Source organism: Colletotrichum navitas, assembly GCF_030913465.1.
Source record: "Colletotrichum navitas strain CBS 125086 chromosome Unknown LY79scaffold_171, whole genome shotgun sequence".
NCBI classification, from domain to species: Eukaryota; Fungi; Ascomycota; class Sordariomycetes; order Glomerellales; family Glomerellaceae; genus Colletotrichum; species Colletotrichum navitas.
This window is the reverse complement of record NW_026850717.1, coordinates 1-53,300: the sequence shown is the minus strand read 5'-3', so window position 1 is coordinate 53,300 and position 53,300 is coordinate 1. Positions and strand designations below refer to the sequence as shown.

At 43.0% G+C, this 53,300-nt stretch overlaps 14 protein-coding genes across 14 annotated transcripts; 7 read left to right on the top strand and 7 right to left on the bottom strand.

Moving 5' to 3' along the window:
- Positions 1 to 6,337: 6,337 nt before the first annotated feature.
- Positions 6,338 to 8,255, bottom strand: LY79DRAFT_644483 (benzoate 4-monooxygenase cytochrome P450; the record flags this gene model as incomplete). Its single annotated transcript, XM_060562424.1, has 4 exons — positions 6,338 to 6,690; positions 6,751 to 6,908; positions 6,967 to 7,077; positions 7,134 to 8,255. The coding sequence occupies 4 exons, from the start codon at positions 8,253 to 8,255 to the stop codon at positions 6,507 to 6,509; spliced, it is 1,575 nt and encodes a 524-aa protein (XP_060407255.1). The 3' UTR covers positions 6,338 to 6,506.
- Positions 8,256 to 8,646: 391 nt separating this feature from the next.
- LY79DRAFT_654177 (cytochrome P450) lies at positions 8,647 to 10,761 on the top strand (the record flags this gene model as incomplete). Its single annotated transcript, XM_060562637.1, has 7 exons — positions 8,647 to 8,964; positions 9,028 to 9,120; positions 9,184 to 9,253; positions 9,320 to 9,718; positions 9,771 to 9,942; positions 9,994 to 10,104; positions 10,164 to 10,761. Exons 1-7 carry the CDS (start codon positions 8,740 to 8,742, stop codon positions 10,759 to 10,761), a joined length of 1,668 nt encoding a protein of 555 aa, XP_060407254.1. The 5' UTR covers positions 8,647 to 8,739.
- A 1,437-nt stretch (positions 10,762 to 12,198) lies between these two features.
- LY79DRAFT_682294 (asparagine synthase) lies at positions 12,199 to 14,556 on the top strand (the record flags this gene model as incomplete). Its single annotated transcript, XM_060564585.1, has 4 exons — positions 12,199 to 12,424; positions 12,483 to 13,045; positions 13,098 to 13,356; positions 13,415 to 14,556. 4 exons carry the CDS (start codon positions 12,199 to 12,201, stop codon positions 14,554 to 14,556), a joined length of 2,190 nt encoding a protein of 729 aa, XP_060407253.1.
- Positions 14,557 to 14,831: 275 nt separating this feature from the next.
- On the bottom strand, positions 14,832 to 16,364 carry LY79DRAFT_529587 (transferase family-domain-containing protein; the record flags this gene model as incomplete). The annotated part of the gene is made up of 1 exon (XM_060556121.1): positions 14,832 to 16,364. The coding sequence occupies one exon, from the start codon at positions 16,362 to 16,364 to the stop codon at positions 14,832 to 14,834; it is 1,533 nt and encodes a 510-aa protein (XP_060407252.1).
- Positions 16,365 to 16,767: 403 nt separating this feature from the next.
- Positions 16,768 to 18,493, bottom strand: LY79DRAFT_675015 (cytochrome P450 82A2; the record flags this gene model as incomplete). The annotated part of the gene is made up of 2 exons (XM_060564388.1): positions 16,768 to 18,293; positions 18,361 to 18,493. The coding sequence occupies 2 exons, from the start codon at positions 18,491 to 18,493 to the stop codon at positions 16,768 to 16,770; spliced, it is 1,659 nt and encodes a 552-aa protein (XP_060407251.1).
- Positions 18,494 to 18,940: 447 nt separating this feature from the next.
- Positions 18,941 to 19,282, top strand: LY79DRAFT_595147 (cytochrome b5-like heme/steroid binding domain-containing protein; the record flags this gene model as incomplete). Its single annotated transcript, XM_060561751.1, has 3 exons — positions 18,941 to 19,016; positions 19,067 to 19,227; positions 19,265 to 19,282. The coding sequence occupies 3 exons, from the start codon at positions 18,941 to 18,943 to the stop codon at positions 19,280 to 19,282; spliced, it is 255 nt and encodes an 84-aa protein (XP_060407250.1).
- A 673-nt stretch (positions 19,283 to 19,955) lies between these two features.
- LY79DRAFT_682286 (PKSN polyketide synthase for alternapyrone biosynthesis protein) lies at positions 19,956 to 28,669 on the bottom strand (the record flags this gene model as incomplete). Its single annotated transcript, XM_060564584.1, has 10 exons — positions 19,956 to 19,984; positions 20,167 to 20,307; positions 20,497 to 20,564; positions 20,941 to 20,989; positions 21,100 to 21,985; positions 22,092 to 26,382; positions 26,521 to 27,439; positions 27,517 to 27,774; positions 27,989 to 28,225; positions 28,477 to 28,669. The coding sequence occupies 10 exons, from the start codon at positions 28,667 to 28,669 to the stop codon at positions 19,956 to 19,958; spliced, it is 7,071 nt and encodes a 2,356-aa protein (XP_060407249.1).
- A 576-nt stretch (positions 28,670 to 29,245) lies between these two features.
- LY79DRAFT_529596 (serine hydrolase FSH) lies at positions 29,246 to 30,155 on the top strand (the record flags this gene model as incomplete). Its single annotated transcript, XM_060556124.1, has 2 exons — positions 29,246 to 29,384; positions 29,461 to 30,155. The coding sequence occupies 2 exons, from the start codon at positions 29,246 to 29,248 to the stop codon at positions 30,153 to 30,155; spliced, it is 834 nt and encodes a 277-aa protein (XP_060407248.1).
- Positions 30,156 to 31,107: 952 nt separating this feature from the next.
- Positions 31,108 to 33,262, bottom strand: LY79DRAFT_644473 (vera protein; the record flags this gene model as incomplete). The annotated part of the gene is made up of 4 exons (XM_060562423.1): positions 31,108 to 31,379; positions 31,455 to 32,351; positions 32,417 to 32,946; positions 33,140 to 33,262. 4 exons carry the CDS (start codon positions 33,260 to 33,262, stop codon positions 31,250 to 31,252), a joined length of 1,680 nt encoding a protein of 559 aa, XP_060407247.1. The 3' UTR covers positions 31,108 to 31,249.
- Positions 33,263 to 33,889: 627 nt separating this feature from the next.
- On the bottom strand, positions 33,890 to 35,737 carry LY79DRAFT_529592 (major facilitator superfamily transporter; the record flags this gene model as incomplete). The annotated part of the gene is made up of 3 exons (XM_060556122.1): positions 33,890 to 35,014; positions 35,071 to 35,493; positions 35,555 to 35,737. The coding sequence occupies 3 exons, from the start codon at positions 35,735 to 35,737 to the stop codon at positions 33,890 to 33,892; spliced, it is 1,731 nt and encodes a 576-aa protein (XP_060407246.1).
- A 750-nt stretch (positions 35,738 to 36,487) lies between these two features.
- On the top strand, positions 36,488 to 37,454 carry LY79DRAFT_529577 (beta-ketoacyl synthase; the record flags this gene model as incomplete). The annotated part of the gene is made up of 5 exons (XM_060556120.1): positions 36,488 to 36,679; positions 36,739 to 36,825; positions 36,891 to 36,948; positions 37,004 to 37,337; positions 37,388 to 37,454. Coding segments are annotated over 5 exons (738 nt in total), but the record flags the coding sequence as incomplete, so codon positions are not given.
- Positions 37,455 to 37,457: 3 nt separating this feature from the next.
- On the top strand, positions 37,458 to 38,768 carry LY79DRAFT_682271 (thiolase-like protein; the record flags this gene model as incomplete). The annotated part of the gene is made up of 1 exon (XM_060564583.1): positions 37,458 to 38,768. A coding segment is annotated over one exon (1,311 nt), but the record flags the coding sequence as incomplete, so codon positions are not given.
- A 186-nt stretch (positions 38,769 to 38,954) lies between these two features.
- On the top strand, positions 38,955 to 44,429 carry LY79DRAFT_529594 (type I polyketide synthase; the record flags this gene model as incomplete). The annotated part of the gene is made up of 3 exons (XM_060556123.1): positions 38,955 to 43,142; positions 43,196 to 43,516; positions 43,578 to 44,429. 3 exons carry the CDS (start codon positions 38,955 to 38,957, stop codon positions 44,427 to 44,429), a joined length of 5,361 nt encoding a protein of 1,786 aa, XP_060407243.1.
- Positions 44,430 to 45,047: 618 nt separating this feature from the next.
- LY79DRAFT_572955 (uncharacterized protein) lies at positions 45,048 to 46,569 on the bottom strand. Its single transcript, XM_060559415.1, has 2 exons — positions 45,392 to 46,569; positions 45,048 to 45,332 (listed from the first exon to the last, which is right to left on the bottom strand). Exon 1 carries the CDS (start codon positions 46,108 to 46,110, stop codon positions 45,394 to 45,396), a length of 717 nt encoding a protein of 238 aa, XP_060407242.1. The 5' UTR covers positions 46,111 to 46,569; the 3' UTR covers positions 45,048 to 45,332; positions 45,392 to 45,393.
- Between the last annotated feature and the right edge of the window lie 6,731 nt (positions 46,570 to 53,300).

The following is a 53,300-nucleotide window of genomic DNA, read 5'->3' as shown; positions in this document are numbered from 1 at the left end:
AACCTATTATAATAGTGTATTAGTTATTATTAATAGACTTATAAAGTACGCCTACTTTATCCTATACCTAGAGTTAAGCACTACAGAAGACCTAGTGTATACTTTCTTAAAATATATTATTAGTAACTATAGATTACTAAAGGAAATTATATTAGACAGAGATAAGTTATTTATATCTAAGTTCTAGAAATCCTTAATTTTATAACTAGGAGCTAATTATAAGCTATTAACCTTATTCTATCTATAAACTAATAGCTAAATAGAAAGAATTAACTAGATACTTAAATAGTATCTATAATATTATATTAACTATAACTAAGATAATTAGGTACTACTGCTGCCTATAGCCTAATTTACCTATAATAGTACTATTAAAGAAAGCACTCTAAACTTACTATTCTACCTAAACTATAGATTTTAACTAACAGTATATAGAGAACTATAACAAGGACTATAGGCACTAAAAGCAGTAGCTAACTTTAATAAGATTTAAGAACTCTAAGAATTAGCCTTAAGAGACCTAGAATTCGTTAGATAATAAATAATAAAGTACGCTAACTAGAAAAGGATTAAGGGACTAACCTTTAAAGAGGGAGATAGTATGTATCTTATCTACTAAAATATTAAAACTAAGCAACTAAGTAACAAACTTAATTATAAAAAACTTAGACCTTTTAAAATCCTTAAAAAAATCTTACTAGTTAACTATAAACTTAACTTACTAGAAATAATAAAAATACACCTAGTCTTCTATATTATACTACTTAAACTAGTACTATAAGGATTAAACACTAATGACTATATTATTATTAAATTAAATAAACTAGAATATAAAGTTAAATAAATTATTGCCTATAAAATTAAACAAGGTAAAGTATAGTACTTAGTAAAATAGAAAAACTATAGGCAAGAAGAGAATACGTAGGAACTAATAAAAAACTTAATAAAGTGTTAAGAAAAGTTAAATAGTTACTTAAGTAATATTAACCTATAGGATTAGCCTTAACTAGAACACTACTAAGAACCTTTAGCACGCTTAGAGGATACTAAAGGTATACTAAAGTTAAAATTAGACAGCTTTAACCTACTAAACACCTTACTCTAATCTATAACCCTAAAACCACTATTAGCCTAGACCTTATAAATAACATTAGACTTTAATAGCACCTCTATAGATTCCTTAGGGGTAGTATCTAGGATGCTTTACCCCCTCTTAAATACTATTTGCTTTACTTAACAAAGGTAATCTAACTTTACTAAAGACTTATCTATTTTAGCTTAAGCTTTCTTTAGTGCCTTAGTATATTTATAAAGGAGCTACTTAGCCTCTTCCTCCTTATAATCTAATTAATTAGATTTAGTTAGGAGATAATCTACTACTAAGTAAGTTAGCTAGTGTAGAAAAGCTATAAGGGAACACCTACGTTTATAAATAGTATTTATAGTTATATTATATAAATAACTACAACAAGTATATTTATAATACTTTAACTTCCCTATAAGCATCTTATAATAATAACTTACTAACTAATAGAAAGAATAAGGTATAACGTTAAAACTAAACTCTTTAATTTCTAAAGCTAGCTTTAAATAACGTTATATTAAAGAAGCTTTTTAATAATCCTTTTTACTAGATATTACGTTAGCTAGAAAAACAAGGAATAAAGAACTTAATAACTTCTTAACCTAGGAGTAGCAACCTACTTATATAGGTCTTAAGGGCAAGACCTTTAAAGGGGAGACCTAATGTTATAACCTAATAAGTTATAAGTAATAATTGCCCTACTAGACAAGATAACTAGTAAGCAGTATAGCATTTATACAAGAACTAACAATAGGTTAGAATAAGACAGTCCCCTTAGACCTAGAAGAACTATAGTATAAGTTATATAAAGATAAGGAAGTAATTATAAAGATAAGGTAATTACTAGTAATTACTAAAGTAAGCGCTTACTAGTGTTTACTAAGCGCTTACCTTATATAAAGACAGTAATTACTTATAAATTATTAGTTATCTAGAGGGATTAGGACTTATATATAGGATGGACTTAGACGCACTTAAGGATAGACTCTTATAGCTCTTTAGTAATTAACTTCTTGTAATATAATTTATTTAAATAACTTTTAGTATTTAACCTTAGTGATTTAATTAACAAGAGCTACATAAGCTACCTTTACGACTATTAACTACCTAACTAATTACTAAGTAATTAATAGACTAGTAAGCCTATACTACTGTTAACTAAGTATTAACCCTAGCTTATTCTTAGTAGAAACCTTACTATTAAATTACTAACTATAATATATCTTTTATAGCTATTAACTAACTAGCCCCTTAGTCCTAAGATAAAAAAGAGGCTACTAAGAATAATAATAATATTAATAAGAATAATAATAATAATAATAAAGGTATAAACTTTAATATCTTTAGTATTAAGAGTAATAATATTTCTTTACCTAAGAATATAATAGAGAACACTAATAAGGCTATAGAATATATTAAATAGTAAAAGCCTTTACTTAAGAACTATAAGTAATAAAGATAGCTTATTTTTAATAAAATCTAGTAGTAACTCTAAAATAAAGCTACTACTATAAGAAAACCTTTTAATACTATAAAAGTAGCTATAAAGCTTACTAAGGAAATAAGAAAGTATAATAATATAAGAGAATTAAAGAAGCCTACTACTATATATAAGAAGTTAGTAGTAATTACTACCCTAGAGGAGATTAATAACTATATAGAGGAAATAACTAAGCTATTTAGTTATAAACCTATTAATAAGTAAGTCCTTAAATAAATCTAAGCTTATAAGGCTAATACTAAAGCTACTACTACTAAGGAAGCTAATAATACTAATAACTAGGTATATAAACCTTATACCTTTATAAAGTAAAAAGGCTATAGCTTAGAGCTAGTTATTTCTACCTATAAGGAGGCCCTCTATTACCTAAAGGATGTCTTCTATAAGAGTAGTAATAAATAGCTCTATAAGGAGACTATAGCTTAGGTTAAAGCCTTTTATACCTAGTAATAGAGTAGCTCTATAGTGTTATAGTAATTATTATTTATATTAAATATATACTTTTATTATAAAATTACTACCTTAATAAATACTATCTTAACTAAGTATAAAAAAGGTAAGCCTTATATAGATAATATTTTTAGCTATACTATACTTATTAGCTTTACTTTTCTTTATTAACCTAGTTAATTTAATTTAAAGGTTATAAGTATACTTCTTTTAATTTAATATTTTAATAAGATCTTTATCTTAGAGATTTATTACTTTAACTAGCTAAGAAAGTAACTATACACTATTACTAAGCTTAAGGAGAATATTACTAAGCTAGCTAATATAGTTAATAGCTATAAAGGTAATATTAATAAATATAATACTAAGGCTAATATAGCTACTAAACTTACTAAGGATATTATAAGAAAAACTAATACCTTTAATATAAATATTAATAATATTATAGAAAACCTTTATAAGAAGGCTAATAAAGTATATAAGCAAGAGAAGTACCTTAAGGAACTTAAGAAGTAGGTAGACTAAATAAACACTAAAGTTATACTCTTTAATAAGAAGTCTAATAACCTTAATATACTAACTACTTTTAAAGGTAGCCTATTTAAGGAGTTAATAGATAAGGTTAACTAAATAGCTACTAAGCTTAATAAATAGAAGGCTATAGTTAACCTTTAGGTCTTAGCTACTTAGCCTAAGGTTACTGCCTTAATAACCTAGGGCAGCTAAGCTAATAAACACTACTATAATACTAATAATAATAACCTAGCCTAGGTACTACTAAAGGCTAAATAATCTTAATAGAACTTTAGAGATAATAAATAATAAGGTTATTATATAAGAAGAAAAGTAATTTCTATACTTTATATTTATATATACTACTATTTAGTATATTTTCTTAGTAAAAGAAAATAAAGTCCTTTAGAGAAAAGGCACTTATTATAAGATAAGTGCCTTATATAGTAAATAAATAGGTAAAATATAGGATTACCTTATTAGTATATATCTAGGTATATACCTAGGGGTATATATTCTATTACCTATTTCCTCCTATAAGGAAGAGTAACCTTAATAGATAACCTATACTTATACCTAGCTCTTGTCCTATATTATTTATTTAGCTCTTTATTATTATTTGCCTTATTTTACTGCTTTACTGTTATACTTTACCTTTGTACTATATTACTTTATATTACCTATTATAGCCTTGCTCCTCCTATTAGATCTATAATAGCTAACAGGAAGGCTATATTATAAGCTTTTTATATTTATTAATAGCTTATTTATAAATAACTATAACCTTACCTTTTAACTTAGCTTTATTATAGTCCTTACTAATAAATAAATTATTAAGTAACCTACTACTAATAGTAAAAGCTTTAAATTAACTAGTAATATTATCTACTTTAGCTTAATAAAGTATAAAAGAGTTATATATAGTGTATTTACCTCTAAGGTCTATAGGATAATTACTAGTACTAATATTACTTATATAATTAGTACTACTCTTATAATAATTACTAACTACCTTAAGCTACTATAAATACCTATAATACTCTACACTAACTTATACTTACTTTATAAGTGCCTTATAAAACTTAGTACTATAAAGGAGAAGTAACTTATAATAGATATTATAGCCCTTTACTAGTTATATAAACACTATAAGATTTTTAAGATATAATAGATTTATAGTAGTAATAACTTAGTAAATAAATTTATAAAGTTATTACTAAATAATATATTAAAAAAGCTAGTTAGTAATAGGTAGTTAAAGATATAGATAAATAAATAGGTTTCTTATATATAATAGGCTATATAAGTAAAGAGTATTAAATACTTTTTAGCTTCTTGTTTTTATTATATTTTTTAGCTCTTCTTTTAAATATAAATAATAGGGGATTTCTAGTACTATAGAAAGTTGCTAGTGTTATAATATTAACTATTATAGATAAATATTAGAATTATTAGGTTAACCCTAATGACTTATTACTAGTAAATCCTTAGATATTTAGCTATAGATTCTCTAAGGATTTATAGGCAATAAGTTAGTTATTTAACTAACTAACCTATAATAATTATCCTTCTTTTCTTTACGTATAATAAAGAACCATAGTTACCCCTATTATTTATTAATTACTACTAATATATATAGTTAACTATATTAACTTATCCCTTAGTATAACTAATAGTTTCTTATATATAATAGGCTATATAAGTAAAAAGTATTAAATATTTTTTAGCTTTTTATTTTTATTATGTTTTTTAGCTATTCTTTTAGATATAAATAATAGAGGATTTCTAGTACTATAGAAACTTACTAGTATTATAATATTAACTATTATAGATAAATATTAGAGTTATTAGGTTAACCCTAATAACTTATTACTAGTAAATCCTTAGATATTTAGCTATAGATTCTCTAAGGATTTATAGGCAATAAGTTAGCTATTTAATTAACTAACCTATAATAATTATCCTTCTTTTCTTTATATATAATAGAGAACTATAGTTACCTTTATTATTTATTAATTACTACTAATATATATAGTTAACTATATTAACTTATCCCTTGGTGTTACTAATATATCTTTTTAGCTTAAATAAAAATTCCTAAAGGTTATTTTATATACTTTTTATATATTAGTTTAAAAGTAACTACTTTAATAATATATTAATATAAAGCTACTTATACTTTAGCTAAAAAGTAATACCTAGGCTTAGTATATTATATACCTTTTTAATAAAGGCTTTATCTCTTAAGGCTAAGATTTAATTAAGTATTTTCTTTTTAGTTTCTTTTACTTTTTCCTAATTCTCTAGTTTCTATAAACTCTGCTTTTATATAACCTTTAGATAATAGTTTTCCTAGTTATAGCCCTCTAGCTAGTAGTCCCTTAGTGCTCTTTATCTTTAACACCTAATAAATTACGCCTAGTAACTAGCTTAATTAACTTATTAAAGTCTATTAACTTCTTAGGTTTAGTTATAGTGACTTTATAGATTAAGATTAACTAGAAAACAATTTTAAAATAAGAAAGTAAAAGATATAAACACTAGATTTAATTATAATATTTAAAGCCTTCTTTATATAAGAGCTAGGCTTATAATTACAATAAACTATAGTGTTTTACTATATAAGAGAAAAGTAGTTAACCTATTAAGAAACTAGATATAAACTAGAGAAGTAGTAGAAATACTTTTCTATATAGTCTATACAGGTAGTATACTATATCCTGTGGCAGTGCTGCTAGCACTAGCTGTATAAAGCTATTCTAGCTTTATGACACTATAGAAATCAGGTTGTAATTTAGTGTGTTATGAGTATAGTGTTAAATAAACCCAGGAGACCACTATAGTCTAGCTAGGCTCTAGACAATTTACATGTTTACTAATAGATAACTTGGTAGTGATCTGCGTATCTATATGCGTTCTGAAATTATATGTTAGAGAACAAGACACGCACAAGCATTTCTAACCTTGCCACATATATTCATGAGAAACTGTTACCCGGATGCCCGGACTGTCGAAAGCTGGCATTCCGATGAATCCGTCATGAACAACCTCAACATCCCGTTCTCGAATAGTTTCATACATAGTCAGGTCAAATCGTCTTATAATTCGGGCGACCGTGAGGTATAACTCAGCATGGGCTAGACTGCACAGGATCAATCGAGTGTCAGTAATGGTTTAAGAGGAGGAGGACGAATGAACCAACTTCATGCCCACACATGACCTAGAACCCCTCCCCCAGGCCATGAAGTAGCGTGTCTTGAGTTCTGGCTGGTCAATCCACCGCTGTGGCAGAAACTCAAACGGCTGGGGGAATATACGAGGATTCATATGGTGCAGGTACATTGACTGCATCACTGGCGTCTGAATAACCCTCATGAGTAAGTATCATTCAATATTCCCAAGTTTCGCAATAACATACCCCAGGTGGAATGACCCAATCTCGATATGTCAACTCTTCGTCTGTAGCAATTCGCGGCATACGACTAGATGCCCCATGTGATAGACGCAGTCCCTCAGTAATAGACGCCGACTGCCTACGTCAGTGTGCCGCTAGGGGAAGAATGCTAAAGTAGGATAATAACATACGAAATATGGTAGTGCTTCTAACGTTTCAAGGGAGACATTAGAAGTAGTCAGCGGCATAATCTTCTCTAGCTCATCTCTGAGCTTTCTCAATACTTCAGAGCTATCATAGATATAAAAAAGAGTGATAGCAAGCGTTCTGGCGGTTCCCTCATTGCCTGCACCAAGGATTCCGGCAGCCTCGGCACTAAGACGGCCGGGAAGTTTCTCGTGGTCTGGCAGGTCGCTGTCGAGAATATCACTAAAAATAGTTCTCGTATTGGCCGCTAGCGGCTTGCCTCCGTGGCGTTGGCGGTCCGCGGCAGCGGCTTGGATGGATTCCATGGGATACATGAGCTTGCGTGAGAGCTCGGCGGTTCGTGGGCTGAACTTCTCGACCAGGCCTGGGCGCAGCCACATCAACGCCGGGTTGACCAGCCACTTGAACTGACGGCCCATCGGCCGGATATAACCAGCAGTCCGATGCGCGTCCAGCCAATCCTTGCCCCAGTCGGGGCGTTGCAGGTTTCCGACATCGGCACCGAACGCATACGACGACACGACGTCCATTGCCAGCGCCGACATTGCATACGTCAGGTCTATGACCTCTCCGGTCTCTCGAACGCGACTCAACCGCTCCATGAGCGTCTCGATCTTCTGGCTTATCATGCCGTGCAGCTGGGCTATTGCACGCCTGCTGAAGAAGGGCGCCAGAGCCGCGCGACGCTGCTTGTGGACATCGTGGCTCTGGGTGTGAAGAAGAGACCAGGTCATGACGCCGCTCTTTGACATGTGTAAGAACCACGGGTCGCGGTCTCGCTTGTGCTTGCCGCTCGCGTAGATCTCATCTAGGTATTCCGGGTCGTAGATGTGGATGTGAATCGGATTAATGCGAACGATCGGGCCGTACTCATCATGCAGTTCCTTAATCTTCCACATGTACCGACACCTGTGTGGCCATAAGTCGTAGTAGAACTCGTACCAGAAGCTCATGCCGGCCAACTTGGGTCCGGGAAACTTGGCTAGTGGGTGCCATGTGACGCGGTAGACATAGACGCCTGTCCAGTAGCAGAAGAAAATGCCAATCGTAAGGAGAAGAACGGGGGTAAATGTCAGATATTGCCAGACGAAAATTATGGAATCCATTAAAACCTTGAACATTGGTCTCGATTTCACAATTCTGCCCGATTCAAAAAAACACTAATGAGACCAAAGAAATTATTAGGTTGGAAGGAATTAGCTAAATATTAGTATCCGGCAAATAAACCTCGACCTCTACCACAGCGGCAGTGACCAGTTTTGGATTGGGCCGTATCAGCTACGATATTTTTCGGATAGGAAACAAATACTATTTTCCAGCCCGACGTGGCCTGAGGGGGAAATCGCACGTATTGAGGTCAGTCCGCACACAAAGGAATAAGCATCTGGCATCGCCCTTACATAACAGCCCAAACGCGTAAGTTTGAAATATCGGCATTGCCTATTGTGTCTATAACTTAAAAGCTAATTTGATAAGCTCAGGCGCTGTTGCTAGGCAACAGTTCCTAACTTAGACCTGAACGGCCTGGCGAGAGTGAAAAATGACGCGAACCTTACTTCACATACGACTCAGGCCTCCTGATTACCTATAATGTTTCGTTTAAGCAGCAGCTATAGCTTTCTCCCGAAGATATCCTTTAGTTCACCGAGGCCAGACAACGGTTTGTTCAATCGAAGCAATCTCAAAATGACGATGAGTTCGCCTACTAGCTCATTTGATGGTGAACGGTTCGGCCATGCCCTAGTGCTCTTGACTCGATGGCCCACCACTGGCTGGATGTTAAATACGAACCTCGTTGGCTACGGGGTGCTTTTTGTAAGTAAAAGAAACAGCAAACAACTGATTACACAGAAATCTATATATTAAAATTGATTGTAGGCCACGGCTTTCCCGCTTTTATTAGCTCTCTACAACTATTACCTGCATCCCGTAGCACATGTTAGAGGCCCTTTCATTGCCGCCGTATCCCCAGTGAGTTTGATATCCATATTATTGGAAAAGCATGATTGGTATAGCTTAGCAAAAAAACGGTAGATCTGGCTCATTAAATCTGTGTCGAAACATCGACTAAACAATGACATCGAGCGAGTTCACGCAGAGTATGGTTAGTTCTGTAGCCTAAACCCCTCAACTTCTTGTCCTTGGACTCCCTCTGATGCAGAGCACACAGGACCCGTTGTTCGAATCGGCCCCAACGAACTATCATTTGCAACCGAGGAGGCCCTCAAGACAATCCATAACCCTGGGCCGGACAGTGGATACTTCACGAAGGAGGGGACGATTGAGGCGCTTCTTGGAATCCTCATCTGGGCCGCGCCAAACCTTCTCACAACCACTCAAAGGACGGCACACAAACGGCTAAGAGCCGCGTTGCAACCTGCTTTCACGGCGAAGGCATTGATGGAACAGGAAGAAATTGTCCAGCACCACGTTGACAGGGCTGTAGAGAGGCTTGGTGCAAAACTGACCGAGCAAACGACCGTCAGCATCAGCGATCATGTCGGGAAAATGATTTGGAACATCGTTGGTGACCTGTCTTTTGGAGAGCCACTGCTGCATGACCAGATGAGTACGACAAGCCACAACACCTACTTTCCGATGTGAGTTGACAGACGATACAGGCGCTTATGAGAAGCTGAAGTTCACTTATGGGAGGGGTGCGCCTCTTTTGGAGTTGTTCCAGTTCCTCACCGAGATTCCGATATTTGGCGGGCTTGCAAAGCTACCAGTCTTGCTCGTGCCGCATATCTTTCGTGTCCCGAAAAACTTTCTTCTGATGAATCAGCTCAGAGAGTAAGTGATGATCATACCTATCCCCTCAGCTACATTCTGATAAGCGTGTAGATGCATCGAACGTCAGAGTGGGCGTAAGGACTTCCTTACCGCCATCCTCTCCGCAAAGGACTCGGCAGGCCTGACCCATGCTGAAATTCTGAGCAATTCCGCTCTCTTCGCGTAAGAAGTCTTTTTCCCTGACCTCTCGAAACTTCCGACTAAGTTCAAATTCGGAACAGCATGGTTGGTTATGATACTTCCGCCACAACCCTCTCGGCTCTGTTCTATCACGTGCTGCGGGAACCTGCCCACTATCGAAGGATCCAAGAGGAAGTCCGTGGAACTTACTCGTCGGCCTCAGAGATCTCGGCGCAGAGCGTACTGCGACTCCCATACATGAACGCGTGCATCCAGGAGACTCTCCGCCTTACGCCGCCTATCAACGGACGCGGGTCGCATCGCATTTCCCCGGGTGCAACGATCGATGGGGTTTATGTACCTAAAGGAGTCAACGTGTCTGCCGACATCTGGACGATCCATCGTAGACCCGATTACTGGGCGCTTGCGGACAAATTCAGACCAGACCGGTGGACTGACAACGGCCCGGGAACCCTGTTTGAGCACGATGTTCGGACGAGCTACCGACCCTTCCTAGTGGGGCCCCGGGTGTGTATCGGTCGTGAAATGGCACTGCAATCCATCCGTCTGACCGTTGCCAAGATGGCCTTTACTTACGGCCTGGAAATGGAGAACAAGAACACTTTTGTATGGGAGAGAGACGCTGGCAACGACTATGTCTGGCACGACTACAACATCTTGGTCAGAAAATCTGGTTGATTCGGTGTGAGCACGCTAAGAAAACCCTTGGCTTGCTGATTAACGTAAAAGAACCAGCATCAACTGCGATGGCTTCCTCAAGCTATGAAATCAAGTACTGGATTAGGAAATAGATGCCCAATTTACATGAGAAGTTTTGGATTCGAGACGAGGTGAGGGGTCACACCGCCAGCCACAGCAACAGCGGAGTGCCCTTCATAGTTAGACTTACAAGCAAAGGCACTCGTTCCGTATCTTTCTTTAAGTGGAAAACGGGCCCCATACTTTTGGCCTCTCCATCCGCTGTCACGGCACGCGATCCCGCTCTAAAAGACAACGTCAATGATGTAGTAGACAACGATTTACCCTCATCAGGAAAGAGATGATATATTCATAGCTGTTCCGGTCTACCCGTGTGCGTCAGAGGGGGGTATCCACACAACAGACTTAACTATGTACGAGTGTGCACCCAGTTATTAAATTTACTCTTACTATTGAATATTACCCACTCATAAATTAGAATAATAATCATAACTATTTATTACTATAAATACCTATGTTATTAGACTAGTTACTAAGCAAATGTTTTGTTAGGGGGGGTATATTATAATAACGATAGTAAAGCTTCCTCTACCTTTTACTAGTACTGAACACTGAAGGTATAGATTACTGAGAGATAGGACTTTATAGTAGGAATTATTAATATCTAGATCTTCTTATAGATAGGTTTAGAATACAAGAACTACTTCCCTATTGTAGAATTAGGCACTACAGCTCCTTACACTATAGAATATACAATAGAAGACAATAATACAGGGGTATTATTACCAAAGCTATTGCTTTATACTAGAGTCAATTACCCTTACCGACTTGTAACACTATACTTACATGCTGCCCTCTAAAAGCTATAGCTATTTCTGATAGCCTGTAACGCCTAATGTCGTGACAGGACATTAGTATGTAAGTGCAGTGGCAGCAGTGGTAGCTGTGGGTCCACTTTTGTTATTACATCTCATTAATCTTATCTTTAGTACACTAGGCTGTTGGACTATAAAGAAGTGATTTTTAATAAAAAAACAAAGCGATGTAAAGAAGGCTGAAAAAAGTGATGATAGTTAAAAGCAGGTAGATATAGGAGAAAACAGGTGGCTGTCATTTTAGGTGGCCGAAATGCAGGGGTAGCCGTGCTTTAACTAACTATAAAACGCTATTGTATACAACAGACTACCTATTTTCGGCCCCGGCCCGACTGGATTCAGCTGAATCCGTGCTCGCCAGATTTACAGTTCACCGGTTACAGATCTCCAGCCTACTAACAGCTTTTCAACAATTAGAGCATAAAAGTACGAGCGTGGCCTCATGTAGCACCTAAAGAAGTATTTCTGTATGCCAATCCCCAGTGTTTGGTACCTGACTCCGTCTGTCTCAAATTGCCAAAGCGACCTACTATTTAACACCATGTGTGGAATCTCGGCATGCTTGGTTCTCCCGGCGGGACATCATTTCCATAATGAGAGTTTCAACGGGTACGCCAATGGTGCGGGGGAACGAAACGGGGTGCCGACTGAGAAAGATGCTGAAGACAGCAAGGATCTTGGAGATCAACTGAGTCGGAGCCTTGACAACATCAGCCACCGAGGACCGGACGCAAAGGGTGTTTGGGTCAGCGATGACGGCCTCGTGGGTTAGTACTTCTAATTGCTGTAAATGTATTACCCCTTTGTTAATCTTACAAAATGCAGGCTTGGGCCATTGCCGCCTGGCAATTAACGACTTGACTTTGGAAGGTAACCAGCCCATCCACAGTGATGCAAACACATATCATGCTGTGGTCAATGGCGAAATCTACGACCACGACAGGATTCGCCGTCAGTGTGAAGAACAAGGCTACGAGTTCAGGAGCAGCAGCGACAGTGAAGTCATACTTGCACTTTATAAGGCGTATGGTGTCCCTAAGCTTTTCGAGCACCTTCGCGGAGAGTTTGCCTTCGTCTTGTACGACGAAGTTGAAGGAAAGCTCATTCTAGCACGAGATCGTTTTGGCATTAAGCCGCTTTTGTGGTCAATCATTCGCCAGAGAGATGGCATATACAGGCTGGCTGTGGCGCCGGAAGCGAAGGCCTTCCTGCCTCTGGGATGGAAACCCCAGTGGGATGTTGGCGCAATTATTGACGGTGGGTGGATGCAAGATGGGCGATCACTTTTCCAGGGCGTGAAGAAGCTTCCACCAGGGTACTGGATGGAAGTTTCGAAAGACGGCATGATGAAGTTGCATCAATACTGGGATATTGATTTCAGAGACAAAGTGGGTTCCAAATATGGGCAACCGGGATGCGTTTGCGCTGACAATGGCAAAGACTGAACAAGAGACACGAAGCGTTGATGAGATGATATGCGGTCTCCGCGAACGATTGACAGATGCTATTCGGCTCCGGCTGCGTGCAGATGTTCCAATCGGTATATACCTCTCTGGTGGTATCGACTCTTCACTAGTCGCCGGTATTGTCACACACCTGATCAAAGACGAGGGCGTCAAGATAGGTAACAAAGACGCGACAAGCCGCATCAGCTGTTTTACAATTGAGTTTCCAAACGGGTCTGGATTTGACGAGTCTGGTTAGTTTCGAGGTTTAGGATTCTTACCCAGTACCCGAGGTTTCTGACTCTTATGCAGATATCGCAGAACGCACAGCGGAACACCTAGGCGTCCAACTTCTGAAAAAACAAATAAACGAGAGGGAGCTAGCGGACAATTTTGCTGACTGCGCCTATCACTGCGAGCATCACCATTTCGACCTTAATTGCGTAGCAAAATTCGCGTTATCCTCTCTTCCAAATGAACATGGCGTCAAAGTTGTCTTAACCGGAGAGGGTGCCGATGAACACTTTGCTGGATACACCTTCTTCCCTCCAGATTTGCTGCGGGAACCGGATTTGTCCATGCCTGATTCTCCACTAGTACTAGATTCTCTGCTGAGGGAGAACCTGCTGAGATCTACCGAGCGTGATATCAAGCTGCTCCTATCACGGGTAGGCGCTTTTGAGCACGGGTGGGAAACGACTGACGCCATCGAGAAAGTCAACAAAACCATTCTACCACCTTGCATCTTGGCTTGGCACTCGCAACTAGATTTATTCTCGCCTTGGGTGCAAGAGAACCCGAGGTGGAAAAATCTGGATTGCAAAGACGTCGTCGTTAATTCATTCAAGCCTGAGATACAGGAGAAGATGCAAAAGAAGTGGCACCCACTTCACACCGCTCTCTATATGTATAGCAGGGGGCCATTGCCCAATATCATCCTTACTTGCTTGGGAGACTTGTCAGAGATGTCTCACAGCGTGGAAGGAAGAACGCCTTTCCTAGACCACAAGGTCACCGAATATGTAAATAACCTACCCCCCAGCCTCAAGATAGCCTATACTCCGAGTAAGATACCCCCTGAGAGACACCAGGGACCTTGGTGGGAGGGAATTGGCGTTGCGTCGCATGCTCTCACGGAGAAGTGGATTCTGAGGGAGGCAGCAAAGCCTTACATTCTCAAAGAGCTATATGAGCGGCAAAAGCATCCTTTTACAGCCCCAGTCGTCTGGCCAAAAGACGGGCCGCTCTATCAGCTGCTCAGAAAGGTACTGACGAGAGAAAAAGTGGACAATCTGGGCTTCGTTGACTACGTTCGGGTGGAGAATGCCCTCGCTCAAGGGTTTGGAGAAAAGGCCGATATGAAAGCGTTCAGAATCTTGCTTTTTGTAGCAGCTTGGGTCACCTTGGGAGAGAGACTCGGTATTCCCAGAGCAAGCCAGAATGACTGGCTTTAGGTGTTGGTAGAAGAATAAAATTAGATTGCATTGAGTCAAACCTCGGGGCATAAAAACAAGAATCTTCGAAGACCACTCCATAATTTCTCCCGAGTGGCGACCTGTGCCGGGCCATGTTGTGACGACAAAAGTGTCTTTTTTTTTTTTTTTTCAGTTGGTAGTCCCCGCTGGGGATTTTGCGGCTTTTACTACAAAGGCTTCATGTGACCAGGGGAAAAAGATTCAAGCACTTGGTGTAATGATTGCCGATTTGGTGAATTCTTCTACATCTTCATTCAGTGACAGTAAAAAGCAGCATACCTGGCAAACTCCTCGTCCTTCATCAACTGTTCCATCTCATCAGCAAACAGGCTTACCAGCAGCTCAATACCGCCATGGCTCTTCATTGGCAACACCATGCAAAGGCGAAAGTTGGCGTTGAAGGCGTCCATCAGAGGGCGTAGCGACTCCGGCTTGCCGTCGTTGTCAAACACGCCGGCACCGAATTCGATCTCGTCCAGCGGCATCAGCAACACCGACGTAATCATCACGTCGAAACCATCGAGACGGGTAAATGCATGCTTCAGTTTAGTGTAGTCCGCCACCTCCCGCATGAGAGTAAAGGCGTCCCTGACAAGGCTTGGGGTCACCTTGGCCGCTTGTGAGCGAATCCGCTTTGCGACGTCGCCCAAGCTGGTTTCCGGCGAAGCGAGCATGGCCACTGGCATCGAGACCTTGTTGACGATGACGAGATTGCCGGCATACGACGATGGGAGGTCCGGGTCAAAGTCCGGCCGACCATCCACTGGCGACTCCAGGTAGGAAATCTCTTCTGGCGATGTGGCTCTAATACCTGTTGCGTTTGCGGCGTTATAACGCGCTTTCATAATAGCGCGCCAGAAAAGAGCCAATAGCGCATCGTTTGCCGACAAATCTATATCACCGTGAGAGCTATCCAGAACATCCCTCTTCAAGTTGTTGAAGTTCTCCGGAGAGATGTAGAATATGCTCGAGTCCATTTTCCGGACCGGGGCTGATGATGGGGTCGCGTGCTCTTCCACGTCCACCTCTGCTCCCGGAGGCTGGAAGCCGAGGAAGCTCCACGTGTCACGCGGGATTTCGGAAGTGGACTTGGCCGTATGTTTACTCCACAGCCGTTCAAGTAGAGTCCGGTCGAAGCTCTCTGGGGCTAGCCAGCTGCAAATGGCACTATCATGAGGTTGGTCTAGGTGCCTGCAGTTCTCTGACCAGGCGCGCATTGTTGTCACCATGCCGGTGGCGTCACTGGCAGAGTGGTGGAACCCGGTCGCAAGTATGCATCCGCCGTTGACGAAATTCGCTTGAGCCAGGAACACATCCGCGCCGCCTGTGAGATCGGGCACAAACGGAGCGTCGAGAACGAGTTGGTCGTCGAACCCGCAGAACTCAAATCCACCGTTGCGGATGTCTTCGTAGTCCGGCAGGACCTGTGACAGGTCTTTGAATAGCAATTGTCGAGGAGGCTTTTCGGGTTCGCTCTGACCAGCAGAATCATATGAGACGACGATATGCCCTGGTCTCCAGCCTGACTTTCGGTCATCGCGGGGATAAATTTTCCCGTCGAGGAAGGGAAATCTCTGGAGCGTCGTACGAAGCCCAGCTTGCAAGTAAGAAAATGCTTGCTGGAAGCTGATATCAGCCTTCAGTGGCAGATAGATGATGAATTTGATATAAACTCTGGGAGGAATTAGATCGAAGACGCTAAGCTGCGTCGTCACAGTCCTCGGGCCCTCGACCGATGGACCGGTGAAAGATTGGGCCGAAACTGTGGTGTATGCGTTGGTCGTCATAATTGGAGAGATGAATCACTTCTGCGTGCCGCTCTGTTTCAACAATTATCGTGTGAACTCGAACAAGAGCAGTCAGTGAATTCTAGTATAGCACTACGGTCTCTTGTCTTGTCGCATATTGTTTACGCGGCCAAAACGGACAATTGACTTTGCCGGGAATGCCCATGTTGATCTCGGAAATGCCCAAAAGAGGTAGTGAACTCTAATATTTGTGATTGCTAATTGGCGGTGCCCTGTCTGCGGCAGAGATGACCACCCTGCCACCTTAGTGAACGCACCAAATTTTGACTGGTATAGTAATATTGATCAATAGGTTGGATATCAGTGAAACTAGTCAAAGGCCTTGATGTTGGAAGCATCAACTTGGACTCTGGATTTTCCAATAGAATAATATAGCTTAATATCACGCCTTTGCGTGCTTTTCCGGCCATTCTGTCCGTTTGATTGCCCGAGCGTAAAAGTTCAACGGCCGAACAACAATAAACTCGGGGTCGTACACGACCGCCTCTGTCGAGGCATTATCGAAGTGATAGCGATATACAAGCTTCGCCAAGACACTCTTGACCTCCAAGAATGCGAGATTATAACCAATACAGCCCCTTGCTCCGGCTGCAAACGGCGTATACGACATCTTGTGTCGTCTCTTGACGGCGTCAGTATCCCATCTATCGGGGTCGAAACAGGTCGGATTATCCCAATGAGCCGGATTCTTGTGTAGCGAAGGGAATGTGGGAATAACAACGGATCCTTTTGGGATGAAGTACCCCCCCGGAAGCACAACGTCTAGTTTGGCATTCCGGGCCGTCTGGAATGATGGGTTGTGCATGCGCTGCGTCTCCTTCACAAACCTGTCTAGGAACGGCATCTCGCTCAGCTCTTCGTAGGACCACGGCTTGTCTGACGAAGCGCCGTAGTCGACGAGCTCTTGGAGCAGCCGCTCCTGGTTCCCTGGATACTTTACCAGGGCATAGATGAGCCATGCGAGCAACGAGGACGTCGTCACGAAACCGGCTCCAATCATGATGACGCAGTTGCTGAGAAGGAGGTTCTCGGGCAACTTTTCCCCATGCTCATCGGTCGCCCGGCGGAGGTAGTCGGCCACGCTGGCTGAGTGCAGCGCTGCGTCTTTCATGGGGAGGTCGCCCGTAGTTTTGGACGATTCCTCGATGCCCTTAGCGACTCCGTCCCAGAGGAGTTTTCGCACGAGTTTGAGTCTCTTCGGCGTGCCAAAGGGCAGATAACCGTACCAGCTCCCCCGCAACGATGTCTTTTTCATGAGCGAGAGGTACTCCCCCAAAAGTCGGATGGTCTCATGAGGCCTGGCGTCAATCGAGTCGAAATGGCCCAAGTCCATGCCAAGAATGACTTTCCAGATGATTTCACCGGCCATTTTGAAAGTGTACTGGTAAACGTTGAAAGCGAGCTCTTGTTGATCGAGCTCGTCAAAAACTTTGAAGGACCTCGCAACACATGCCAAGACAGTCGGCGTGTATTGTCTAACAGCCTTAATGGTCAGGCTGGGCGGGATGAACTTATGCGCCAACTTGAAAGCTGGCGCATCACTGTCGCAAGTGAAGAGAGCCTCGTTGTTCCTCATGTAGTATAGCGGGTGACTAGGATCTGATGTGGTCTTGGTAAAGAAGTCCCCATCACGCAGTACCTCGCGAGACACATCTGGGTCATTGGTGAGGTAAGTGGTCGTCCCCATGTTGGTCGTCTTGATGACTGGTCCGTATCGAGCAAAAAGACGATCATAGTTGCCAAGCGGATCTGGGTAAAGCTCATAGCGGTTTCCTACGTACGGTAGCGGCTCTGGCCCAGGCGGCTCTCGCACAACTTCGCCATTCACCCGGATATGCACCGGGCCCTCATTGTTCTCAATTTTATCCAGTGATGTGAGGACGTCTCGATGATGATAAAAGCAAATGGCTATAAGACAGTCAACTCCTGTCGGGTAATAATACGCAGTCTACGTGACCAGATTATGAAACCTTACAGTTAGAGTCGGACACGGAGAAGATTCGCGCGATGCCGGCCTTGAGCTCCTGAATGCTCTCGATGCTTGGGAAGCTCAGTGCATGGCTCCGTTCGGATGCTCCTTGTCCAATCGTGAATTGTTGCTGGAACATGATTACCCCTCTGCTAGATTTTGGGCTTAGTCAGTCGATGAGAAGAGATCAAGGTGCTGCCATATGGAGTTTTTGATATACGGCGATCGCTGCATGGTCCCTATTCTTGGGTCCTATCGGGTGCCTGACGACTTCATTGCTGACGGGTGTCTACCGAGAAAGCAGCCAGTCCTCCAAGAGGCAGCGGCCCGGGATCCCCATGCAAGGACCGCTCGGTAAATGCCAAAACGAGCATGCCGAGGCACAAACATGCTCTCGGGCGATGCCACTTTTGGCTGGCACGTTCTCGATACCGAACCTTCAATCAATTTCCACATCCGGTACCTCTCGATCATTGGTTAACCTGGTAAATATTGAACATTGGTAGGCATCATGTTGTTTGGGACAAGCAGGTGGTTTCACTAGTCGGACAAGACATTGCACATTTGCAGAGTGACAGCATTATTAATGGCGCAATTCACTCATACCGAGTTGGCGAAACATCATGACATCAAGGACATTTGGGTCTCGATTCGTGGTAAAGGTTAGTTGATTGTCTGCATCATGAGAAGAATTACTGAGAATTGCCAACAGTGTATGATGTTTCCAATTACGTGGAAGATCATCCCGGAGGCATTGAGGTTCTGAAAGATGTCGCGGGATCCGATGCTACGGAGAGCTTCGAGTATGTCGGCCATTCTGAGGATGCCTACAAGACGTTACAAAAATTCCAAATTGGTGTCTTGGAATGCGATGTGGGTTTTTGTCGTCACAAAAGTAAACAACAAATAGCTAACTGTATGGCTGTGATAGCCCATTGAAGAAAGGTCAGATCGGTTGACCGAGGCATGGAATACTCATCGGCTTAAATTCAACTATAATTCCACAGCCGGCCGTCCGAGACAAAAGGTCTCTGCCACTACCGCATTTACTATAACGGCAGTATTAGTCGGCTTGTTCGTGATATATCAGAAAATCGTCATTAAGCCTCACATGGCATTTCCGGCAGTCATATATCCATTCTGGGCAGGGATGTTAGTTTTAGCCTCAATGGCCTTTGGAGGATATTTGTATTTTTACATGATGTTCACACAAACGCTAGTGTACTATAAGGACGTCTGGGAGTACCCTTCTTACTTCAGCTACAAAGTGGACAGGAATAAAGTTTGATGTAGCAGGAGGGGGAACGGAAGTTAAAGTAAGGCTTTCATCACAAATCTTGCCATGGCTCGGTATGAGTCTGTCCTGAAGGCATTATTAAATAGTACGGTTTGGCCACTCACAGTGTTAAGATGACAATTGTCCACATACCTACCTTCTGCCAACATCTCTAGCACTACCATGCATCTCTACTTTCTCGGATTGAGCCTCGCTGGTTACGACTCCCTCTGGGGAAGGATGATTCGGAGCGGCGTTGTCGGATCATTCGCGTCAGTCAAGCAGAGCGGCATGTTCCCCAATGGCGACCGTCTCCGAACGGTCTTTACAGGTCTTTGCAGTTTAGACCAGTTCCTAGTACCAGCTGTCATATTCTACAACGACATCCTCAGCAACGGGTCAACTGCGGATAAGATGTTGCTTATCAGCTTGTTCACCACGATGCAAACTACAGCGCATTGCATGTTGGTCTTGGGGTGGAGGCGGGGTAGAAGACCGTGGTGGGCACAGATGTAAGATCCAAATGTTTCACTTACTGACAGAAGAGCCCCTAATGACCGAGAATTCTGTAGGGAGCACATGTTTTGGGGTGTTTTCAACCAAGCATGGGGCGCAGCGGCTGTCTATCCACTTTACAGCTTCACGCACGCCGACCGGTTTTTGGGTCAACAGACCAACTCGAGTGGAGATGACGATCAAATTATAGGCCCTGCAACGGCGGATGAAGCCTTCGCGTTACTCCCGACTACTGTTCTCGGCGCCATTACCCCGGCCATGCTCCTCTATCCTGCCTTCAACCCGGCTTGCAGCGTGGAACTGCGGCAGGGGCTGATTGCTTTTTACCGGTTCACACCGTTGATACTTACAGTTGCACATCCATTCTTCACCTGGTTTCAAGGAAATGTTTACAAATACCTGGCGTGGCATCCTCGGCCTGTAGACACGAAAAAGTATGTCGCCGCATCGTTGACGCTCTCGGGCATTGCCGCATTCGCTGGTCACGCATATGCTTTACTCAACGCTGCCTCAATTGGATTCTCCCGGGTGTTTAGGCCAGCTGGGAACGTTGATCTGACGCTGCCCACTGCCATTGCGGACGGATCTCGTGTATTCTTGCAATGGGATATTTTCGTCATCATAGCGGTTCTGGTTCCTTTTGCAGACCTCGTGTTGGGAACATCTGGTCTAGTTAGGCGGTGGAAGAAACGGAGCAAATGGCTGTCGATTTTTCTTGAATCGTTTATAGGAAGATATGTCGGCCTCACTGTTGCCAGCAGCGTCTTGTCACCAGGTGCAGTTTTAGCCTTTACGCTTGCTTCCAGTGCAATCTCCTAGCCTCTAGACTATTATCAAACCGAGCTGCGGATTTTGAGAGTAATACGCATATCTGACTACACATCTTCTACTTATACCACTCCGTCATGATATATCCGCCCTTTCAGACAGTGAGCGCAACAATTTGCTTTTACCCGCCACCTCTACAGACAACTTGGAAAGGGGCGATGGACTTAACAACTCAAATACCGATACGTCACTTTCCATCTCCCGGAAAATGCGGTTGCGGAGCTCAACTGCCTTCAAGGAGTCCACTGTGAGGGGAGAAGTATCAGCAAAATATCTGTCAGAGAATAATACGTGCCAAAGTCCGCGAGATGTAGGACAACACATACCCCCAAAATCATAAAACGCCTTCTCGACATCAACGTCCTGGGTGTTGATGCCTAGAATGTGAGCCGCATATCCTTTCAGAATTGATTCAACAACCCTAACAGCATTTTGAAAGTTGACCGCTTTCGATAATCTCTCCTTGGCAGACTCGATATTTGCCCCGGTTTCTACGTGACGGGACGAAAAGTGATTGATGCGGTGATTGAATTTGGGATCTTTCGTCCACAAGGCGGAGGAGGAGCCGACTGCCATGAAACCCAGGCCAAGGACAATCTGAGGCTCTATAGGTCGCCCGTCTGCCGTTCTGCCAGACATGGCCGCCTGCAGTACTGCATTGAGCTCTGACTGAGTGGTTTGCAGGCCATCCCATCTGTGCTCATACATCTGCAAATACGCCTCCATATCAAAGTTGCCCGTGAAATGAGCCGAGTCTGTCACGAGACCGACATCGATGGCTGTCGCAGCCAGGCCTTGGCTCCGGCGGAAGTGGGCGAAAGCGTCTTCAAACGTGTTGCCAGCGGCATAGTTGGACTGAGCTGCGTTGCCGATGACACATGTGATGGATGAGAGTAGGATGAAGAAGTCCAAGTCCCTCGGCATTTGTTGGTGCAGGTTTATTGTCCCTTGTATTTTAGGCCGTGCTGACTTCTTCCATTGTTCGAAGGTCATGTTTTCGAAAATGGCATCCTAATATTACAAAGGTGTTAGACATGTTGGGTATGGTCCAGTGCTGCATTTATTCCAATTAGGGACTGGGAGTACTTGCCTCAAGCACCATGGCACCTTGTATTACGCCCTTGATGTGCCTCCGAGCACTTTGAAGTTCCCGAAGGGCATCTTTAAGTTGTGATGCGTCAGATATGTCGCACCGAAGCGCGTCAACGCTCAGTCCGCGTTGGCGGAAAGATTCTAGGACTTCTTTGTTCTTCTCGCCCCCGGAGCGAGAGAGAAACACCACATGCCCTGCGCCATGCTTGAACATCAACTCGGCTATCTGCACACCTAGAGCACCCAGGCCACCAGCGAGGACGTATATACCGTTCGCATCGAGACGGAGCTCGGGAATCCTGGTTGGTAGGATGGTGACACTGACGCTGCGATCAACATGCAAAACTTCGAATTCACCAACTTCCTTCTTGGCAAGTTGTGTCCCAACACCATTAAGGCTGGAAATTGACTCCGTCCGATCTGTGGACCGAAGAGAAATTCTCCCTTCCTCGACGAGATCAACAGTTTCGGCGAATATGCGCTTAGCAAGTGTCGGTCTCGCTTCCAAAAGCTGTGACAGGTTGGCCGTGACAAAAGTTGCGTTTTGGCAAGAAAGTGGCTTGGACGATTCTGTTGACTTTCGACCGTATCCAACATCAACGAAGGTTCCAAATGGCGCTAAAAGCTTGAAGAGGCCTGATGGGAACTCGTCCTGTATGCAGTTCAGAATGATGTCTGCTTCGTGACCTTGAATTTGTCGCGATACTTCAGCCAGACTGTTCTTGGACACGGTCTCAAGTCTCTCACTAGGACCTTTGGTGGTGGTGAAGACTTTTGCTCCAGCTAAACTCGCTCGCTGCAAAGCTGCCTGCCCAAGATGGGTCTCTGCTCCGTAAATTAGAACCGTCTGTCCCTTCTCCAATCTTGACGCTTCCATCAAAGCATAATTAGCAGCAAACAGAGCTGTGATAGTCTTCAGAACGCTTGGGGAATCAGAGAGAGGGGGTAGTAGTCGCACGAATTCCTCATTGATAACAAGGGTCGTATGACAGGGGCCAGGGTGAAGCGCGACGACTCGCTGGCCGACCTCGAAAGCTTTGGTTGTCGCTAAGTGATCCAGTATGATGCCTGACACAGCAATCGCCTGAATGGCATTCGAGCCCCTCTCTGGTGAAATGGGGGCTTTTTGTAGCGACATATAATCAACTTTTATCTTGACTTCGCCTTGAATGAGAGTCCGACTGCCGGTTGCTTCTTCTGCCCACATGAATTGCTTGTCTGTTCGGTCCAATCTCCATTGAGTGTCGTCCGATAACCTTCCTTGGACTGGCTGGGGAATACCACTTTGGATGTTCAGGTTTGCGTCCAAGCTGCTGTCTTCGATGAATCTGGGCACAAAGATTGCACCATCACCTTCGGCGTACTCCATCTCGAGCTGACGATGACCTCTTTCTCGAATCGAAACCCTCCAAACATCCAAAATTGTTTCGGCGACAGAAGGGGAATGCACACTTCTGGTCCTGCTAAGATCCAGGTGCGGCATGAAAATGTGCGGATACTCTGTCCGCATGACTCTCATCAGACCCTGAGAAGGTGCAAATTCCAGGCCGCCGTTCCAGCTTTCCATGATCCCGCCCCTGGTTACCCAAAGCATATTAGATACGACAGATACGAGACGTTTAAATTGCGTGAATTCTTCTTCGGTCCATTTGTTGACAAGTGGTGATTCAACTTCGAGCAGAGAAATGACATGTGTACCCTTGAGCTGCTCCGTGTCCAACAAAGTTGCGGTCTTTGCCTCGCAACCCATTAGCTGAAGTCCATTCGCTAATAATTTCTCTAGTTGCTTGCATTCCAATGAACGCTCTGTCCTACAGAGGAGAAAGACTTCTGAAGGTTTCATCTCGTCGTTCGTTGATGACAACTTGCGGGTGAGTAGGAGCGATTGGGCCTGTATTCCATCTGACAGAACGGCAATCTTTTCCAGTCCAGCAGGTTCAATGATTGACTCAACCTCCGTGGACGAGAATAGGCCGTCATTAAGGTTGACGACGCCAAGAATTCCCATTGGACCCAGAGACTCTTGCAATGTAAACATGGCCGAAAGATCCGATTGTTTGGTCGTCGGAGCTTTAATGATGAATACAATGTCGAAAGTCTCTTTGCGAAACGGAAACATCTCTTCTCCGTTGGGATTCCATTCTTTAAGCTCGACCTGACCCTCCTCCTCAGTGAATGACGTTTCCGACAACTGGTTGGTGTTGCTGGTGGCGATGGCGATGAACGCCTTTCTAACACGCCCGTTGGCGCCGTTGCCCCCAGTATTCAGGAATGCTCGGACCCAATCCCGGGAAGTTTCCGTCGCGTCTTGCATGGATATGAGAATCCTATAGCCGGAATTCTTGTGATGCAGTCTGTCAAAAAGTACCGAAATAGCCGTCAAGATTGTACCGTCGCAAGGTAAGCCGGATTCGTCAGCAACCTTTCCCAGTAGAGACATGGGAGAGCGGGTGAAGTCTACATCCTCCTTCCATCGAAGTTTGGCGCAGACACGCCTTGAACTGTGATTGTTTGTTTCGCCAGAAGAAGTAACCTGCCTCAAAACGAAATTGCGGGCAATCACCTTGGGGCTGCTCCAGGCTTCATCTGACACAACCAAATCACCAGACATCTCTCGCCCGTCCATCCGCAGGCGTTTGGCGTACCCCTTAAAGACGCTACCGTGTCCTTGAGGAAGATCCATTGAAACATACATATGCTCTAGCGTGTATGGTACAGCGGCTTCCCTTACAGATTTGCCGTCTGAGAAAGCGATAAAGAGGAGATGAAATAAGGCATCCATGGTTGCCGGATGTATGATGTGTGGAAACTCGTAGTTGTAAGGCATTGTGGACTTGGTGTCAGGGATACTAATGCATCCAACAGCACAATGCTCGTTATTGGAGATGCCTGCCTGAAAGACATTCCTGAAGGTCGGCCCGTATTGTACGCCCACTGCCTCAAGCTCGTCGTAGAATGTTTCAATATCGACCTCTTCGAATTCGTTCTTCTGGATTTCTACCCAGTTGGATGAAACAACGGGCCAAGCTCCATCCGGAGCGGTATCAGAATCATGATTGCCGTCACCGCTATATTCCAGGCTGAGAGCTCCATAGGAATGCCTGGTCCAGACTCCTCCTGCTTGTATGGAGTACACTGCAAAATCCCAAGTGAAAGCACGTCTGGTATCAGGTCGTAAGCTCACTTCGGTCTGCACAGATTGATCCCCTGACTCCACGACCAAACCATGGTCAAACTTGAGGTTGCGAAAAGAAATACCAGTAAGATGTTTGGAAGTGTCTCGCAGCTGATATGCAGCTTCCATGGCCATCACGATCATGCCGGCTGCAGGGTAGAGCACTGTCCCAGTAATCTTATGGTCCTCAATCCATGGATTTTGCGGAATGCGAATATAATTGCGCCATCTAGGTTCCATGGCGTTTTGCAAATCTACTGGCCAACCCAGCAGATCAGTGCGAGGTCCCCTTGACAATCTGCTTGATCGCGCTGTAGCAGACTCGTGCCAATATTTTCTGGTATGGCTCCAAGGATACGATGGCAAATCCGGGATTGAGATTGGCAATGATTCGGGATAGATGAAATTGACCCTGGAAAGCTTGACGTTATGGCCGGAACTCCATAGTTTCCCCGCTAGTTCAAGAGTCGTCAATTCGGAATCTTTGCCCCTCAGGATCGCTGAGAAGTATGGCGCCTCTTTTGCCGATTTGCTCTGATTGGTTTCGGTGATCTCTGCAACTGGGCCTTGAAGGGCAGCATGAGGTCCAATCTCAATGAAAGCGCTCCACGGGGTGCGCTTGTGGCCCATTGCCTGCTGTTCTTCCGGCACGTATTCAAGTAAAGTCTTAACCGCTTGTGCGAACCGAACCTTTTCACACATGTTCCTTTTCCAGTATGATCCGTCAAGGTCTTTAGCGGTGACTGTGGTACCGGTGAGGGATGAAAACATAGGGGCAACCTGGTCTTCCGTGGCCAAAGGGACTATGGTGCCCATACCATCCAGGTACTCCCGTGCAACTTTTTGCATGGCAGGAGAGTGATACGCAGTCTTCACGCGCAGCAATCTTGCGAATTTTCCATGCGCGGAGATCTGCTGACACAGTCGAGTGACGGCATCACCATCCCCAGAGAATGTGATGCTGCAAGGGCTGTTGACACAGGCAACAACAACAGAACCGGGGGCCACTTGCTCGAGGTACTTGGCTGCCTCCTCTTCAGAGAGTCCGGCCGCGGCCATTGCCCCCACGGGCGAACTGGCGTTGCCTGCAGCTTTCGCAGAGCAGATCCCACGGAGATATGCCACCTTAACAGCGTTACACCTAGACAAAAGACCGGCGGCATATGCTGCTCCTGGAAGTAAGTCAGTGTCTGGGTTCTTCATAGTTCTTTGGACACAATATCACTCACCAATTTCTCCACTTGAGTGACCGACCACAGCTTTTGGCGTAACACCCCACCTTCGTAGGAGATCAACTAGAGCAATCTGGAGAATTGTACATAGAACCTGGCTGTATTGAGGTAGGTCCACGTTGGAGTCCGTAGTCTTCGAAAGCTCATCGACCAGATCCCATTCGCAGCCATAATGCTCCAGGAGGACCTGTGACTTCTCAATGCTGGTGCGGAAAATGCAGTTGTTGAGCAACTCCTTTCCCATGGCAGGCCACTGGGCTCCTTGGCCGGTAAAAACGAAGATGGGGTTGTCGTGTTTCGACGCTCTTTTGAGTTGAGGGAGTCCTTTCCTCAGCTGAGTCTCGAGCGCCGACGATGAATCAGCGATTGCGAAACTCCTGAATTCCAGTTGTGTTCGCCGGTCTGACAGAGTGAAGGCCAGATCCGTCAAAAATTGAGAAGTCGCCGCCGTGTTGGACAAGAAATCCGCGTACAAAGGCGCCAGGCGCTCAATACCTGCCTGGTCTCTTGTACTGAATACAAAAAGTCGTTTAGGCTCTTCTTGATACGGCGAACGTAAGTCTGATTGATGGTCGATTCCTGAATCAGAAAAATCGTCTTCTAAGCAGGTAGTGGTATGGTTTCCCACGAGGCCGTGGTTTCGGAGGAAATGGTAGGCATCGTCCAAGATGACATGAGCGTTGGCTCCGCCGAAACCGAACGAATTGACGCTCACGCGACGTTGCCCTTTGGAAGGCCATGCCATGTTTTGCGACGGCAATGCGAGGTTCCAATCTCCCAGCTTAAGCTTCGGGTTCAGCTTTTCGATGCCGACCGTGGGAATCAGCACTCCGTTTTCCAAGCACAGGATGGACTTGAGCACTCCGGCAATACCCGAACAGCCTTCCGTGTGACCTAAATTGGGTTTGATGCTGCCTACATAGAGGGGCGGCTCCTCGCCCGAACGCGCCGCGCCGAGGGTTCTGCCTATGGCCGAAAGTTCAATCGGATCCTTGATCGTCAGTTGGGAACAAAAACAATCAGTTTCGAAGCGGATCCTTGACCTACACCCAGAGAAGTTCCAGTACCATGCGCCTCGAAATACTGAGTATCCGTAAGCGAAAGACCGGCTGTCTCATACGTAGTCCTGATGAGCTCGGTCTGTGCCTCGGAGCTGGGCTGCGTGATTCCCGGCGTCTTGCCATCCGCATTGACACCGGTTCCACGAATGACGGCTCGAATCGTGTCCCCGTCTCGAACTGCGTCCTTCAGTCGCTTTACTACCAGACACCCGATACCTTCGCCTCGGCCATAACCGTTCGCTCGGTGATCAAATGTGTGTGATATGCCCTCCGGGCTGAGCATGTGCATCGATGAAAGTTGATGCATGAAGTTGGGATGCAAAATCAAGTTGACACCTGCTACCAGTCCCTAATGTTTTTTTTTTTCCTCAGCATTGAATCTCATAAACCTAAGCAGAAAGAAGTGTGGGTTTAATCCGTACCATGTTGGTTTCTCCTGACTTCAGTGACTGACATGCCAGATGAAGTGCATAAAGGCTTGATGAACATGCAGTGTCGAGGGTTAGACTGGGACCTCGAAGACCGAAAAACCACGATACTCGATTTGCAATCATGGCATCGCTCGTACCGGAAGCTGCTAGATCCCCTATGTCACAAGGGTCATGAGTTGAGAGTTGCTCATAGTCGTTCGTCATACAGCCAACGTAAACGCCGGTTTGAGAATTAGTTAAGCTGTCCATCGGAACTCCGGCTATCGTTCCTATTAGTAAGCTATACAATCATTAGGAGCGCTTCAACTCGCCATTTTCAAACCCTTCGTAGCTGACTTCTAACAACAGCCGTTTCATTGGGTCCATTCCAGCAGCTTCCCTAGCTGTCATGGAGAAGAATGGTGCATCGAAGAGGGACACATCCTGCTCCAGGAAGTATCCATGCTTTACGCTTATCTTCAGTGGTATCATACTCTTAGCAATGCCCAGAGGGAGATGCCCAACATCTTACTTACAGATCCCTTGCGATCAGGGTCAGGATGATACCAAGTATCTGCATCCCACCGCGAAGGCGGAACCTTTCCATGACCGCTACGGCCATTGCTAATCATGTTCCAAAGTCCGCGCAAAGATGTTACTTTGCCGGAAAAACGACAGGCCGCCCCGACAATTGCGATTGGCTCTTCTTTGCACGGAGTAATCATGGTGTATTGTCTTTGCTCGGAATGAGTTACGACTTGATATTAAGATAGATAACTTGCGGTTTGAATGGCTTATAGTCTATAAAGAACCTGAAAGTGCTTAATCTGTCGCCCGAACTGTGCTGATCTCTAGGCCTTAACACTCAAAACCATTAATATCACAGAAGCTTAAACGACAATTATAGTTTGACAGGGTACCAGCTCGTTCCTACCACATCCTGCGGATGGCCTACTGTCTACAACCGAGTAATTCGGCCATTCTGTGATTGGCAAGTTGTACACAGACTGCCAAATCGAGATTTCCGGTTTCCGGAAATTTCAACGAAATAGAATTTCCTAGCTAAACTTCGGAGCAGACATCGAAAGTACCTTTTCGTCTTGCTTCGTTCTAGAAACTAAATAAATCATCTCTAACATAATAAAATTAACTCCAATAACCTGATAACAACCAGACAGCCCGTTCCAATTGCTTTTAATTTCTCTACACATAGTTAAGCCGGTATTATTAGCATCCTTTTATTCACGGGCCAAGGACCACATTTCTGTATTCCGACTTGCATTCTGTTCAATTCTGTGGAAATGAGAATCCTTGCGTTACATGGTGTCGGCAGCTCTGCCAAAATATTCAAAAGACAGCTGTCTAGGCTTTTGAATTCGCTTGATGCAAGCTACGAGTTTGTTTTTGTCGATGGGGATGTACCATCGCACCGAGGACCTGGTTAGGATATTCTTTCCCCATCAGAAGATGAGAGATATCTGTTTCAGCATTGAGGACTGACATTCAACTGTTCTAGGCATGGGCCCTGAATTTGACGGGCCATTCTACTCGCATACGACAGGCTATTCACCAGCCGAAATCCAGGCTGCACACAAAGAGATAGCCACAACGGTTGCTGAACTTGGGCCATTTGACGGCATACTGGGCTTCAGCCAAGGCGCATCAGTGGCATTATCCTACATTTGGTGCCAACAAGCTAATGGCGAAGAACCGGATTTCAAGTTCGCGGTTCTTTTTTCATCTGTTGTGCCGTTCTCGCCCGACTGGACATACTGCAAAAGCGAAGTAGATGAACTTTGCTCACGTCGCTGCACTGGCATGGACGCCAAGGATCTCACGCCAAGAACACGAATCTTCAATGATTGTGTCGTTCGGACATTCCAATCGGCCGTGAAAATTGGGGCGGTTCTGCCCGACCTCAACCAAGACTTCTTCCTGGATGGGGTCACTGAGGTTCCCCGCGTCCTGCATCCCCATTTGCTTTCAGAGCGCATTCACATCCCAACAGTTCATGTGTCTGGTAAACGGGACTTCCCCTTTATGCAAGACATGCATGAAATCGGATACCAAATATGCGACCAGAGGCTATCCAAGAAGCTGTTTCATTCCGGTGGTCATCATCCCCCTATGGACTCAGGCACACAGCAGGTGGTTAGGGCCATAGAATGGGCTGTTGATCAATATTATAGACAACCTCTTTCCTTTCTCTAACAGAAGGAATAGGGCTGGGAGTTACATGTGTTCTCTGTCATTCTTCCAAGTAGTCCCTCGCTTTTGGGTTACGGTGTTAAAGTGTTGAGATATATTGGAGTACTTGCAATCTATGCACTAGTAGCTTCCGCATGAATCAAAACCAAACGATTTGTAAAACTGCCGTGATGGTGTATAGGTGCACTTATAACTCTAGGTTTGTTGGAATACCAACATCACATGATCGTACGACACCTATGGACAATACTTGGTATTGAGTCCATGACACATTCATTAGGATATCACGACTCAGTTACAAAGGGATAAGGCCACTAGATTGGAAACTCGGACCTCGGGTGTGAATCACTGTACGACTCGGACCGAACTGACTCAAGCACTATGGCTATATAACTGTTGTACGATAGCTATCCTGTAGTTAGAGAGGACAGTCACCAGAATACATGTTGATTCGCCCCTATTATTGTTATGCCTTATTGAATACGTCGACGTACAGAAGTCCATTCAACAAGGTTTGTATAATTTACAATAATATTTAGTCTAGCAATCTACTTTTAGGCAAGTACCATACTATGTGTCAGGTGCCAGAGGTAGGGGGTACCAGGGGACCACCAGCTATGGGGCCGTGACCGGGAAAACTATCATCCGAGGGTTACACAAAAGCAGAGTTTGCAGGAACTGGAGAATTAGGAAAAGGCAGATTGGAAAATAGTCACAATTGACCCCTAACTACGCTATTCGTGGACTCCTCTACTCGGTACTGTAACCTCTCTGACACTATGATAGCACAAGGCAGGCAAGTCAGCCTTATCAATCAACAGTCAACATATTTTTGTGCCATCTTTACAGACTATAGTTAGCTAGACCAATCTTTACTTATTAAGATGTCCGATATAGTGCACATAGAGAGGCGTAGATGTTCTAGTCTTAGTAATGAAGTCACTACAACGCCATAGCCCGTTCTCGCCTGCAAATCACACACACTACTACCTGATAATTTCCCCCGTTCCATTCATCACGAGGCAGATTCCGTGGAAAATTGGAGATTTCCAACTTCCAGAGCCATCTGGGATCTAAGATACCGCCTCCCGGCCGTCTTATTTACTCTCTCTCATCACCTCTCTCAGCCGAACATGAACCGGCATGCCGTCTTTCGGATGCCCAATACCGTCACCAGCAACATACAGTCGCTGTCCCCTCACCATATCCTTCCGGCCTTTGTTTCCTCTAAAGCAAACATTATTAGTGAGTTAAGTCCTCTGGATCTGGATCTGTATCGAGCGTAAGCAAATATCGACTTACTGGGCAATATCCCAATCGTCCCAAGCCTCCTCGACGTCGAACTTGCGCATTATGAGGGCTGAGACCAGCTTTATTTCAACCAACGCAATCTCCTGACCGATGCAGTCTCTAGGGCCCCTAGCAAATGCACGCCACGTATCTTTTATGGGATGGAGTGGGTCATCTGCCGGTACAAGCCAGCGATCCGGCATGAACTTTTCTACATTCGGCCACAGTGAAGGGTCGTGTTGCATACCCGGTCCACCATCCCAAACCAGAAACCCTTCGGTTGGATATTGCTTCCCAGACGAGGGATCACTCAGGTAGAATCCTGCTTGTCCCCCACGCATTGTGGACGCCATCTGATACATGCGAAGCGTCTCTTTGATCACTGCGTGGGTGTACCTCAATGAGTTGAGCAACTGGGGAGAGTTACCGAGCATCTCAGCCGCCTGGTCCGGGTCTGGACCTAGAACCTCGTCATGCTCTGCACGGAGCCTTTCCATACAGACTGGGTTGTCTTGGAGGACTTTGAACATGAAACATAATGCGCTCGCTGTCGTCTCATGACCAGCAACAAGAAACGTCTTGAGGTTGCTCATGATGGTTTCCATCATTTCGGGATCTGTAGCTGGGTCAAGAATGTGACCGCCTGCTTCCTCGGCAAGATGCATAAGGGCAAGATTCAGTACTGTCTTCTTCTTTGAGCGTTTAAATCCTGATTGGAGGGAGCGAACAATGTTGGGATACAGCTGTTCGTAAGCAATTTGGTTGTTTCGGTCAACGGCTTTGTTTTGCCAAGGCAGCAAGTAACCGAGGCTGAAGGCTTGTCGAATTCCCATCAGTCTGAGCTGGTCTGCCAAGGCCAATCTGAGAGGCCCACCCGTGGGGCTCGTCTGCTCGTGCAAGCGTTCATCCCTGTACAAGGTTAGTACATATGCTTTCAGATACTCTCCGAGGGAATAATAGCAAGCTTCTCTTACAAGACTGCACGAACAATGATATCAAAGGTAAGGGCTGTAGTAGCGTTTCGCAACTGAAACATGGGGCCCCAAGTGCCGTTTGGTCCAGCTCTTTCTTCCAAGTTTTTGGAAAAGACTTGGATCTCTTCAATAAGCTCTGGCACCATTGTCGACACGTTTCTAGAGCTGAACCCTGGATTGAACCACCCACGCCATTTTTTCCATTCGTTGCTTTGGAGAGTGGCCAGATCCTTGCCTTTGGTCAAAGGATTCATAAAATCGAGAGATATTTGATGTTTGTCAAGGTTGTTGATCTGGGTAAACTGCGCTGCAACTGTCCTATTATAAGCCACCACAATAGGCGCTTTCAGAACGGGCCACAAGTCAAGATATATGACTGGGGGACAATGGTCTATATCTGGAAAATACTTTTGATAGTTATTAATAATCCATGGGTGAAAATTGCCGATATTAATATCTCCAGGATAATTCTTTCGGAATTCGGACATTACACCGAGATGGCCGGTTATCCAAGAGTGAGGAAGCATAGGCTGCATATAGATGTTAGCTACTAGGCTGTAAGTTGGGACATAATAGAATTATCGTTCCAAAACTCCATAAGTAGTGAATGTAGTTAATCTGGTGGATGAATTACCACAATACTTCAACGCCTATTACGAAGCACCCATGACGTTTGGTATATCTCCAGCGTTCACTGCGAGAGTCAAGATACAATATACTTACAATGCCTTGAGATTTAACCTCTTTAAACTTTCTGCGGATCTTATATGCTTTCCATATAAGCTTCAGTAATAAAATACTTAGAGCGCCTTGTATAAGGACTACTACAAAGGTTGGCAACGGCATCAAAGCGATCATAAAACCCATAGTTGATGTACTGATTGTTTGCAATGTTGCATTAGCTTATGTTCAATCTAGAGCGAGTCTATATTAAATGCACATAATGATGTAGAGCAGCTGCTACGTTTTATGAGGGTTGGAAGATCAAGACTAATTAGTGTGACCAAAGTTTAGCGTGCAAGGTCTGTTATGACGGAACGCCAAAAGGGACTGTAATTTCCTATCCTGACCACGCCGATAACCTTTATCCCTGACAAACATGGCCCCCTTGCCCTGAAGCTTTTGTTGAAAAGGCTTATTCTATTTTGCGGCAAAAGAAAACTTTCCTCCATGTCCCTCATAGTAGCGATATTAGATATTTAGATTTGGGGGTTGTTTCTCAGAAGGGTAAAGTAGCGGCTTATACTACACACACAATATTATCACTTGATTTTAGAGGCCTCTAGCTACGCCAGCGAGTGTGTTACAGTCAGTAATCTAACAGTAGAGTTTCTACTGATAGTATAGCTAAGACAAACAAATTAGTAATAGTAATGTTAGCAGGTTATTATATTAGTATACATATTTGAAGAGGAATACCTTTATTAGGACAGGTTTTTCTTCTCGTTAATAACACTTGTATTTCTGCTAAATCTACACAGACTTGCTTAGATTTTCTCGTAGTTCTATTTCAGTTCCACCATCTTTTGCATGTCGTTGATCAAGGTTTGCATCCTCAACAACAGCCGTAGGCGATTGCGATTGTTTTACTGTTTTCCATTGCACAAAAGCGCTCCCAAATACGCTTGCGCAAGACAAACCAACGGCTAGATACCACGAGTTAGTGATAGATTTGCTATAAACTTGCAGAGTTGGGCCAACAGCATCAGGCGGTAGCACACCCGGCTCTCTGATGCTGGTTGCACCGCCATGAATGATGGCGGTAGCGTTGATATTCGGCAGGTATTTGGCGAGTCCAGTGCGGAGCTCGTTGGTGAATATGTTTTGGGCCACGGAAATAAAAATAGCTCCCCCAAATGACTGCATGAACATTACAAGTGCGGTTCCAAGCGGAATGTCTTCTGGAGGTAAAACCGCTTGAACAACAATGAGTGGAATTTGCATATCCATGCCAGAACCCAGCCCATACAGAACCTGGAAGCCAATCCAAACCCCTTCAGAAATGCCTGGCTTCCAAGTAGTTAAAAGGCCTGAGCCGACTGCCATTAGGACGGTCGATGCAATCATAAAAGGATTGTAATACCCGACCTGACCAGTGCCTATGCCACCTAGAATTGAACTTAGGGCTGTGGCTAGAATCAGGGCGAGATTCATTAGCCCTGACTTAACAGCAGAGACTCCTTGGATGGCTTGGAACCAGATGGGTATATATTGCCTCATCGTGAAGTCAGATCCAGCCGTACATACTGAGAACCAGCATGCCGCTGCAACGCTTCTTTGTGTTATGATCTTGATCGGGAGTGTTGCGTTCTTTCCTTTCTTTATCTGAATGAGGACGAAGGCAATAGAGAGGATGGCGAAGACAACAAAAAGAACAATAACTCTCGGATCGCGCCATGGATATGTGGTGCCGCCCCACTGTAGCACCAACAGGAGGCAAATGACGGCCGGCATCAGGACAAGAGTGCCCATTGGATCGACTTGCATAATCTTTTCAACCACTGTCTTGTGTTCTTTGTCTTTCGGTCGAGGCGGCTCATTGAAAAGAAAGAAGAGTATGGCCAACGCAATGGCGCCGAATGGGAGATTGATATAAAACTGAGTCTCATAAGCATGTTAAAGGGCATGAAAACCTGCAACGGCATATCACTTACACACCAACGCCAGGTCACTTTATCGGTGAAGGCGCCTCCAAGCAATGGCCCGACTACGGAGGCGATTGCATATACACTGCCGAAGAGACCGTTGTACGCAGGCCTCTTGGGAAGAGGAACGACGATTGCGATTATGATGAAGGTCCCAGTTAGGATCCCGGCGCAACCAATCCCGGCGATAGCCCGACCAAGGATGAGCACAGTGGATCGAGGTGCTGCGCCACAGATTACTGACCCGGCCTCGAAGATGATGATGCAAATCAGATAGATGAGTTTTATCGAGAAAAGCGAGTAAAGCTTTCCCAAGGTAAGTTGGAACGTGCAGGTTGTGAGAAGGTAAGCACTGCCGTACCATCCAACATCGGCGATGGAGCTGAACTCATCCGTAATTCGCGGGATTGCAGTCGATAAAATTACATTGTCCTGAAGAGAACCAATAAGAATGATTCTAGGAGAGGAGTTTTCATTCCCGGAAACGGCATACCAGGCTAACTAAGAAGAACGTTATACCTAGGCCCAACGTGATCACATGAAGCTTGAGGCCCGTCGGCAGATCGACATTTGGATCGTCAGTTGATTTCTCGGCTATGGTCGGCGTGTTGGTTCTTGAGCTTTTGTTTTGCCTTGTTTTCTCGGTCGATTTGGACGATTTGATAAAAGAACCCATGGTGAGAAGTTGTATGTAAAGCGTTTATCTGGTGGTTTTTCAGCGCAAGTTTGACCACAAGCATGTTGAAATATACAAAGAAAAATATTGAAGAAATACGCAGTGGCTTACTTCTTTTACCTAGGCCGACAAAGTATGGGTGATAGTGTATGTCTACAGTCCGACAACCCTTTGGTTCACCTCCCAAGCTTTGCATTGGATTAACTTTCGATCCTGCATGCAGCTTAAGGTTGGGCACTAATAAACACATCTCTGCAACGGCAAAACCTAGTGGTCGATGCCGACACCCCAAAGATCAAATTAGGAACATGACTTTATTTACTTTTTCCGAATCCTGCACCCCAAAAGAATCACCCGTTCAAACAAAATACCGTATCGGAACATGTCATTTTAGGTCGCCCCGGTTACTATGGAGAACTTTGGCTACTCCTAAGCATCACATCGGTGCCGCGGGGTCTACGCCGGATTAGCTACTTTGTCCTGCAAACAGCATGTCGCATGACCCACCGTGTGATCATTAATAGTTGTACAGGTATCATTTAGTTGGCCTTTCTGTAGACTCGGATAACTAACCTTAAGCAACATCTCGTCTCTAGCCTAAGAAATATCACTACAGCTTTTAACGTAGTCACTTACCGCAGCCTATGTGTATTGAAGCAACAACTCCCAAAGCCGCCCGAACAATTCATAATGGCACCGTATATGAGTCATGGAAATTACTCCCCCAGCATCAGCTCTCCGGTGGGCAGCATGGACTCGTCCAGAGGCCCAGCAGAGCCTGTCGCAATTATCGGGTTAAGTTGCAAATTCTCTGGTGAGGCAACAACACCAGAAAAGCTTTGGCAGCTTGTCGTCAACGGAAGGGACGGTTGGAAACCTGTACCAAAGTCAAGGTTCAACGTAGATGCATTTTATGACAAAAACCATGCAAAAACTGGGATGGTATTATTATGTCATCTTCCTGTTTCGCGAGCCATGTTTACTGACAGATGTATTGATAGTCCAATGTTGTCGGCGGTCATTTCCTTGAGGAAGATGTCGCCAGGTTTGATGCATCTTTTTTCAACTTCACCGCCGAGATTGCGAATGTCTGTCTCGACCCGACTTTCTGGTTTAATACCTTATTCAATCACTAACAACGTTATGGTGATAGGCGATGGACCCACAGATTCGATTGCTTCTCGAGTCTGTGTTTGAAACTTCAGAAAACGGTAAAGATATTAGCCCTCGCCGATAACAAACTACAACTAATCAGATGCTTCATAGCTGGCGTGCCGCTGCAGAAGCTGGCTGGCAGCGACACATCCGTCTTCGTAGGGTCTTTTTCCAGGGATTACCATGACAGCCTGTTGCGTGATCCGGACACGCTCCCAAGGACAACCCTTACCGGCAACGGGGTCGCGATGATGTCCAACCGAATTTCGCACTTCTTCGATCTCCGTGGCCCTAGTTTGACGACAGACACGGGGTGTTCCTCAAGTTTGGTGGCCCTTCATTTGGCTGTGAATAGCATTCGAAATGGAGAGTCGCGCATGGCCATTGTTGGCGCCTCAAACCTCCTTCTGAACCCCGATCCATTCATTATTATGTCAAGCCTAGGGTAAGCTTCTCGCGTCAGAGAGCCATTTGAAGTGTGCTGAAGAAAACTAGAGTCCTCGGCCCGGATGGCCGATGTTTTGCGTGGGACAATCGAGCGAACGGGTACGGTCGTGGCGAAGGCATAGCGACGCTTCTGTTGAAGCCTCTCCGGGATGCCATATCGGACGGCGACCGTATCCATGCGGCGATTCGAGAGACTGCTGTTAACCAAGACGGAAGGACGCCGACTATAACATCACCATCATCAGACGCTCAAGTAGAATTGATCCGAGCTTGCTATAGCAAAGCCGGGTTGGATCCCGGAAAGACGCCCTATGTCGAAGCGCACATGACCGGAACTCCAACGGGGGACCCAATCGAAGCGAGCGCAATCAGCCGTGTCTTTGCAAAAAGCCGAAGCGTCGGCAATCCAGTCCTGGTGGGGTCTATCAAGACCAACCTGGGACACCTGGAGGCAGCAAGCGGAATAGCGGGTGTTATCAAAGCCATCATGATGCTCAAGCATGGATTCATCCCTCCTAATCTGAATTACGATCAAACGAACCCCAACATTGACTTGAAAGCACTGGGCGTCCGTGTTGTCACCATGGGTCAGGAATGGCCCAAAGACATGCCAAGACGCATCTCGGTCAACAATTACGGTTACGGAGGAACGAACGGCCACGTAATCATCGATGCGGCAGTTGAGCACGTCCATGAACATACCGCAGCAGCTGAGGGGACTGATCACCCTAGGCTTGTCGTTATGAGCAGCAAAGATTCAGCTGTCACTGAAAGAATGCTCGAGAACCTAAAAGACTACCTTGAGACTCGAAAAACTTCAGATCAACCAGTCAGACTCCATGACCTTGCCTACACTTTTCAAGCCCGACGGACACAGTTCCCGTGGAGAGTGGCCATATCATGTATCAACTGCCAAGAAGATCTCATCAAGGCTCTTGACGACCCAATGAGGAGGGCCGTGAAACTGGCAAAAGGAGTTCCTCGTGTCGGTTTCGTTTTCACCGGGCAAGGTGCTCAATGGCATGCCATGGGACGAGAGCTCATCTCCACCTATCCCATCTTTCAAAAGTCTCTTCTCCATGCTTGCGATGTCTTGAGAGACTATGGAGCGGACTGGTCTCTCATAGAAGAGCTACAACGCGACGAAAAGTCTACACGCGTCAACGAGCCTCGGCTTGGTCAGCCTGTTTGTGTTGCTCTTCAGGTCTGCTTGGTTGATCTTCTCAACTCTTGGGGAATTCAGCCAAGTGGCGTCACCAGCCATTCAAGCGGTGAAATCGCCGCGGCATACTCAGCCGGCGCTTTGACGTTTGAGGAAGCCTTGGGTGTGGCCTACTTTCGAGCTTACCTGGCTGAGAAGCACCAGGCTGCGTCTAGCTGTCCTGGAGGTATGATGGCCGTAGGGTTAGGTGCCGAAGATGCATTGTCCTATCTGGCGGACCATGGTGTCACTCAGAGTACTGTGACTGTAGCCTGCATCAACAGTCAGTCAAGCGTTACACTATCGGGAGATCTTGATGTGATTGAGCGCCTCGAGAAAGCTTTCTCTCAGGATCAAATCTTTGCGCGGAAGCTAAAAGTCAAATCGGCCTACCATTCACACCACATGCTACCAATGGCAGAGGAATACTTGACGGCCCTCAAAACTATCATTCACCCAAAGCTCAAGTGGAATAAGATTGTTTACTCTTCCCCTGTCACCGGCGACCTCATCGACTGCCCCCAGAATCTGGGCCCCCAGCATTGGGTCAACAATCTGCTTCAGCCCACGCAATTCTCAAAGTCCTTTGAAAACATGTGTCTTGCGAGGAATGGCGAAGACCCCGCTGTTGATTTCATCTTAGAGATCGGTCCGCACTCGGCTCTCGCAGGCCCTATTAGGCAGATATGTAACGCTCCTGGATTGAAGGGCAGGAACTTGCCATACACGTCCAGTCTGCTAAGAGGCCAGAACGCTGTAATTACAATGCAATCTGCTGCAGGAGCTCTGTGGTGTGAAGGCTATCCAGTTGATATAGCAGCTGTCAACTGTCAACAATCTCACGACAACCACCGCGTCATTTCAGACCTTCCTCCATATCCTTGGAATCATTCCAACCACTTCTGGCAGGAATCGCGTGTGAACGTTGCCCATCGACATCGGAGTCACGTACGCAATGACTTTATTGGCTCTCAGATTCCTGGACCCGCATCTACAAATCCGATTTGGAGGCATTTTCTCAAGGTTTCTGACCTGCCCTGGCTGCGAGACCACGTCTTGTCGTCGGACATTGTATACCCTGGTGCCGGCGGTATCACAATGGCGATCGAAGCCCTGCGACAATTCTCCAAGGAGCCACAAGAGTCCATCGATGGATACTGCTTAAGAGATGTGCAGATCAGCAAAGCATTGGTCGTTCCAGATACTGAGACAGGTGTTGAAGTCCAGCTATCTCTGCACTCATGCGACAAAAAGAACCTGGATCCGGGTTGGTACGAGTTCTCACTGATGTCGTTCAGTTCTGACAGCGGATCTTGGACTGAACACGTCAGCGGTTACATATCTCAGCGGCAGAAGCCGAAGCTTTCAGTCACTCCGATCTCAACCCCAAACCGTGAAAAGACAGATGCCAAGGATCATTATTACTCACGCAATGTCGAACCTGAGGCACTCTTCGCACGACTTAGAAATATGGGAATTTATCATGGACCGTCGTTCCAAAACATGTTGGCCATACAAGCCAATGATTCAGAGTCCAAATTCCAATTCAGGGTTGCAGACTCAAACTCTGCCAGTAGCCATCTTCTCCATCCCACGACATTGGACTCGATATTCCAAGGCGCATACGCTTCCTTACCTTCTCAGTACTTCCAAAACTCAATGGTGGTTCCCCGGTCTATTGAGGAGATTTACGTGTCACACTCGATCACCTCATTGCCCGGCACGCGGTTCGAGTCCCTTGCAACCGTCAATCGTCTTGGCAGGTCCGGCTTCCGATCTTCTGTCGTAACACATGACCCTTCATCTTCGGTCCCAGATAAGACGCTTTTAGAAGTCAAAGGCCTATTTTGTCAAGCTTTGGGAGGTATCGACGAGAGCGGTGGTAGCCATGAGCTGCCAAATCTCATGTTCAAGATGCACTGGCATCCTGATGTGACCCTCATGCCAATATCAACACTGAAAGGTTCGCTCAAGTATGAGGCTGACCCTAAGGAGCTATCTGTGAACAAAAAGTTGATACAAGCAGCTTGGTACTTTATCCAAGACACAATTCAAGATTTGAGCTCGGACGAGATCGCAATTGTCAACATGGAGTGGTACCATAACTCGCTCTACAACTGGATGCGATCCAACTACGAAGCTGGACTTGCCGGCACCTTGGCGCGCGGAAGCTCCTCATGGGCTAGAAGAAGCAAGGGCATGAAGCTCATGTTACTGGACGAAGTTGCTGCAGAGAGTGTAAACGGACGCTTGTTGTGTCGTATCGGCAGCAACCTGTCCAAAATCCTAAGAAAGCAAGCCGCGCCACTAGAAGTCATGATGGAGGGCAATTTGCTCTATGATTTCTATAGTCAAGCTCTCCGATGCAATCGATCCTACGAGCAAGTAAAAAAGCTCGTCCGCCTTTACTCGATGAAAAACCCACGTGCCAGGGTTCTTGAGATCGGAGGTGGCACTGGTGGATGTACGGGGTCGGTTCTAGAGGGATTGTCCCAAGATACACCCGACAACCGGTACCGCTTTGGATCTTACACTTTCACTGATATATCAAGTGGATTCTTTGAGGCAGCATCGAAGAAATTTGCAATTTATGGCGACATGGTCAATTTCAAGAAACTTGACATCGAAGCAGATCCTGTAGAGCAGTCCTTCGAGGCTGGCTCATATGACCTCGTCATCGCCTGTCAAGTGCTTCATGCCACCAAGAACATGGAGAAGACGATGAAGAACGTCCGCAAGCTTCTGAAGAAAGGCGGAAAGTTGATTATTGTCGAAACAACAAAGGACAGACTTGACGTGCAACTTGTCTTCGGAACACTACCCGGCTGGTGGTTGGCAGAGGAGACTGAACGCAAGGGAGGCCCGAACTTGACTTTGAATCATTGGGGTCAAGTTCTCAAAAGCAGCGGTTTTAGCGGTATCGACTTGGATGTTCGAGACATGGAACACGAGGAGGACTATTCGTTTAGTGTCATTACTTCCACGGCTACCGCTTCGCCCTCCTATCCTCGCGAAGTTGCCATCATGTGCCTGCCAGGAGAGGTGCCAGTGAACTGGACACATGACCTTGAGAGAGCAATTCAGTACACCACAGGTGCTATAACCACGACTTCGGATTGGGCGTCTATTGATGCCACTGGCAAAGTGTGCATCATGCTTGTTGAAATGATAGCTCCCTTCTTGCATCGACTGGGACGCGAGGATTTTGCACGCATTCAACGATTGTTGACGACTGCCCAAGGCGTATTGTGGGTGACAAGGGCTGGTCTTACATGCGGGACGAATCCTGACATGGCGTTACATTCTGGTCTTTTGCGGACGCTGCGAATGGAAGATGTCGGTAGACGATACGTCTCCCTCGATCTCGGGACTACCGAATCTCAGTGGTCTATGGAGAATTTGGGTTATGTCGTGGACGTTCTCAAGGCTTCATTTGACTTTTCTCTCGCCGACAGAGAGATCGACCATGAATACGCTGTTCGAGACTCCCTACTTCATGTGTCTCGCATCTACAACGACTACGCGGGAAACAGAGCTTTGGCATCTAGAACCGACGATCAGGAACCGGAGCTTCGATGCTTCAAATCCAGTGATCGAATGGATCTGAAAATGGAGGTCGGCACTCCTGGACTTCTAGACTCCTTGCGCTTCAGAGAAGTCGAGAACAATGTTTCGATGCTGGAGGCCGACCAGCTTGAGATCGAGCCTCGCGCTTTTGGTCTCAACTTCAGGGATGTGCTCGTTGCACTGGCCCAGCTTGATGAGACCATCATGGGCTATGAGTGCAGCGGCGTCGTCACTAGAATGGGCCCAGAAGCAAAGCAAGCCAGTGGCCTAAAAGTCGGCGATCGAGTTTGTGCCATTCTTCGCGGTCACTGGGCGACAAGGGTAACCATCAACTGGCAATGTGCCGTTCGTATACCTGAAGACATGTCGTTTGAGGAAGCAGCAACAATCCCTATGGTGTTTGCCACGGCTTATCTTGGTCTCTACGACGTTGGAAGGCTTGCCAGAGGCGAGAGCATCCTTATCCACGCCGCAACCGGCGGGGTCGGACAAGCTGCAGTGATGCTCGCCCAGCAGCGGGGTGCTAAAGTCTTTGTCACAGTCGGCACCGAGGCAAAACGCGATTTCGTGATGAAGGAGTTTGGCGTGCCCAAAGAACATATATTTTCCAGCAGAGACACGTCTTTCGGTCCCGCTCTGATGGCAGCCACCAATGGCAAAGGAGTCGACATGGTACTCAATTCGCTCGCCGGCCCGCTACTGAACGAGACCTGGAAGTGTATGGCAAGATTTGGTCGATTTGTTGAGATCGGCAAGCGGGACATGGAAACATCAAAAGCCCTGGACATGAGCCCTTTACGGCTTGCTGTCTCCTTTGCCGCGGTGGACGTATTCCAGCTGGGCAAGTATAAGGGCTGTGTTCTCCAAGACGCCCTCTCTAGCGTCATGGAAATGTTTGAGAAGAAGCAGCTTCGTTTTGTGGCTCCTATGACAAAATTTCCCATTTCCGAAGTTGACAAAGCCTTTAGACTGATGCAGAGCGGCAAACACATGGGCAAGATAGTCGTTGTGCCGAAGGTGACGGAGCTTGTCAAGGTGGGAATATTTCTATCCCAGTCGCAATGAGAGGTTGCTAACCATGAATTAAGGTTGTTCCCTCTTTGAAAGCAGCACGCCTGTTGCCCGACGCCTCATACCTCATTGTGGGCGGCATGGGTGGCATCGGCCAGTCGATTGCACGATGGATGGCGAAACATCTCAGTTGCAAATACCTTATCATTCTGTCTAGGAACGCCACGAAGTATTCCGAATGCGCGCCCCTGGTCGCAGAGCTCGAGTCACTGGGATGCAGGACCCTGGTCCGGGACTGCGACGTATCATGCGGTGCGGAGTTCAAACAATTCATCGTTGATGCTGAGGCAAGCTTTCCGCCCGTCAAAGGCGTGATTCAAGCTGCCATGAAATTAGATGTAGGTTGACACGCCATCTCTCAAACGAAAAAGATTGGCTAGTGGCTAAGACATTGAACAGGACTCCATCTTTCCCAACATGAAATATGAACAATGGCTGGCTGCCACGGGGCCCAAAATCACAGCAACATGGAACATCCACAATAATCTCCCAAATCTGGATTTTTTTATCCTACTTTCCTCCTTGACGGGTCTCGGTGGCAACACCAGTCAAGGAAACTACTCGGCTGGCGGAAGCTTTCAAGACGCGTTCGCCAGATACAGAACGTCGCAAGGCTTACCCGGAGTTTCTATCGACTTGGCTAGTATACAAGAAGTTGGCTTCGTTGCCAACACGGAAGGGGTTGCGCAGCGCTTGAGAAAGACTGGTCTTGCTGAAATCGATGAGGTCAACCTGCTTAAGATAGTTGAAACGGCTATCCAAGACCCGCACCGTGAGATCGACCTCAGCCAGCTTATTACAGGAATCCTGGATTTCGATGAAGCATCCACGGTCGCCTGGGTCAATGACAGGCGCTTCTTGTCTGTTCAGTTGAATCAACTGAGTCTTGGCGGCTCGAGTCACCGGACGGACCAGCGACACTGCGCGGCTACGCGGCTGTCCGACTCATTGCAGTCCGCAAGTAATCATTTGGACGCAGTGGCTCTGATCTTGGACGCCATCATCTCAAAGTTGGCAGATATGTTTGGGTTGGACGTGGCTGAAATCGACAAAAAGCATCCCGTCTCCAAGTACGGGGTTGACTCGCTCATCGCCGTCGAGTTGCGCAATTGGCTTGTCTCTAACGCCGGAGCCGAGACAACAGGCATTTTCGACGTGCTGCATAGTCCTAGCTTGAGCGTTTTGGCAGAGAAGGTTGGAGAGAAGAGTCGCTATGTCCCGAGTGCGGTGAGCCCACACATATTGCAATAGATGGAGGAACGTTAGGACGCACTTTTTTCGTCTCCAGGTTATTAACGCACAAGTACAGCACGTCACCCGCTTTGTTAGAATTTTCCTAAGTAGAATGGGGAGACATTACGATTGTTGTTGTTGTATTATTTAACGTCTTGACGTTCCTGTAGAGGACAAAGGACGCCTAGGGTAGCAATACTTTAGTTATATACATAAATAAAGCACACAGCCTCCCCTTTTCACAAGTCAACCAGCCTACTGTGTATATATTCCTTTGCAGAACCACGCCTAGGAAATTCACCCTGAGATCTACTGTTGTTGTTAATGCTTAATAGTTCTTTACCTTCTGGGCGTTGTGAGGGCATCCCCATCCTACATACAGTGTTACATTATGGCAAGAAGGGGATCTCTCGTGTTCGGTTAAGGGGAGACATTATGAGGTGCTGGCTGGTGTGACTATACCAGTTTAATTGCCAGGTGAGCCCATTTCTGTTGAAGCGTGGAACCTACCTAAAGTAGAAAAACCTATAAAATGTATGTTGGTGGAGGAGCCCATGGGTCACGTGACCCACCTCCACCTCCTTCTCGGCCAGCCTCTGCCCACTGCGGGCAGCCCACTCCTGGTTAGCTTCACATCACAGTTATCGCCCATACAACGGTATTGCCTCACTTTGCTGCTCTCACAATATATGTCGCGATGCCCTCACGACATCGCGGAGTCTTGGGGCGGAGCCGGAACATCTGTAGTCCGGCTCCACCGGCCCGACCCACCCGTAGAATGGATATATTTACGGGTTGGATTCACCACACCACACGTAGCTAGGCAAGCCGTTTTCCTATGATCTTTTCCTACCCGTAGAAGGCACTGCGTGACAACATATATCCATATTGGGCATGTTTCGCGATTGGCAAATTCATTGTGTCGGTCCCTTGGATCACTCCTTAGTGTCTACCCACCATATCACTGACCTTCGGTACAGGGTTAACCCATCTCAAAGGGTACATCATCACTCACGGAACGCCTACTGTCCAACTTTATCAGTAAGGCTTTCAAGCGCTGAACCTTTCTTTCTGCGCGGAGGAGTGGTGCCAGATGTGACTTTTTCACCCCAACTTTCGATTTGACTTGACGAATCAGCTGATAGACCTCTGTGAGCTGACCCCTCACCAGTAGCCATAGAATTTGGACTTGCTCCGGCCGGCTTTCGACTTTGTATGACTGGAACCGGATGGCAGGGCCTCCTGCAAATGGACTATCGAGCGAATGCCGCAGTTGAGCAAAATCAATGTAGCAGCGGACAATCATTTTGCAGATGTCGCTTAGATATTGCCCGGTCATTGCCAGGAGCATCAAGCTCTCCGAACGCGAATTGCAATAAGTGCACTTCAAGATGGCGCCACAGCCTTTGACGGCCTCCTGACAGCGGTTGAGCAGGCGGTCCATGAGTATGATAGGCACCTCCGTGTTGGCGGCTTCATTTCCGAGCTGCTCCAGCATGTGGGCTGCGAGCCGCAAGCAATGGCACTTGTTCTCTTTCTTCCTTGTGCCCACGCTCTCCAGCAGCAAACTCATAGGGGGTGCCGAGATTTTGTAGGCCACCGGTGTTGCCCTTTGGCCGCGCTGTGCTTCATTAGGCATCGTCTGGTATTCTTGCGGCATCATTGAATGATGCGTTGTGAATCTCTCGTTAAGAAACATGTTCGAGGTCGATAAGCCGGGCGTTGAGGTATTTTCAGTGACGTCAGTGTGATCTACGATGGCAAGTTAGTAACAAGGCAACGAGACGATAATACAGGGCAAACTAAATATTCATACCAATGTCAGGCTGAGTTCCCTGCGAGCTCAGATCGTCGGTACCGCTGTCGTCAAGAAGGTCATGGTACGACGTATTATCTCCCAGCTCCTCCCAAGTGCTAGGGAAGTCCCCACCCTCCACTGTGGTAAGAGTATTCATTGATGTGTTTGGCGATAGATGAGTGCAGGAAACCAGCCACTGGTCTATTTGATCTGTATCCTGTTCTGTCTGCAGCAGACTGTTGCTACAGTCTTTCCTGTTTACTACCGGTGTCTCAAATGCCCAGCTGCTACTGGGGGTTAGAAGCACATCCTGCTTCTGCAACATGCTTATGTCCGTTATTGATTGGTGTTCTTGGTGTGCTTGGTTGCTCTCACTGAAGGGCAAATCAGGATCCAGCCTGCAACTGTCAGAGAATGCGGGTGATGAGGATACCTCAGCATCATCGTCATCCCGTGTTGGCTGTGGTGATTTCGGTGTCTCTCCAGTTAAACGGTCCGAGGACTTGTTTTTTCGGATGTTGTTCCTGTGCTTGGGGTAGCTGCAAATATTGGAGCTAGATTTGCATCTGTCGCATCCAAGTGGATCGCCGTTACACCGAAGCTACATCAGGTCAGCTGTCGGCCTTTATAGAGCTGAGGGGGGAAAGAAAACGGGATACCTTCCGCGCTCTGCAGTACCCGCAGGCAACGTGTGGCTTCACACGCCGGTTGCGATTGATCACCGACTCTGAAGTGTTCTCAATGAAGGTTGGCTCTTCGTGTTGCATGCCATATACTAATGTACCAAACATCATGGCGAACTGAAACTGAGTGTAGTGAGCCTAGCTATACCTAGGAGGTAGAGTAAAAAAGCAGGATCGAATGTAATTATCTTCCCGAATTTACTTGTAGGGCAAGGCCAGCGAGACGCTCGCTAATTATACCTTTCCTGTATTGAAACCAGAACCGCTCGTCATCGATTTTACTAATTTCGATCCACCATCCGGCTGCACGGAAGTCTAGGTATGTAGGGTTATGTCGTGTGTGTCTGGATTCCCCTCTGGTTTTCTTTAAAAACTCTATATTGTCATACATGCTCGGTACATCATTTGACTTCTGGTTAGAAAACTTATCGTCTGATGAAAAAGCTTATATGTCTTTCCATTATGAAAGTTGTTGCAAAAAAGCGACGTCGCCGATTGCGAGCAGCAATTGGCGCCATATATCACGTACACCCATCGTGACAACAACCTTCCCTCCTACATACTTTTCTTGGCACGCACTGTTAGTGCGTGCGCATACACTACACCAAAATCGTTAACAACCCCCTTCTATATATAAACCACCTAAATGTTGGCCCTTAGTTACCAAGGGCTAGTAACCCTGCGGCTACTGCTGTGGCTAGGCATCTGCCTAGCCTTAAGGGTAATATTAACTATCTCTAGATTAGTAGTAAGTAAAGGTTCTTATTAAATACACTAAAGGTAGGTTAATATAGTTAACTATATATATTAGTAGTAATTAGTAAGTAATTAAAGGAACTATAGTTCTCTATTATATATAAAGAAAAAAAAAGATAATTATTATAGGTTAGTTAGTTAAATAACTAACTTATTACCTATAAATTCTTAGAGAATTTATAGCTAATTATCTAAGAATTTACTAGTAATAAGTTATTAAGGTTAATCTAATAACTTTAATATTTATTTATAATAGTTAATATTATAACACTAGTAACTTTCTATAGTACTAAAAACTCTTTATTATATATATTTAAAAGAAAAATTAAATAAACATAATAAAAATAAAAAGCTTAATAATATTTAATACTTTTTACTTATATAGTTTATTATATATAAAAAACTTATTTATTTAGTTATATTCTTAGCTACTTATTACTAACTAGCTTCTCTTATATATTATTTAGTAATAACTTTATAAATCTATTTACTAAGTTATTACTACTATAAATCTATTATATCTTATAAATCTTATAATACTTATATAACTAGTAAAAGACTATGATATTTATTATAAGTTAAAGAAGTTAAAAGTAGTAAGTTATAAGTATAAAGACAGTACTATACTAGCTAATATATTAGGTGTTAAAGGTAGAAGGCACTAGAGGACTACTAGTTATAGGGCTATAACTAGGAAAACTATTATCTAAGAGTTATATAAAAGTAAAGGTTATAAGAACTAAAGAATTAAGAAAAGGTAAATTAAAAAATAATTATAATTAACCTTTAACTATATTATTTATAGACTTCTTTACTTAGTACTATAACTTTTCTAATATAGTAAGTTAGTAAGACTTATAGTAAATATAATATAGCCTTCTTACTAGATATTATAGATCTAACAGGAGGAGTAAGGCTATAATAGGCAACATAAAGTAATATAGTGTAAAGGTAAAGTATAATAATAAAGTAGTAAAATAAGACAAGTAATAACAAGGAGCTAAATAATTAATATAGGATAAGAGCTAGGTATAAGTATAGGTTATCTATTAAGGTTACTTTTCTTTATAAAAGGTAATAGGTAATAAGATATATACCCCTAGGTATATACCTAGATATATACTAATAAAGTAATTCTATATCTTACTTATTTATTTACTATATAAAGTACTTATCTTATAATAAGTGCTCCTCTTTTAAAGGACCTTATCTTCTTTTACTAAGAAAATATACTAAATAGTAGTATATATAAATATAAAGTATAAAAACTACCTTTTTTTTATATAATAACCTTATTACTTATTATTTTTAAAGTTTTATTAAGATTATTTAGCCTTTAGTAGTACTTAAGTTATATTATTATTATTAGTATTATAGTAGTATTTATTAGCTTAATTACCTTAAGCTATTAGTATAGTAACCTTAGGCTAAGTAGCTAAGACCTAAAGGTTAACTATAGCCTTTTATTTATTAAGCTTAGTAGCTATTTAGTTAACTTTGTCTATTAACTCTTTAAATAAGCTACTTTTAAAAGTAGTTAGTGTATTAAAGTTATTAGACTTCTTATTAAGGAGTATAACTTTAGTGTTTATTTAGTTTACTTACTTCTTTAGTTTCTTAAAGTATTACTTTTACTTATATACTTTATTAGCTTTCTTATAAAGGTTCTTTATAATATTATTAATATTTATATTAAAAGTATTAGTTTTTTTTATAATATTTTTAGTAAGTTTAGTAACTATATTAGCCTTAGTATTATATTTATTAATATTACTTTTATAGCTATTAACTATATTAGCTAGCTTAGTAATATTCTTCTTAAGCTTAGTAATAGTATATAGCTACTTTCTTAGCTAGTTAAAGTAATAAATCTCTAGGATAAAGATCTTATTAAAACATTAGATTAAAAAAGTATACTTATAACCTTTAAATTAAATTAGCTAGGTTAATAAAAAAAGTAAAACTAATAAGTATAGCTTAACTAAAAATATTACTTATATATAGTTTACTTTTTTTATATTTAGCTAAGATAATATTTATTAAGGTAGTAATCTTATAGTAAAAGTATATATCTAAGGTAAATAATAATTACTATAATACTATAAAGCTATCTTATTACTAAGTATAAAAGCTTTAACGTAAGCTATAGTCTTCTTATAAAGTTATTTATTATTACTTTTATAAAAGTGTCCTTTAGGTAATAAAAGGCCTTTTATAAGTAAAGATAGCTAGCTTTAAGCTATAGCCTTTTTACTTTATAAAGTATAAGGTTTATATACCTAGTTATTAGTATTATTAGTTTCTTAGTAGTAGTAGCTTTAGTATTAGCCTTATAGGCTTAGATTTATTTAAGGACTTACTTATTAGTAAGTTTATAACTAAATAGCTTAGTTATTTCTTTATATAGTTATTAATCTCCTCTAGGGTAGTAATTACTATTAACTTCTTATATATAGTATAGGCTTTTTAATTCTCTTATATTATTATACTTTCTTATTTTTTTACTAAGCTTTATAGCTATCTTTATAGTATTAAAAGGTTTTCTTATAATAGTAGCCTTATCTTAAAGTTACTACTAGATCTTATTAAAAATAAACTATCTTTTTACTTATAGTTTTAAGTAAAGGCTTTTACTACTTAATATATTTATAGCTTATTAGTGTCTCTATTATATCCTTAGGTAAAGAAATATTATTACTTTTAATACTAAAGATATTAAAGTCTTTATCTTTATTATTATTATTATTATTCTTACTAGTACTATTATTATTTTAGTAGCCTATTCTTTATCTTAAGACTAAGAGGCTAGTTAATTAATAGCTATAAAGGATAGCTTAAGAATAAATCTAGGCTTATTAACTAAGTAGTAGTAACCTTATTAGGCTAGTTAGTTTACTTATTAAGCTAACTTACCTAGGGCTAGTAATATAAGAAAGTTATCCTTATTAAGGTACTAGTTAAGGTTAATAGTGTCTAGGTTTAAGGGATTATTATTACCTAGGATAAGGCTAAATTAAATTAAGGCGCTTATAGTAGCTTGTTTTTTTTTATTTAAGAGGTAGAAGTTTATAAGAAGAAAAAGAAAAAGAATATAGGAAAAAGAAGTATTATTACTATAAGAATATTAATAGGTTATAGTTAATAATAGTAGTAATATAGTAAAGTTAGTAATAGTAATAAGAAATAATAGGTTTAGTAAGTTAAAAATAAAAAAATAGTAGTTATAGGTAAGTAAGTTAATTTATTTTATTATTATTATTAGTAACTATAGGTAAAGAAGTATAGTTAGTTATTTTAAGTAAAAGCTTTTTTATTATTTTTTAGGATATTAACTATATAAATATTTTATTATTTACTATATAACTATATATCTTAATAAAGGGAGAGTATTAGTTATCTTTAAGTTATTATTATTCTTATTAAAGAAATTAAGAAATAAAGTTATTATTAAGAATAAAGTATAAGGCTAAGTTTCTCTCTATATTATTATAAAGTATTATAACTATTTTAGTACTAACTATAGTAAGTCTATAAGAAGTCTACTAATATAGGCTTTTAGCCTTATTTCTTTATATACTTTACTACTTAATTAATAAGGTTAGCCTTCTTAAAGTTAGTTATAATATTACTAGTGTTAAGTATAAGGTTTTTATAAGGTTTTTATATATTAAATACTAGTAAGTACTTCTTTTACTTAATAAAATACTTAACTAATAAGTAATTCTTTTACTAGTTAACTTTATAGTCTATAATCTTTTTAACTTTAAATTCTTTTATACTATCTACTTTTACTAGCTCTAGGGGTAACTACTCTCTTTTAAAAAGGTTATTACTAGTTAATACTTTCTATAGCTATATAGTTAATACTACTAAATAGACCTTCTAGTATAGTAGTAAGTTAAGTTTATAGGCTTTTAGCCTAACTATATAAGTAATATAAAAAGGTCTAGTGTACTAAGAAAACTATTTTTACTTAGGCTTACCTAGTAATAAATAGCCTTTACTAAGTTAAAAGAAAACCTTATTACTAACGTTAAGTTTTATAAAGTAATAGTAATAATTATATTATTCTTTTTTATTACTTTTACTATATTAATAAAGGCTAATGCCTTTACTTAGTATATTTAGTATAAGATATTAATAGACTTTATTAGGAGTTTATTTTTACTAATATACTCTAGTACTGTCCTAGGTAAAATCTAAGAATAACCTTGTTTAGTAAGTAACTTACTATAACTACTAATAAGTTATTAAGTAAGTACTATAATACTATAAGAATATTAGTCTATAGATATTAGGTTAATATATATATAAAAGTATATAGTAATTTTAATTAATTAGTTAGTTTATTTACTTTAACTATTAGTTTAAAGTAATATACTATAAATATAAGTAGTTATACTTTAAGGGTATTAAATATCTTTACTTATATTATAAAAATAAACTTAAGGTTATAGTTACTAATAATTATATTAGTAGTCCTTAGTTATATATTATAAGTGTTTAAAGTAATACTTAGCCTAATAGTAAGCCTTATACCTTATATACCCTAGGATAAGTAAGATTTTTTATTAAACTTATAAGTTATAGTATAAAAGCTATTAAATATATAGAAGTTAAGTATAGCCTAAAAGCTACCTTAGGTTAAGACTTCTAGTATATTTATAATAAAATCTATAGAGATAGTATAGTAAAGTATACTAAGTATTATAATAAGTTAAAGAGATCTTATAGCTTCTAGTAATCTATCTAGTTACCTTAGTATACTAGGCAGTAGGTAATATAAGCTTTTACTAACTTTACTTTTCTAAGGATATAAAAGCTTTAAAGCTTAGTAAGTATTTATTCTACCTAAAGAAAACTTCTTATTTATAAGTAAAGGTAAATACCTTTTTTATAAGGGTTCTAGGATATAAAGTCTATATATACTATCTAAGGCTATATAAAAGATTAATCCCTAAAGTTAATCTCTTATAGTAGTATAGCTATATAAGGCTAGTATTATTATTTATAAAAGAGTTATTAATCTTTTTTTACTTTATCTAGAGTAATATATTTATAATTATCTTTTTATATTTATATAATCTATACTCTTAAGTCTTTAAATTTCTTATTATTCTAGTAACCTATAATAATACTCTTTATAAACTTATTATTAATTTATACTATTATTATAGTAACCTTCTCTAGGCTTAAAGGTTTATTACTTATATACTATACTATTACTATATCTTTAACCTTGTCTTTATTATTAATATTTATAAGCTTGTCTTTATATAGAAAATACTTTATAAGGTTAAGTTAAGTAACTAGGAGTTAGGATAGTATATCTAGTACTATATTAAGCTTACCTAGGATATAGAAGATTTAAAGCTAAAATTAAGAGAGGTAGTTAGTAGTATTAGTAAGATATAGATTAGCCTTATTAAGGTTTATTATCTATAATAATATATAAGTAATAATACCTTTTATAGCTATATAGTTTATAAGAATATTAATCTTATATTTATTTAACTAGATAAGTTTTTAAAGCTTTTTAATAGTCTATATTATAGTTACTATTCTAGCCTTAGTTATACTAAAATATTTCTCTACCTAGGTTATAGTCTATAAGAGAAAAAGAATAAGGTTAATATAGTTATTTAATATATT

What these genes read in the sequence shown, in the direction of transcription:
- LY79DRAFT_572955 (XM_060559415.1), bottom strand. Translation starts at nt 46,110, where the DNA reads ATGTTTCTTAACGAGAGATTCACAACGCATCATTCAATGATGCCGCAA.